This window comes from Tinamus guttatus, unplaced genomic scaffold, assembly GCF_059628265.1.
Source record: "Tinamus guttatus ecotype Peru unplaced genomic scaffold, ASM5962826v1 Tinamus_guttatus_pri_ptg000155l, whole genome shotgun sequence".
Lineage (NCBI taxonomy): Eukaryota > Metazoa > Chordata > Aves > Tinamiformes > Tinamidae > Tinamus > Tinamus guttatus.
This window is the reverse complement of record NW_028288689.1, coordinates 9,082,115-9,150,743: the sequence shown is the minus strand read 5'-3', so window position 1 is coordinate 9,150,743 and position 68,629 is coordinate 9,082,115. Positions and strand designations below refer to the sequence as shown.

The 68,629-nt window shown below is 59.0% G+C and overlaps 1 protein-coding gene across 1 annotated transcript; it reads left to right on the top strand.

Moving 5' to 3' along the window:
- The first annotated feature begins 13,853 nt into the window (after positions 1–13,853).
- CXXC5 (CXXC finger protein 5) lies at positions 13,854–66,551 on the top strand. The gene is made up of 3 exons (XM_088522688.1): positions 13,854–13,969; positions 57,554–58,566; positions 65,524–66,551. The coding sequence occupies exons 2-3, from the start codon at positions 57,778–57,780 to the stop codon at positions 65,566–65,568; spliced, it is 834 nt and encodes a 277-aa protein (XP_088378814.1). The 5' UTR covers positions 13,854–13,969; positions 57,554–57,777; the 3' UTR covers positions 65,569–66,551.
- The last annotated feature ends 2,078 nt before the right edge of the window (positions 66,552–68,629 follow it).

Genomic DNA, 68,629 nt, shown 5'->3' with positions numbered 1-68,629 from the left:
TCAGGCCCCGCAATGAGGGGCTGTCTCTGCCCCAGAGAGCTTACAGAAGGGAGGACAAAGTGAGAGGTGAATAAAGGAACAGCCTCCCCACTTTGCAAAGGGGGAAACTGAGGCACAGAGCAGTTTAGGGACTCAGCCAGGTCATGCGCAGCAATGGTAATGCTGGAGCTGAATGTGAGTGGCTTGAATCCCTGTTCCCTGAATGGTGGATCAACTTCCTGGGGGCAGTCATGGCTATATTTGCCTCTGAAGCCTCCAACCAAGGCTGCTGAGGCCTCAGGAGAAAGGGAAGCACCACAATAACTTGCAAAAAGTCTTCCGAGGATAAAGTCAAGGGTGGAGAGAAGGATGCAGCCCACAGGGGATGTTGCTCAGACCTGTGCCCTGCTCCTCAGGACAGCACTCCCAGGGATGAGTATTGTGATTGTCTGTGGCATGAAGCAGGCGTCAGCACCTAGATCTCCATCAAACATCCATGAAGGCACCTGCTTGCCTCCCTCCAGCAGGTCATTAGTTTCTGGAGAGCATCCTGCACCCATGAGAGTGAGTCTGAAGGTGCTGCAACTTGGTGGGGCCCTTGTGGGGACAGTCTCCATGCCCATCCCTGAGGTGAATATCTTGTTTTCTGGCTGATATCAAGGTGGACCCATATCATTGTTGCCCTAGAGCAAGACAGGACAACAGAGGCACAGGGAAGTGAAAGACCTGGCCCAAGAGCAGTCATTAGCCAAAGCAGGACTTGGAGCAGTCCCCAGCTGTGCTGTGGCCTACAGCTGTATATCTGCTCCTCATTTGGGCATTGCTTGAAAAAAAACCCTGATCTCTGCCTGTGGGCAGTGCTAGGTGACTCCAGGGGACCTTGCAGGTGTGGCTGGCCTGTGAGCTCAAACAGGGCTCGGGGTACCGGGTGCCGCATAACCCGAGCGCTTGCACGGCGCGTGCAGGCCCAGTCCGGCCTGGCCCCTGCACCTGCCTACGTGCCAGATGGTGGAAGAGCTTGGCCTTTGCTGTGGGCTGAGCCGAGCGCCTGTCGAAAACTGCCCATGTGTGAAGATAAAATAAAGGGAATGTCACATTCCGAAGCTGTGGTCTCCGGGTGCTGCCGCGCACGCTGGGATCGTGCCGGCAGGGCAGCGGCCAGGAGGCCGAGGCAGATCGGCAACTCCCCTGAGCCCAGCCTGAAATCAGAGACGTCTGTACCTAAGCAACACATGAATCTGCCACGAACTGAGTTTTACTGATTTCACTCCTAGGTGTAGCCAAGGCGCTTTGCCAGAGTAGAAAGTGCCCAATGGCAAGTCCTTCCCAGGGCTCCTGAGCCACAAGAGCTCCCCTTGGCTCTGCTCGGGGTTTAGGCAGTCATGTCCATCCCATCTCGCTATGCCTGGACTCCGGTGGAGGTCCCCAATTAGCCCATGAGCAGCTGGGAAGGCACGCAGGCCCCAGCGGGCTCGCTGCAGCTGGGCAGCCTGCTGGGCATCTGCCCTCCTGGCTTATTCCTATCCTCGGCCTCGCTCCGGTCACGTCCTGACCCCCTACTGCACTTCCCAAGCAGGCCTGAAGGGAGGAAAAAGGTGTCCAATGGCTCTTGAAAACCAAAAGGACCCCAGCTTGCCCACAAATGCCGCTGCTCAGGCCTGCAGGAAGGTGGCACGTGGGGTTCACGTCCTCCCTCCTGTGACGCGTGACAGTGCCGTGGCTGCGTCGTGCCCTGCTTCCTGCCGGACCGCAGGAGGAGAACTCAGAGGTTTGGGGCCTGGGTAAGGTCTGGACAAACTGTGCTCACCAGCCTGATTTGGACCGGAATCTGCTATTTTAGTAGCTGTGACCTAATGCTCTGTAGGTGCCTTTGAAAATAGCCAGAGTGTGTTAGCAGAGGCCGCATTTCAGCAGCGCGCTCTATCCCAAGGCCTTACAGAGCAGCATCAGCCTTACTCTTGAGTTCAGAAAAAAAAAAAAAAAAGGGCAGTTTGACAGCAAATTCATGAGTTCTGGTGGAATCTAAATTCCAATTTATTGTATGTGGAAGGAGTGAAAATGTATTGTCCAGATAACGCCAGAGTACTGGCTTGTGGCACCACTGGGAACAGGCAAAGATGGTAAAGTCCTGAAAGAGTCTGCATTAAAAATGGCGTGAAAATCAGCTTTTTCCTGTGAAATGCTTTGGCTGGGATGAAATTGCTTTTCCTGATGGCAGCCAGTTCCTTCAGGGGTTAACTGCAGCCCTTTCCAGAGAGCTGTAAAAAGCGTTTCCGAAATAGTTCCACTGCCCGTTGTTTTTACGGCTGGAAAGGGCAGGGCAGGCCTGCCCAGGCAGGAGGGGAGCCACAGGCTCGTTGCACACATGGAAACCAAGTTCAGGAGATCAAGCTGGAATTGAGGTTGGGCATCAGAAAAGTTATCCCAGCAGTGAGGGTGGGCAGCCTTTGGCTGCAGATGTTTGAGCCTTATCTGCAATCCAGCGGCATGGAGGAGCGCAGAGGCACAGCAGTGGGGACAGGAAGGGGCTTGGGAGCCCCCACCATGATGTCACCAATGCTACCGAGATGGTAGATGGCTCTCCCCTCTCACAGGGTGCAGCAAGGACATTTAGGCTGAATGTGTTGGGATCCCATGGAGATGTCCATGGCTCCCTGGATATTTGTGCTGGGAGGATGGTGCGCAGGGGGCTGAGGCTGCAGTCCACTGGAGGTCCTGTTGCCCTTCCCCGATGCCAGCAGTGCTTGGGGCTGCTGGCCCAGGTCCCCTCTGCTGCCGGCAGGCTTGGTCCTCTCATGCCAATGCAGGCATAATGAGCCAGCTCCAGGAATGAAGGGAGAGGGAGGAATTTGGGCCACATCGAGCATCAGTCCAGAACTTAATGTCTGCTGCACCCATGGATAGGGCTGTGTGTCAGTGTTCAGGCCTAATCCATGCTCTCTTACCTAGCATTGATGGCTGAGATGTTCATGAATCTCAAACAAGGAAGAGGAGGGGGAAATGCAACCCCCTCATGATGGTCACTTTCAAAGCCCAAGTGGATAGAGATAGAGATGTGTGTAGATCTGAAGACCAGGGGAGAGTCTCTGATTCCCTAGTCTTTCTCCTCTCTATAACCTGGGTCACTGAACTTCTCTAGGGTGCTCTTGGGTTGGGCTTGGATACCTGAGGCTGAACGACTTGAGAGCACCTTGGGAGCCAAAGTGCTGGACACTGTATTATCAGGCACTCCAAAACTCAGCCAGGGCCCAAAATAGCAGGTATGAGAGAGCGTGCTTGGCTTTGCTGCTTGCCAAACAGCCAGGAGGTTCCCCCCTTTCTGCTCCCTCCTTTAACCTGTCTCCAGTGCTCAGGGGTTGCACTGCACTTCCTCCCCCCTGCTTTGCTGCACAAACCTTGGCTGTGTGTCTTCCTCCACTACTTTCAGGCCAGAGAGTTTTCCAAGTGCTTTAGACTTAACTCAGGCACAGAAATTTGTGTCCAGGATGCAGCAGAGAAGCAGCAGCCAAGTTTGATTTGGGCAAAAAAGTATATTGAATTCCCTGACCTGCTGAGTGCATGTCTAAAAACAGTATGCGAGATGGGAAGGCAGACGAGGAGTCTCCTCCACAAAGCGTGTCTGCGCTCGAGTCGGGGGTGTCAGAGGCGCAGAACGGGCAAGGTAGCTGGGCAGGGACTGTGTGGGCACCTGGGAAGGGGCATCCCAGGTTTAAGGATGAACAGGAGAAATGTGCGTAGTTTTGTGAGCAGCAGATCTGGCAGAGATGGGCTTTCTGCAGATGTACGTCTCGGGGGTGGAGGCCAGCTCATAATTGTGCAAGCGACGTGGCTGATAGAAACAGGCTTGCATTCGGTGGCCAGGCTTGGCCCAGCCCAGCGGGGGTGAAGAGCTGGGGAATTTTTATTTTCGCTCTGTGCCTTTTCTCACTCTCAGAAGTAATGAAATGCAGGAGCCAGCATTAATGCACCATTAAGACTGCAAATTTCAGCACGCAGCCATCAGGAAATGCAAATACTCGGGTCTACTGTCAGCTCTACCTTCACTACAGCAGTGGAGGAAGGGACCGGCATGCTGCTGACCTTTGCTACCTTCATTAAATCCGTGGTGACTCGCAGTTTCTGGTGCTTGCCTCCCTTTCTGAACCCTTCATCTTCCCCCACCCACACCTGAGCTGCTCTTCTGTTAGCACGGATGGACACCGGGAGGAGCATGGTGGCATGAGCTCAGAGCGAGGCCTGGGACCGGTGGGTCCTCCCAGGAAGGCTGCATTCCTGGGAGAGAAGGGTTGTGGGAACCAGGCTGTGCCATGGGGCACAGCATCTGCTGACAGCCCGAACGGATAGTGCAGCCTGGCCCTGGGTCCTTTGGCTGTGCAGAGAAGTCTCCGTCACCCAGGCCACCAAGGACAACAGCCTCGAGAAAGAGAAAGAAAAGAGTTGCAAATGGGGAAGGGGAGGCTGAAAGGAGCCCTTTCTGCAGCTGGCGAGCACCGTCTGTTCTACCTTTGGGTTGTACTGTGTTTCCCTGGCAGAGACCTGCTTTTCCATAAATTTGGGTGGAAGGGAGAGTTTGGCAGGGCCCCTGGCTGCAAGGAAGGATTTACTGTTGCTCTGACTGCTCTGCGCTCTCCCTGCGGAGCCTGGGCTCCCGCAAACATGCCCTGCACAGGGAGAAGGAGGAGGAGAAGCAGGAGGTGGGAGTGAGTGCTGGTATCCAGCTGGGAGCTGCTGGCAGGGCCTTTCCTGGAGGTCCCAAGGGGGAAGGTGGTGCTTGGGCTCTCTCCATGGAGGACAACAGGCTCTTGTGGCCACAGGGGAACATCTCTGGGGCAGGGAGTGGGCACCCGGTCCCTCTTGCCTTGCTTTGCTTGCCTGTCCTTGACCATCATCCGGCAGCCTCGTGCCCCTCAGTGGGACTTCTTGTTTCCCTCTGTACAACCATGGGGGTGGCTGGGGGTCCGGAGCTGCCCGGGTGCCCCAGCGCAATCCTGCTGCCTTGCCGAGCCGTCCCGCCAGGCTTGAGGCGAGCCCGGCCGGCTGCCAAGGCTCCGGCGAGTCTCCTAGCAATGAGGAAGCACCGGGGAGACCGTCTGCACCATGTCCGCTGGGGCCCTGCAGCTTCCTGGCATCAGCGTTGCCACGTCCCCACAGCGGCCCATGTGCCCCAGCCAGGGCTGCGACTCCTAGGGCGCGCGTTGTGGCTGAGCCTCACAACGCTGGGCCACAGCTCCTCAGGCAGGTGCAGTGTGCTGGGCCTGGGTGTGGATTTGCTAGCAATGGCTCTCTGCCTCGCGGACCTGGCAGATCCCAGCGTGGCGGCTGGTCCCCGGGTGCTCCCTTCGCACCCCCTGGGGGCCAGCCAGCCGAGGAGGCCGCTGGGGTGGTATCACATGAAGCAAAATGAGCTGGGAGCAGCGGCTGGAAAGGCCGGTCTCTGGCTTGCTTCGGGTTATTAGAGATGGAAAGTCGCACTGCCGCACCCTGCTGGGAAAGGACATTTTCCTGCCATCTCCGCAGAGGACGTGAATTTGCCAGGCAACCTCGAGGCCGTGAGCGACGTCCCCGCGAGCAGCTGCAGAGCTTTCCACTTCCCAGCTGCTGCCTCCGGGCCTTGCGCTGCCTCACTGCTGAGTGCCCTTGCCGCACTCCTCCCAGCGCACGCGCGGGGCTCTCGGGGCTCCTAGCAAAGCGGCCGCTGCCTCACAGCACGCGCACGAGCGAGAGCCATATTGCAGTGGGTGTCTGTTATGAAAGGCGAAGCAGAGCCGGGTGGGTTTTGCTTTCTCCCCCTTCCATCGCGAGCCATCGGGGAAGTTGATGAGACAGCTGCCATTTTGTTTGCGGTTGGACGCGGAGTGCTGCAGAAGGAGCCATTCTGCTTTCTTTCCCTCGTGGCGACTTTCTATTTATTCTTCCTTTCTTTCCCACTTGCTCTCTTTAACTCGAAACGAAAGTCACCCGAGGAAGGAAACGCATCTCAAATGCCTGTCCTTTCTCCTGCATAGTGAGCACAAAATAGTTATTGGCCACGTTCTCAGATGGAGAAGAGAGGCCTGAGGATGGATAAATGCTTTTCCAAGGCTTCGGAGCAAGGTGTGGACAGCGCTGAGAATAGCATCTCGAAATCTCAACTGCCAAGCCCTTAGCCTAACCAGAAGGTTATTCTTCTTCCCTTATGCTCATACATATCCATTAGGATGAGACCATATGTGTGAGATGTAGATGAATTTCTTTCCTCTTGACAAGTCCAGTTGGTCTTCCTAGGTAAGGAAATGGGGATCTGTTCCCATCCAACTTTGGGCTGGCTCTTTGCCGTGATTTCCTGGGTTGCGTTTGCCCTGATAGAAACAGAGCTACAAGGCTGATGGTGCCCAGCTTCACGCCTAGCTGTTCTCTGCCTTTGGGGCCTTGGGGTGCCAGACATTTCTGGAGAAGTGCAGAGGTTCTTCCTGAGTGTGGAAAGTGGATGGATGTGTGGAAGCATTCAGTGGAGGAGAGCAGCGTAGTGAGATGTTCTGATGAGGAAAAACAGCTGGCTGGGATGTGCCGGAGACTTCTCTGGTTGATCTTAATGAGGATCCAAGTTCCTCACCAGATCACAGAGAAGTTCTTGGTGAAGAGGTGACTTCTCTGACTGCAGGGAGCAAGGGGGTGAGCACATCCCAATGCTCCTGCTTTTCCGATAGTTACCCAAGGTATCTCCTCAGACTCCAGGCAGATGAGCCTTTGATGGGATCCCTGCACATCTCAGTCTACCCAAGAATTTGGTGCTGCCCTTCTAGATGAACACTGTTACTCAAGGTCTTTTGAAGATTAATTTAGGAGAGATATATTGGAGGTATCTTACATGGTTAAGGAACTAGCTTGTGTTGTGAGAGATGTGCAATTATTGCTCAGTCCCTAAGCTTCTTTTCTGGAGGAAGAGATATCTGGACATAACAGGTCCTTTTGACATCTTCTAATCCATTACAGGCTGCAGATCAGTGCAGAAGTGGCATCAGCCTGGATGATGGATGTTGTTTAAGTGATCAAGGGGAGACAGCTTCCTAATACCCATATGGTCAGATCTATCAGCTTCTTTCAATAGCATTGATCACATGTTGCTGCTGACATCTTTACAGACGGTGAACGGGAGCACAGAGGGATGCCCCAGGTTTGGGGCGCTTTTTCACTGATTGGGTATAGGCCTTATCGTGCCTAATATGGTGGAGTTGGGCAGAGGAGTCCAACCTAACTTGGAGGGGATAGTGCTTGAAAATCCTTCTTGCAAGGCACGCAGAAAGGAATGGGATGAAGTACTGTGAGTAACTGGTGCTGTGCATGGCTCTTGCACCCCCAGTCCCCTTCAAAGGTGGCTCAGTCAAGACTGCAGCTGTGGGGACACTGCCAAACTAAAAGATGTAGAATAAGGGGAAAATGGATTTGGGAGGAATCTCACAGGCGGGGGGACCCGCTGTGCTCCCCTTCTCGGAGATCTCATGACCTTCAGAGGTGACAGAGAGTGCTTCGTCTGACAGACTTTCTCAGCCTCACTCAGACTTTCTCGCTGCCAGACTGGGTTCTGAGGGCACCTGAGCGGTTGGCAGACCTGATGATAGACTTGCCTCTGTACAGCTGTGGAGGATGACAGGGAGCTTCATAACCTTCCAAGCTAAAGCTGCCAGGCTCCTGGGGCTCCCTAGGGATTTGCTTCTTGGGAGCATCCGCCGAGACCAGCGCCCTCGCTCGTCAGGAGCTCTGCTGTCAGGACTTGCCTGGCCAGGCTCTTGGTGAGGCAGCTCTCCTGATTCAGGGACTGCCACAGCGTAAAGGGTTCCCTGTAAAACAAGGATTGTCCCCTGCTTGGTCAACCTAGAAACCATCCTCTCCCACCATGTCCTTCGCCGGCTGCTGTCCTTCGGTACACGGCTGGAGGAGAGCTGCTGTGAGGCGGTTCTTGCGAAACAAGCTCAGCTTCGTTTGCTTGCTTCTCCGTGGCTTGCAGTGAAGCAGCAGTGTGCACAGATGAGACTCACCACTGCCTTCAGACACCCAGATCCTCCAGGCTTCCTACAGCCTTGGTGCCTTAACGTTCCCTCATCTGCAGCTGCCCCTTCCCAGGGCCACCCCATGGGCGTGGGTCAGGTGCATCCCTGTCAGGAAGTTGTAGGGGCAAGGCCTTGGGTACGGGCGGCGCGGAGGTTGATGTGCTGGCTGGAAGGAGATGTCCTGACCGTCATACTGGTGAGGGGGAGGCCATTGCAGCTTTCACGGTTGTTTCTCCGCAGCTCCTGACTCAAGCGCGCCCGAATTAGCTCTTGCCATAAGTAACTTTTGATATTTCCTGGGGGGGGGATTGTCTAACTGACGTATCGCTTTCTAAAATTGCAGTTGCCTTCCACCACAACACTTGCTGACTTTGGAGCACTACTGCGAGGAGAAGTGGTTCAGCTGGCCCCATCTGACCCACCCTGTGCATTGCCTGTGGGAAGGGACCCTCTCAAACTTCTGTTGTGTCTCTCCTGAGGTACCATGGTGGAAGGGTCCTGCCTTGGGAATGATGCTTAACTGTGTAGGTCGAACAGGGGCTGCAGTTTCAAAACAGGGCTGGCCAGGAGAAGAAACACGTGAGTATGCAAGCGAGGCAGAAGGAACTTCTCCTGTGGGTCTATTTTGGTTTCCATTACAACTTCCACCTGAATGACTTCCTGAATGATGGCCACCCTGGTCTGAGAACAGCCTTTCTCATGTCACTAGTGTGTTCCCAGGCCTGGCTGCAGAGCAGCAGCTTGGGGAGAGCCAAAAAGCTGCAGGCTTGAGGACAGCTCTTGCGTTACTGTGACCTAGGCCCACTGCCTAGCTCTGAGTCGCAGCGCTCGCCCGTCCCCCTCTCGTGGGGTTTGGGCTCGCTTCCTTGAGCCACCAGCAGCAGACGTATGCAGCAGGAGTGGCCGGGAAGGGATGTGAGTGGAGCCGACGTGCCCCAGCCCCACGGCCGCCTCACGACTGCCTGCCCAGCCTGCACAAGCAGATGGCTTTTGCAGGGTGCTCCGGAGGTTGGAGCGAGGCTATTTTGGACCACGTGGGCGTCTGAATTCCAGGCGAATCCCTGCTCAAAAGACGCCTGCCAGGGTCCCCGGAGGTGGAAACATTGCAGCTTGAACGTCCTCGTGGCTCTGCTGCCGTCTCTCACGTAGGCGTTGCTGCAGCCATGCCTGCTCGCCAAGCAGCCAGGCCAGCACCCAGTCCCCCTCGCCCTCCCGTACTGCAAAGAGGCAACGCGACCACGCACCCTGCTGCTGGTGGGAGCAGCTCGCCTGCGGCACCCAATGGGCCCGCGAGTGCCCCGCATGTTATCCCAGTCCCCTTGGCGTGACGCAAGCAGCTCCTCAGCCCCCAGGTGGGATGGCTTCAGAGGGTCTCGTCCCATGGCCCCACGGGAGGCGTAGGCACCCTGCATCCCAGCTGCTTCGTGCTGCGCTGCTCCAGGACTGCCACCTCCATCCATGGCCCCATGGGCCGGGCACCAGCTGATGCTCCCCCACGCCCAGCATGCCCTGGACTGCTGGGGGCTGCTGTGTCCAGATGAGCTCCTCCACCTCTAGCAAACGCTTCCCTGGGCCATGTGAGAGCCAGGGCCGAGGGGGATGCTCCCCCCGTCTGCCCAGCTGGGGGTTCCTGCCCAGCCCCGCTGCCGCGGTGGCTCCAAGCCCGCTCACTGGCCGTATCTCCCTGCAGCACGCAGTGCGGCGCATGCAGGCGGCCCGGCTCCCCGCTGCCGCGCCGGGGTGGGAGAGGGCAGAGAGAAACCGACTTCCTGCCCTTCTTGCAACTGCCTGCTCCACTTGTGTTTGCTTTGAGGCCCGTGTCCCTTGCCAGGACATTCCCGGGCAGCGGCTGCTGCAGTTGCAGAGGAGCCGTGGGACAGCCCTGACCACAGCCGCCCGCGTGCTGGCTGCAGAGGCGAGCGCCACAGCCTGCCCCACAGCTGCATCCCCCCCGAAAACCTCCTGGGGCACCGTGGCCCCGTGCTGGGATCCCACAATGGGGGGAAAGCAGCTAAAGAGGCTGCTTCCAGGAAGGGGTGGCCAAGCCCAGGGCAGCAGCGAGCGCCCGCTGCACGGCCCCAGGGACAGGGAGCCGCCGCGGCATGGGAGACGGACGGGCTTAAAAATTAACCTGGCCGGAGCCTCGATGAATGCGCAGCGGGGCTGTGAGCCAGCTGCAGGCCATGTGTCCCTCTTGACACTTGGTCCTTGAGACCCAAGGGGCTAGCATCCGTGGAGGCTGCCTCTCCCCGCCACCCACCTCGCCTGCGGTTGTGCCAAGGCAGGGGCTTACATGGCCTTGGGGGGCTGAGACAGGGGCGGCCCGGAGCGGTGGGCCAAGCGGTGCCACAGGTTGTGGTGCTGGCTGTGCTTGCACCCCCACCAGCGGCCCCAGCTTCGCTCTCTTGCGCCATTGCAGTGAGGGCCCGTGGAGGAAACAGCTCATGAAGGACAAAAGGGCCGCGCCAGTCTCTGCTCCCTGCTGGGCCGGGGGCCGCCGCAGCGCAGTATCTGGAGGAGCGATTCCAGCTTCGCAGCCCTGTGTCCGTGTCCTGGTGCCATGAGCTTGCGGGAGGAAACTCGTCTGGACTCCGAAACTGGGGGTGTTTCTAAGACCTGGGGCTGCCCAGCGCTCCTGTGTGCAGCTGTGCAGATTTGGCTTCCCTCTGGGAGTGGGAGTCCTGCATCCCTGCTGGGTCCCCAAGCGGAGGAGGTGGCGAGTGGGTGCCTGCACTGTATCCCACTTGGATCATGGCGTCCAGGTTTGGGCTTGGGTTTTTTTTTTTGGAAGGCACTTGCATGCCGGAGGTTTTGGGGCTGCCTCGTTTTCTCATGCAGCCTTGGCAGCCCTCCAGCTGCCACCCTGCAGTGCCCTGCATCCCGCAGGCATCCAAGGGGCTGCGTTCCCGTGCGACCGTTCCCAGCGCTTGCCGCAGCGCTGGAGCACTCCCAGCCGACTCCGTCCATGGTGCAAGGGTCCGTGTCCCGCTTCCCCCGTTGTTATTCCAACAACGCCATGGCAGCCCGGCCCGTTGCCTCTGTCTGGAGCTGAGTAGAGCTCCTGGATTTGCTCACCAGCCACGGGGAGGAGAAGGCCCAGGCCCCTGCCACGGGAGCCACATGCCCTGCATGCCAGGGAAGATTTTGGCGTCGGTTCTGGCATGCGGAGTCGGAAGGTGGCACAGCTGCGTGCAGGTCGGCCTTCCACCGCATCGCCCTCACTCTCCATCCCTGTGCACCGCATCCTCCGACCTGTCCCCTTATCTTCCATCCCAGCGCCCTCAGGACTCCCACCTGCCCCTCCCTATTCCTTGTCTCCTTCCTCCTCCACTCTCATCCCCTTGCCCTCCATCCCATTTCCCTCACCCTCCATCCCCGTCTTTCTCCCTCTGTCCTGTCTCCTTCATCCCTGTCCTCCTCAGCCTTCATCTCCACCCCCCTCGCCCTCCATCACATCCCCCTTGCACTGCCACAAGTGCCTGGGCTGCAGATCAGGGGACATTCCCAGTAAGACCGGGACTTTCTCCAGTGCATGGGCAGGTGAGCGCAGATTTACTGGGCAGTGGGAGTAGGGGAGATGTGGAGAGCATCAGCTGGTGCTCTGGAACTGCCCAACGTCCCCTCCGGCACTGCAAGCACCTGGGCAGCAGCGGGGAGGCTGTTGAAGAGGGTACCCACTGCGGGACTGCTCGGGAGCTGGAGCTCTGCACTGGGGCTCTGCCTTTGCTATCAGCTTCCTGCCTGGCTGTGAGCAAGTCGCCGCTTGGCTCTGTGCCTCGGTTTCCCCTCGTAGCTGAGTGCAGCGCCTGCTCGGTCGTCCTGCAAGGTCACACTGGGCTGGGTGTTCTTGCTGTGCCGCTGGGCATGCAGTTGTCCCTATCCAGAGTGACACAGCCCAACGCTTTTTAGGCATCTTCTGCCCTTGGTAAAGATAATTTCCTTTTTGTGGAGTTTTCCAAGCCTGCTGGCATCTGGAATCACCCGATGTTTGTGTGAGAAGATTTTTGGGCTGTGTTGTCCCCATGCTTGGAGGACTTAAGCTCCATGGTTAGGGGTCTGTAAAATCCAGACGCAGCTGCAACTGCCCCTGGCTTTGCAGGGCCAGGGCCAGGCAGGAATCAGACCCTTCCAGCTCCGAGCGCTGCCAGGTCAGGTCCATAAAAAATGGGGAAAAAAAAATGTGCGGGACGTCTCTGAAGCCTGGCCGGGCAGGAGATCTGCAGTGCTGGGCAGCACCAAGCGGGAGCCGGCATCATGGGTCTGGCTGCTGCTGCCCGGCGTCTGCCCTAGGGGATGGAGCCTCCTCTGCCTCTCTGGTGCCACTGGTCTCCTGGGCAGCCGAGGGCAAGGCGCCCTTTCGGGGAGGAAAAACATTTTGGAGGGAGGCAGGCAAGCCCCCAGCGTGGGGAGCACCCCAGCAACATCCTCATCGCGCCCTCCATCCCCATCCCACGCTGGCGTGGCCCCGGCTCCCTTCTCTAGCCCAGCCCCTGCAACGCCGTGCCCGGGACCCCGGCGGCCCCGCGCCCGCGGGCGGGCAGCACCGCGCGTGGGGCTCGCGGCGCAGGGCAGGGCTCGCGGCGTCACGCCAGCAGCAACCGCCTCTGAAAATCCCGGTCGCTAAATATGCGAAACTTGCATAATTAACAGGACGTGTGTCAAATACAAACAGCGCATTCACAGCGCTCGCACCGTACGGTTTCTGCGCACCCCCCCCCCTTCTATCGCCTTTCTACAGTTTTGTTCCGTTTAAAGCGATTTTGCATTTGAGGAAAAAAATAAAATAAAAAAAGTCCGCGGCAACGAAACGGAGTTTCTTTTTCTTTTTTTTCCTCGTCGGTGTTTTCTTTTGGAAGGTTTTGGGATATTCGCTGGCAGCAGAGGCGCCTGCAGTACCCGGGACTTTTTGGGGTCTGTCCCCGGGAAGCGGCGCCGGGCTCTCCGCCGGGGAGCGGGTTCCAGCCAATTTGTGACTCCCAGGTTTCCTTTCCCGCCGCTCACAACGGAAAACGAGTCCTCCCCTCTTCCCCCGCCCGCATCCGAAGCCAGCGCTGGGCTCGTTTCAGCGGAGCGGCAGCTCGGTGCTCTAAGCTTTGCCGGATTCCTAGCGCAGAGCGGACTTACCCTGAATAAATAGCATTATTTTTTGCCAATAGCTCCATTTTGCCAAGGGGAAGAAAAGGAAAAAAGGAAAAAGCATGCAAAAAAAGAAAAAAGAAAAAAGAAAAAAAAAAGTTGCTTGGAAAAACTTCTGGGCCAAGCTCAGCTCAGCGGGGGCCAAATCTCAGATGCCCCCCCCTCCTACTCCTTGACCGGCGGGTTGATTATTTTTGCGACTTGGGGTTATTTGTAATTTTATTTTTGCATCTTCGATTATTTGCTACTGCTATTTGTATCCGGGCGGGGGGGGCGAGCGATGGGGACTACGTCGTGGTGACACCTCCTTAGGGGGTGGGGGGAGAGGAATGGGGGTGCATAGCAGGGTACGTACTCTCCTTTCTCTGTGGGGCAGGATAAGGGGGGTACCGTGGGGTGATACCACAGGGGGCAGATGAGATGGTGGGGACAGGCGCGGGGGGGGTTGCACTGGCGTGCCACCGCGCGCGGGGGCGGCAGGCACAGCGCGGTGACACCCCACGGACAGAGGTGTGGGGCACACTGGGGTGAAGGAACGGGGGGTGCCCCGGGACAGAGAGGCAGCCGGGGGGACTCTCGGCGCGGAGCGGGCGGGTGTCGCGGGCAGCCCCGTGGGCGGAGGGGCCGCGCGGGGCGCAGCGCGGGGGGGCGCGGCGCGGTGCCACCCGGCGGGGGCGCGCGCGGAGCGGCGCAGCGCGGAGCGGCGCGGCGCGCGGGGCGGTCCGGTCCGCTCCGGGTTTTGGCGGCAGCCGCGGGCAGCGGCCGCGGCAGCGCCGTGCAGCGCGTTTCGGTGGCTGTGCACTCCCAGAGCGAGCAGCGATGTGGAGGTGGGTGTGCGGCGGCGGCGGGGCACCGCGCCCGACTCGGCTCCCCTCGCTGGCACCGGGCAGGTGCTGAGACACCCCCCCTCCGCCCCCCGCGCCACCGCCGCGCCCCGGGGCCGCCCGCCCGGCGCCGGCCCCCGCCGCGCACGGCCGCGCTGCCCGGAGCGGCGGCGGCGGCGGCTCCGGTGCCCCCGTGGCGGCGGCCGCTGCGCAGCGCCGGTAGGTGCCGGTCCCGCGGGGCCGCCCCGGCGGGCGGCGGAGTTGGGGGAAAAGTCTCGGGAAAAAAAGTTTGGCGGGGGGAGCGCGGCGGCGGCGGCGCCGGAGGCGGCGGGGCCGGGGGCGTAGGGGCCGCGCGGGGCCGTGGCGAGCCGTAGCGAGCCGAGCCGGTGGCGGCGGGCGCCGGGCTGGCCGCCTGCCCGCGCCGGGGCCGCGGCGGCCGGTGCTGCGTGCGCGGCGCCCGCGGTGGCGGCGGCGGCGGCGGTCGCGCTGTAACGAGCAAAGTTTTGTTGGCGCCGGGGAAGCCGCCGGCCCCTCTCCCCCCGGCGCGGCCCTTTCTGCCCCGGCGGCGGGCGCCGCTGCCCGGTGCCGGCTGGCGGCGGGGGCGGCGGGGGGAGCGGCGCGGGGGGGGGCCGCGCCGTCCCCGCCGCAGCATCGCCGCGGCCGCCGCTCGTTTCCCGGGTGACAATGGTGGCGGCGGCGGGGCCGGCCGGGGGCGGCGGGGGCAGCGGGGCGCCCGAGAGCGCCGCCCGCCCGCGCCCGGGGCGGAGGCGCCGCGCCCGGCACCGGCCACCGCGCGGGTCCCCCCGCGCTGCCGCCCCGGCGGCCGCGGGGGCGGCAACGCGGCGCCCCCTTCGCGCCCGCTTCCCAGCGCCGCGTCCTTTTCGTTATTATTATCATTATTATTATTTTTTCCGCCAGCAGCTTTTGCCTCCCCGCAGCCCGTAGCATCCACCGCGGGTTCTCCCAGTCGCCCGGCGAGCGCAGTTGGGTTTTCCGCCGGCGACAGCTGAGGGGTGGACGTGGGAACGGTGCCGCCGCGCGCAGGGCTGAGCCATGTGTAACAAGTAACCGAAGTTTTTTTTTTTTTTTTTTTTTTTTTTTTTCCTCCGTGCAAAGTATTATTATTATTATTTCCTTCTCACTTTGCTGCTGGATCCGTAATATGCAATTCATAAAGCTCCGCTCCCCCCTGTGTTTGATGTGAGGGCACTGAACACACTCTAAGAATAAAAGATTAAATGGAAGCAGACGAATCGCAATGTACAATGTGTAATATATCTAATACGCATCCAGAGCGGGTGCTGCCAGCTGTAAAGCGATAGTGGATTTTGTGAATGATGACTGAATGTTGTGATTATTGTACAAAACTCTGCTGAATCGGAGCCAGACGGGCCTCGTGGGTGAAGCGCTCCTTTTTATTATTATTATTATTTACTATTGCTATTATTATTTTTCGTGGCGAGGTTGTATCCTGTAATCAGGGTAGTCCTTCTTATGGTGGGCCCTTGTTTGGTTTGGGTTGTTTCATTCTTTGCTCCAATGATTGATTGGGTAAAGAGAGAAGCGGGGATCAGGGGAGGGATGGCGGGGGGGTGCGGGGGGACGTCCTCCCCGCTCTGCGTCCGACACATAAACAAAGCTGTACACACATCCTGTGATAACAGATCACATGTGTGCCGAGCCAGGCCTGACCCTGGCCTGGCAACCTTTACTCCCGGGAGCTGTTCCCTTGAAGTGGCGGGGACGCTTCCCGGGCCCCGGGCGCTTGGGAAGCGGCCGCATGGAGAGACGCCGCGGCTGCTCCCCCGCCTCCCTGCGATGAGGTCTGGGGGGGCTCGCCGGCTCCCGCCGAAGTCAGGGGAAGTTTTGTTCCTTTGGAAACGGGCCCTGCTGCGTCAGCAGCCCCTTGGCGGTGGCTTTGTTGGCTCTTGGCCTCCCCTCCACCCGGCGTTTCAGTACCTGCGGCCCCATTCGTACTCAGAGCTGAGGTGGCACTGGCACTTCTTTGCTTGCTTGAAGGCCAGTGTCACAGATGTAACAAGTCCCTGCCACAAAGGTGCATGTGGAGCCCCAGTGCTTACTGCGGGACAGGCAGCTCGCCATGTGCCGCCTCCACGCAGCGCTGCTGGGCAGCCCTGGCACCTAAGCTGCCCGCAGGGTCGAAGACAGCAAACGCCTTGTGCAAGTGGGTGCAAAAGATCCCGCCAGACCCCAGGGGAGCGGGGAAGGCAGAGCTGAGCCTGCAGCTTCCTTCTGGGCTCCATGCCGCTTATCCCCTCGGCTCCCAGAGGGCTCCTGGCCTCCGGGCAGGCTCCCAGGCCCTACCCAGCAGGCCAGAGCGACCATCGACCGCCGTTACACTTGCCTGAACGTGCCGCCGTGCTTTCTGTCTCACTGCACTCATTTCCCCTCTCCCTTTGATTTAGTTTCGCGGCTGAATATCTGGGCCGTTTTACTGCGGGCCCGGAGACAAGCAGGGGGAGGCCAGGAAAGCTGGAGCGAGGTGTTCGCCGCCAAGAGGCATCGGGTAACGGGAAAGCGGAGCTGGTTTTTCTCGGAGGGCTGCGTTGGTACACGCGGGAGCCGTCCGCTCTGCAGATCTGCCTCTCCTTTTAAAATCTCTCTCCCCAAGGATTTGCGGGAAGCATCTCCTTTAGCAACCGAGAAACTCCCCGTGTTCCCAGAGAAAGGTAAAATGCCCAGGGGAGAAACAAATCTGGGCTTCTCCGAGGTGGCCAAGAGCTCTCGTCCCGATGTCTGCTGCAAATTGGTGCCCGGATCCCTAAAAGCGTCGCTGCGTGAAGCCTCCGCTGGTGCTGCGGGGAGACGACGTGCGGGGGCCCTTCATTAAGAGTCCCCCGAGGCGTCGAGTGGCTTTACGAGTGGCGACCCTTGGAGCTGGGAGCACCGGGAGCAGCCGGTATTCCCTCACGGTGGGAAGGGGCCGTTAGTGGGCGGCAAGGAGAGTCTGCTAATGGAGCGCCCTCAGGGGCTCTCCCAAGTTGAGGCCTGCTTTCTGGGACGTTTGCCCGAGGCGGGCGCCGGGGGAATCTGCGGCCTCGTGTGTCCCGTGCTGTGGAGGGGCAGCAGGAGGGGCAGCGGGGTGCGGGGCAAGCACAGGAGCAGCGCCGCAGAGGCGAGTGAGCAGCAGGCGCAGGAGGTGCCCTGGAACGGCTGCTCTTTAGGTGGCCGCTCCCCCCGGCTGCCTGCGCATCGCACCGCTGCAGTGAGAAAAACGCGGGAGTCTTCCGAGGCTCTGAGCGGAGGCATCCTTGATGTGTATATCACGGCGGAGGTGGGGCTAGCACTGCTGTCGGGCGCCGCCAGCCTCCAGTGGGCCCTCCTGGCCCACGGCCCGGCTGGGGCAGCGTGGGGCCTCAGCAGGATTCAGGGCCTGAGCCCCTGCGGGCATGAGCTGGCGAGGCTGAATTTGGAGATGCCGTGCTCCAAAATTCAGCCTGTTTCTTCGCGATAAAAGGCCGCACCTGGCATAGGCAACACGGGCAGAAGCGGAGGGGGAGAGGATGCGTGTGTGCGATGCATCTCCCTTGGGACTTGGGTTGTCGCATCACTCTGTCCCCATCCAAGGGGGCTTTATGCTGGCCTGCGCCCCCAGCTTGGCTTGGCTGCTGGCCTCTGCAGCTGGGGCGTCCTGCTCCTGGGTTGCTGCCCCGCTGGTGCCGAGGGCGGGCAGGTGGAGGCAGAGCAGGTGCTGCTTGCCGCGACCTCTAGATTTGGGGACGTTGTGTGGCTTTTGTCTCCTTTCCACGTTGGTGCCTCTCTGGCTTTTGTGTCTTGGGGTCTTTGCGGGCAGGTGGCAATGGTGGTGGAGAGGGGCGGGATCCTGGCTGGCTCGGGCACTCACCACCAGCGTCTTCCCCTGGCACCCGCCACGGTCGCTTTGCAAGGACGTTGTGCGCTTGGAAGGGCGCCTGCCTCTCCGTCCCACGTTGAATGGCTGCGTCTGGGCAAGTGCTGCCGAGGCTGAATCCAACCCCAGCTTGTCCCAGGCTCTCAGCCTCCTCAAGGCCTCCTTCGTCCCAAGGAGAAGGAGGCTGGGCAGTCCATGGCCTGGCTGAAGCGCGTCACTAGGGCTGTGTTGGCCAAGTCCAACCCTGTCAAGTCCTGTCTCTCTTTGCTCGGGTGCCACATTTGTTTTCCTAAACCTTGGGTGTAAGAACAACCTCTTGATTAAGTGTATTAATAGTTAAACTTTCAGCTCATAGCTTAAACTCACCAGACCACGAAAAGCCTCCGTCCTTTACTCATGCTCTGTTGCTCAACTAAAATATTGCACTCCAAGGCTTTTCTTTTTCCCCCCTTTTTCCCTGACTCAACTTTGACTCTTAGGAGCTTGGGGGTCTTCCAGGGGCTCCATCACCTCCCCAGCCATGGCTGATCCCAGCTTTCCACTCTGCTAGTGGCTTTCCCTGCTATGTTTAACAGCCAGGAGCAAAATTATCCCAATGCTGAGCAGAGAGGAGGGAGGTCTGCAGCCCTTGGTCTCCGTCTCACAGTGAGCGCCCTCCGAGTGTGGCTGGGGTGAAGTGGCCACCTCTTCCCCCATGTAATGGGGACGTGAAAGTCTGGATGGGCTGGGGAGCGTGGGAGCTGCTGTCAAGGGGAAGATGGGAGTCCTGGCTGTGTCCAAAGGTGGAGCAGTGGAGGAGAGTTGTGCCTGCTCTGCTTCCAGTGGGAAGTGGGTTGGAGATGGGCTGGAACTATGGGGAGGGACAAGAGCCACTGGCAGTAACTGTCTTCCGAGACCACTGTTTTCCTTCCTGTCTGGCAAGCCACAAGGCGGATGGAGCAGGAGGAAGGATGGAAAGGAGGAGCTGTAGCAGAGGAGGGGGATAGGAGAAGAGGTGCTGGGGACAAAGGAGTGGCCAGGCGACCCTGATGGTGAAGCTGGAAGTTGGGCCCAGGCGGACAGGGAGGAAACACGGGGGTTGCTCCAGCTCAGGGTGGCTCTCCTGCGGGTGGTGGGTCAAGACCAGCCTTGCAGCAGGTTTAACCTCCTTCACGGTGAGGTAGGGTGGCTCCTAGAGGTGAGTGGAGCTGAATCTCCCATCCTGGGGAGACCGTGGGAAGCTGCTATCCTTGGCAGAGCAGGGGCATAATGGCAGGGGAGGGGGCAAGAACAGCCACCTCCTGGCTCTGTACTCCCACACAGCCCCCACAGGGGAGACCTCCGTGATGCCCGTGGTGTTGCAGCCCGGATCAGGCACAGGCTTTGTGAGCTGAGCCCTGCCCTAGGCAAGCTCCCAAGAGCTGGGGAGCGGCACGGAGCCACCTGGAGTGAATGGCTGTGCATCCCATCAGGATTGCAGAGTCCAGATAAAGGGCATAGCAGATGTATGTTGGGCAGTGCTATAATGTGTGCTGTAATAATGTGTTGGATGATGGCCCTCAGGTGTCTGAAGACAGTTGAAGGAAGCTTCTGAGCCTGTCAGCATCTCTGTGCTCATGTGCTGTGCCACGGGGCGGGTCTTCCCCCCACTCTGTATCCTCACCATCGAGGTGCTGCAGGGCTCGGGATGCGTTGCATTAATGTGCCTGGAGTGGTTTCGTCCTGGCGCCACTTCCCCCATGACTTGGAACCAGGTGGAGGGCACTGCATGGGCTGGCATGACAGTCATTGCTGTGCATGGGTGGCAGCTTGTTATTATAGAAATAAAAGGATTTTTAAGGTCACAAGTTTTTCAAGAGGCAGTATAAAGCTGGGGGAACCCCTCTGTTTTGCAGAAGTGCTTGAGTCTGCTTGTAGCCTGGTGCTGCCTTGCCCATGTTTGGATGCAGTTGTCTGTCCAGCATGAGCAGTGCTTCTGGCTCTCCCTGCTGCCTCCACTGATGCTGGGCTGCTCCGAATGAAGCTCTCGTAGAATCTATGGGCTGGTGCTTTCTGGTGTGTGCGTGTTGTCTGCTGTCTCTGCCTTCCACCCATCTCTCTGGCGTGGCCTCATGTGCCTTCCTGGGAGATGCTCTGTGAGCCCTCACTGCGAGATTGGTGCCTGCGTGGTGGTCCCTGCTGCCCTGCTTCGCTGCCCTATTCTATCCTCTGTGCAGAACCAGCCTTCTGTGCTGCTTCTTGGGAGGGAAGTGTCCTTTGTGGGTCACTAACGCAGCAGCTCAGAGATGAGGTTATGGCATGGCATGGTGATGTCCTAAATGTCCCCTGCCTCCCTTATTGAATTCATGTTATGAAGACTTGGCTCACAATCCATAATCTGGTTTTGGGATTTGAGGTCCAGCTCAGTACCAGTTGTAGCAGAGGTCTTCCCTGGACCAAATGTAGACATCTTTGTGCTGGGAGGATGCAGACCCATCACCTTATGGAGCAGTGCCAGCAGAGGGCTGGTCCCACCCTGGGAAGGTATATGTTGGCCTTGGCCAAGAACTGATGGTGGAGGAAGGAAATGCTGTCTCCTGACTTGCCAAGTGGGATGTGCTTCCCTCCCTTGCCTCTCCCAGCTCAGGGAGAGGAGAGCTGGGGCTTAGATCATTGGCTTTATCTCTTGTTGAAGGCTTGATATAATTCTTCAGTGAGAGTACATTGTAGGTAATAAGAGGGCCCTGTACTGTGTTGTAAGATAAGAGCTAACCCCAGATGTCAGTGCTGAAAGACCATTTCCCTCCAATTCCTGGTTGATGGTCTCTGAAATACCAAGCAGCTCGGGTTGAACTAACTTCAGGGCACCTAGAAGTGAGAGAAATTGCTGTTGTACCAGCAAGGCGCCCTCCGTGTTCCTGAAATGCAGTAGTGGCAAGTATAGGAAAGGGTGTTGTGCATCCAGCTCTGCTGCTGGGATAAATATGAGGGATTCCTCTCGGTGCTGGGTTATGATTGTGATTGGGTAGCATGTGATTCTATGACTTTGAGGTGTAACTGAGACTTGCATAAGTTTACTCAGCATTTATGGTTTCTAGGGATGGTCCAGGCCTGAGCAAGGTTTGGATTTGTGCTCTGGTGTGATAGGATTGGGCATATTCACTTCCAGCTTCCTTGGCCTGTGCTGTTCCTGGCCATCTCGTGGTTTCTGGGTGGTCACCTGCTATTTGAAGGCAGTCCAGGTATAACTTGTGACCACGACTTGTTGGATGTTTCATTCTGCCTTCACAAGCCCACCTTGAGTTCTTGTCTCTACTCCAACTCTTGATAGCACTGTCTGGGCCACATCTGCCTTCCACAGCTGTCTTCATGAGGGTCGTCTTCTATGCCCAAAGAGGCAACACTGCTCCATCTATTCTGATCTCAGATGGTTCCCAGAAGTCCGCAGGGTCCTGGGATTTCTGCTTTTCCTGTATTGTTGTTTTGGCCTGCCCTTTCGACTTGTGTGCTTCTTTCTCTCTCTCAGACCCTGGGTGAGAAAAGGTGTTTGTGGTCTGGATCCAGTTGCAGGATCTGTTATTTTAATGTATTGAAGGCTGTCCCTCTAAATGATCCTAAAAGTCTGCGCTTACAGGTGTTCCCAGCTCTAATTCTCCAGTGCGCCTAGCGGGGCTGAGTTTCCCCTTTCCACAGTTTCCTCTGTGCTCTGTTGACTCTTTTCTGTTGCACCCACATGTTGTTGATTAGAGGAATTGCTGACTGGTCTTTACTGTCCAGCATTTGCAGCTGACTTAGAGCTAAAATGTGGCTGTCTGTGCCCAAGGAGCTCTGTTTTCTCAAGAAGGGCTGAAGACTCTCAGGCCCAGGAGCTAAGAATGTAGCAAACCTTTGGGAAAAGGTGAAACACCGGGGGAGGATTTGAGTTCATGTCGAGAGAGAAAGAATAGTACCCTCAGATGGTGCTTGGAGGCTGTGCGAGGTCTTGCCTCCTTTCAGCAGGTCTGCACCTCAGGTGGGCTGCACACAGGCAAGGGATCCGTGGTGGCCTCATGGCTTAGGGGTGGCAGCAGGGTCTGCGTGCAGTGGGAGTGGATGAGCGCCAGGCTGCGTGCCCCTGCTTGGGGACTCTGAAAGCCCAGCTGGGCCCTTCTGCCCCACCACTTTCCCCTGCCTTGCAGTATGTCAGCATGCTTGCTTGAATAACAGCAGTGTGGTCTGGCCTGTAGGTGCTGGAGGTCCTCCGCTCCTGTTGACCCTCATCCTGGCTATGCTCCGATGCAGCCCTCTGCCATGCGGAGCCCTGTGCCCTCTTTCTTGGGCCCACATTCCCCATCCTTCCTCAGCTGTGCTGAGCTGTATCTCCTGCCAGCCAGGACGTGGCACCCGCAGAGAGCTGCTGCTGGCTTCCCGCGCCCCCGCCGCCCGTCTGGAGCTGCTGCCTGACCTTGGGCCGTCCGTCCGTCCGTCTGTGCGGCCCCTCTCTGAGCCTGGCTCTCCATGCAGCGCTGCCGGAGACTTTTCCCCTAGTTCCTGTAACCTTTGCGAGTGAGTGGCTGAGGATCGCTGACTCTGGGGAGCGCTTGCCTTGCCCTCTGCTTTACCTTCTTCATCTCGCTAATCTGATGACCGGAGGTATGCGAAGCATTTCAAATATGGCCTCGTTAGCTGGCTCCGGACAGAGCACGCAAGAAGCATTTCTTCACACTCTTATTTGAGCTTGCTGTTTCTGCACCCTCCTCCCACGGGGATCCCGCTGTGGTTTGCCCAGCTGCTGCAGTGCGTGGGCGTGTGGGCTGGGAGCAGTGCAGCCCCTCGCCTGTAGGGCCCACCCTGTGTGCCGAGTCGTGGTGAGTGCCCGCAGGACGGACATCTCCTTTAGGGAGGTCGGAGACGCGCTGGAGGCCGTAGGCAGATGCAGCCACACGCGCACGTCAGGTGTTAGGGTTGTTAGAGAGCTTTCTTGGTTGCGTGGGTGTGTGGTGAGCATGTGCTAATGATGAGGTCCGGGACGTCCCTTCTGCCTAAAGCCTTGGCATGTGCCCAGGTCTCTTGCAGCCCTTGTTTGTAGTGCTGTGGTGGAAAGGGCTGGAAGGGCAGTGTGGGGCAGGGTGCCTGCCCGCACACCCTCGCTGGTGGGGTGGCCTGGGGAGCTGTCTTAAGGCTGCTGTGCCATGGGGAGAAGGCACCGTATCAGCCTCAGGTGGGACAGAGTGGGCATGTCTCCAGCGGAGCCCTGTGTCCCAAGTGAAGCCTTGGCGTGTGCTCGATGCAGCCACAGAGCCGAGACTTAAAATGGGAAGTTTAGGCACACTGGGGAATGGGGGTGCCCGTGGCAGCCCAGCATCTGCCCGCACGTGGCGTGGGCTTGGTGGGATGGGGACAGTGACAACTGCAGGTGTCTGGGCTGCTGGCTGGCCCCGAGGGAAGAGTCTGTCCTGGGCAGTTTATCTGCAGGTGGGAATAGGCTGGTGCAGCGCTGGGAGCAGGAGAAGGGCGGCCCGGAGATAAACAGCTGGCTCGGCGCTATCCAAGGAGACTGCGGAGCCAGGCACCCGACTCCGGGCTGCTCGCCGGTGCTTTTATCGCTGGCTGTCCTTCCAAGGGCAGCACGGGGGCCAGAGCCGCCGCGGTGCCTGACGCGCCAGGGGTTCCACACGGCCTCCCCACTGCGGCCCTGCTGGCCCGCCGCCACCGGCGCGGCTCGTGTTCCTGCCTCCTCTGCTGCCTTCCTAAGGCATTGGAGCGCACAAGGAGCTGCCGCTGCCCGCTCACTGGCCTCGTGGAGGAGCCCTTTGTGCGGAGCACAGCGCTCTCACTCCGCACCCGTAGGAAAGCCACGGCCTGGGGCAGGAGGGGAAGTGCCCGATGCTTGGCCAGGCAGTGAGGCGCCCCATGGGGGCAGCCGGGCGGAGGGGGCCGAGAGGCCCCGTGGAGAGCGTCACTCAGCTGTAAAACCCAGGGGGTCTCACTCGCTGCAGAGGCCGGAGGCACCAGCAGGGTGCCCTGGGGCAGCGCACCGCGGGAGGACGTGCTGGTCGGATGAGGCCTGCGGGAGGTTGAAGGGCAGGAGGGATCCGCAGGGCCGCAGCAGGGGGAAGGCTGTGTCCTGCCGGGCGCGGGGGAGGCCAGAGGGCTGGCGCAGGGGACTGCGGGCGGCAGGACATCCGGGTGACCCGGCAGCCGGAGGGCCATCCCGATGCCGCTTGTCCGGCAGCTGCCGCTTTCCATTAAAGGCTGGAGGAGGCGGAGGGCTCGGTGCCTCTTCTGACGCCAGTTGCCCGTTTCGGAGCCCACCGTGAAGTCTGCTGGGACAGCACTGGCTCCCTGGGCTGGGGTGGCGGGCACTGCCAGCACCTCACAGTGGTGCCGCCTGCTGCGGGAGGGAGGCGGGTGGTGGGAGTCTGTCAGCACTTCCTGGCTCCTCTGAAGGAGCTATTTAAAGCTGGGGGAGGAAAAATAAAAACACGAGGTGCAGGGAGCCACAAGGCGGGGGAAGCGGTGGCACGGTGCTTGCCCCCACGCGCCCAGCCGGCGACTCAACGGCCACGGCTGGCAGGCCCGGCCTGCTGGAGTGGCGTCGCCACGGGAGGGGCCTGGCGCAGCCCCCCGCCGCCGCGGCGGGTCTGGGAGCGAAGCGCGAGGCGTTTGCGCTTTAATGCATCAGGACAGCTTGCAAATTCCAGCCCGGCGCGGCGAGGTGCCGGCGGTGGCTGAGCCTGCGCTGTCTCGCATCCGAGCGGGCCCCGCTGACAGAACAAGTTAGATCGCGGGCCGCCGGCGGGGCGCTGCGGGGAGCCGGAGGGGCCAGGGCCGTGGCCGGGGCGCGCGGCAGCTCTTGTGCTTCAGCCGCAACCCGCAGGGAGGGTCCCGCCAGGCTGCTTGGCACTGTGAAGGGGCTCAGGGGGCCGGTGCAGTGGCCGTGGTGGCTCCCTGGCCCTGTGCATGCTGCTCTGGCAGCAAGGGCTTGGCGCAAGCAGGTCGCCCGTTACTCCCCTCGCGCTGAGCCCTGAGGTGGTTCCCAGGCCTTGATCCCTTCCTGTCAGGTTATTTCAGAGCCTCAAGGCTGACCAAGTCTCCCCCAGGGCAGGAGGGGAACGCTGCCATCCTGTACGTGTGGAGACACAGAGGCCCAGCCTGGCTGCATCGCTTGGAGGTGGCCCCACTGCCACTTGGGTGCAATCGACCCTCCTTGGCCTGTGGCTGCTGCAAGCAAATGGCTCCCTCGCCATGTGCTCAAGTATCGCTGGTCCCTCCACGTCCAGGGCTGGGACATGGAGGACTGTGTCCAGCCTGAGACCCTCCCCAAAACGCCAGCCCAGACGGCGGGGGGAGCTGCACATGCTGCCTGCCAGGCAGCGGGCCACGAATTGACGCTCCCCACGACTGCTGAGTGGGGTCGCATCTGCCTCCCGTTCCCTGTGTCACTGCCGCTTTCCCCTCCTTGCACGGAGCATGTGGCTTGCTGTGCCACTCGGGAAGTGTTTGCAGAGCACCTAATCTTGGGGCGTGTTGGTCCCCAGCAGGACTTTTCTAGTGCAGCGTGTGATGCCAGACTGACACAATTTGGCTCGGGAAAGCTGTGTGTTCACACATGGGCGCTTCCAAAGCGAGCAGCTGGGTATGTGTGCGGAGGAGGAAGGAAGGAAGGGGAAAGCCAGCCGTCAGGGCGTTTCTATTGATGAGTTTGTTTTATCACGTAGGTGTCGAAATACTTTGCAAAGAGAGCAACTCAGCAATGTTTGGGCCTGGCCTTTAGCAGAGGCATTGTGGGAGGGACAGCGCTTCATCTGGGCTGAGCGGTGGCTCCAGGGGAAAGCACCACCCAGAGCCTGGGCTGTGCGAGGCATCAAGGCGGGGATAGCGGCACCCCAGAGCGGGAAGAGGAGGGAAGGGAGAGGACACCGTGGCTGGAGTGTGGTGGGGAGGTGGGCGTCAGCGAGCGGCGCCTGGTGCTGTGGGGCCAGCGCAAGCGCAGCTGGGGGCAGGTTGCCCCAGGGGCTCTGGGCGGCTCTGCCACAGGATACACAGGCTGGGAGAGGACAACCTCTCCCGAGTCCTTTCTAAGAGGCCCTTTAGCATCCTTTTTCTAAGCAGTTCAGTAGATGAGCTCGGAACAGCCACCACGAAAGCTGCAGCGGTTCCCTCCATCGGACGCTGTGCCCGGATCTTCCTAAGGCTGCTTTGATTCCCTTCTTCCCACCTTTAGATTTTGTTCCCCTAACTAAAGAGCCTTTAAAAATGCCTACTAACTGCCTTAATGGGAAAACTGGAGTCGTCTTGAATACTAAAGCAGCGATGCCGAGAGGCCTCTTGGCACGGTGGTGCTGGGCCAGGGCTGGAGCGCCCGGCGCAGCAAGTGCTCCCTGCCTGGCACTGCCGCTGCGTGAAGCCGGGCTGCCAGCCCCTCCGCAAGGCGCTCAGCCCTGCAGAGGATGGGGCCTTTTTATTTGTGAAGGCGTCGGAGGATTAGTTTGGTTTTAGATTGGAAGGCGAGAGGATTAGTAAATATGACCCCAGGTAAAGATTAAGACAAGAAAAAAAAAACTGTTTTTTTTTTTTTTTTTTTTTTTTCCCTATGCTGATGCACCATGAAGATTAAAACGGGATGAATTCACGCAGGCGGCAGTTAGTTTATTGTTGGAGGGGGTGTTTTTGCCAGGGAGGGATGCAGGGAGCCAGAGGGTGTGGGAGGCTGAGGAGCGGGTGCCGGGCCAGCAGTGCCACGTCGGGCTGAGGTGTCGGGCGCTCCCCTGCGCCGGGCTGGGAGCTCTGCTCCGTCCTGGCGGGGCGGCGCGCAGCGGTCGGCACGCCTGGCACGGTACATGGCTTCGGGATTCGGTTGCTGCTGCTCCAGCGAGTTGTCGCAGCATCGCGGCTGACTCCTCCGCTAGCGGCACAGCCTCCCTGCAGCTGATGGGTTAACCCCCGGTGGTACCTCTGCTCCTGCTGAGCTCCGCGAGGGAGAACCGAGCTCCCTGCCATTTCGGGAGGGTGCTCGGCTGTGCAGAGAAAGGCAGCTGATGGGCTCCGGCCTGTTTGGGCTGCTGCAAAGTCGCCCTTGGCCTCACCAGGCTGCTACATCCAGTGCTTCGCAGCGTCCCGCATGGGCTCAGCTGCGCTGTGCCTGCTGCAACCTGCTCACGAGGGCATGTTTTATTTCAAGTAATACTCGGATTTTCCCTCTCCTCCTGCTGCAAGATTAGAGCCGCCGGGGCTGCAGGGAGCGGGCAGAGCCAGCAGTGTTGGGAGTGTGGCCGGAGGGTAGGAAAGCCGGGGGGTTTTGGGGTGGGGGGAGAGGTAGGGAAGCGGTTCAGCTGTCGTTCCTTCACCTGCACCCGCGCCGAGTGTCTCAGTAATTGCAACCAGCCTAATCCTGGAAATAACTGACACTCAGCTGCAAGGCCACGGCTCCAGCAGCTAATCTGAAAGGATGTTAACTCAACAGCGAAGGCTGGAAAACACTTAGAGAGCCGGGAAGGCAGAGGCAAATAAGTCCCTCTCTTTGCAGCTCTTCCCTGCCCTTGCGAGGAACGGCCTCTGTTATCTGTAATATGTGGTCTTTTCCATTTTGAGCTCCTCTGATCCTCTATCCCGCAAACCGGCCCGAGATTCCCCATGGAGTAGCGATTTTTAAGGATTAGCTAGGGACCTGGAATTTCAGCTGCGCATTGAATATTCATCAGATAAAGCTCTTCTCTTTCGGCTGGGCCCCTCTGCCTCCGTTCGCTCCGGTGTGCGTGCGGCTCCGGGAGGCGCTGCCTGCGGGGCCTGTGTGCTCTGCGGGAAAGGACAGAGCTCCCAAGGGCGACCAAGGCTCCTGCGCCCTCCTGGACCGGGTGCGTGTTGGGGTGAAGCCCTGCACTGGAAGGCGGTAGCACAAGAACGGCTCTTGGGAGATGCAGGGTTCCCCTTTGGGGCACCAGAGCTGGCGGTATCACCCGGGTGCCAGCCATGTGCTGGGGACACTTGGTGGTGGTGACACTTGGGGTGGCCCCGTTGGGGCGCAGCCAGGGGTGCTGGGCTGTGGAACCGCTGCAGGGCTGCCCGGTGCCGCGCTATCCTGTGCGCCCATGCTGCCTTCCTCCGCAGGCTTCATTAGAGTCTCTGCTGATTTACGCCAGCGCACGCGGAGAGGCGCCGGGGACCGGGAGGCGCTCGGTTTTGCTCTGCTTCAGGCTTTAAATTTTGTCACCGCATAAATCTCTTGCAGTGCACTGCTAATGAGAAGAGGGGGCCGGCGTGCCCTGTGCCGCCCCGGGGGGCCTGGGTGCTCAGCGCACTCAGCGCGCTGCGCCCAGGCATGAAATCCCATCCACCCGCACCGCCTTGCCCAGGCCTGTCCTGGCGCGGCCGCTGGTTACGATGCTTGGGAAGGTCGTGGGGGACTTCCATGAAGAGAGAGACCTGCCCCGCTTGGGACACATCCTCTCCCGGCGCGGGGTGGCTGCCGGGCAGGGGCTTGGAGCCTGTGCGGTTCTGTGGCTGTGAAGAGGGAAGGGATGAGGGGAAATGAGGGAGAAATCCCTGGACTTTACTGATCTTCTGGAGGACCTAAAGGCATGTGCTGGGGGAGGGCCAGGGCTGCGCCTGGTGTATTTTGGGAGGAAACTAGAGGAGCCATCTCTGGGGAGAGTGGCAGAGGAGGGGAAGCTGTGACTGCTCCGAGCTGTGCCCGGAGCAATAAAGGGGCCCGGGCTGAGCTCTGGCGTGGCCTTGTCTTCAGTGCTTCCTCTCCCAGCACGCATTTGCTATTCTGGCTTGGGGCTGCCTGCTCACCCAGGGGCAATCTGCTTCCTGGAGTTGCGACCCAGCTCCTGCGGTCCTGGCGTGCTGACCCCCGCGTCGGGGAGGGCTCTGTGTGTCCCGGTGGTGTTAACCCCTCTGCATGACCTGAGCCGGACTGGAGCGAGAACCCCAAGGACTTCTTCTGCAGACAACGGAAGGGTGGGTTTGGCTCTCCGGGTCCACCCCGGAGCTGGGACTGCCTCGTCTAGAAGCACTTGGTGGGCAAATGCTCGTGTACCCAAAGCAACCACTGCAATGGACTAACCCAGTGCTTGGGAGTCTGTGCCATGCAGGAGAGAGCCAGGAGAGGCGAGCAAGGAGGCCTGTGACAAAGCAGCAGCATTGTGAGGAAGGTTGGGAGGCTCTGTCCGCCCTTGTGGTGAGTCCCTCCTTGTGAAGGTTGTGAAGGTTTCATCAACGTGCTCATGTTGCCGGTGCTGTGAGAGCACGCTGTCGCTCTCAGGTGGGGTGCAGCCCCCCAGGAACCACCTTGCGACAAACGCTGCCTTCTGCAGCCTCCCCTCCTGCACGCTGAGAAGCCGGGGTGTGCTGGGGAAATGCACACCCGGCCTGTGGACGCGCCGTGCAGGGCTGGGCGCTGGCTCCCAGCACCGGAGCGGGAGGGCGGCTGTCACGCCAGAGGCGCTGTGAGCCCATCGGCCACGGTTTGCCTGGGGACTTCCCAGCCCGTGGGGTTGGGTCAGTATGAGGTGCGTTGGCTCGTGGGTCAGATGCAACCTGTGAGCGGGGCGCAGGAGGCATCACGCTGGGCTCTGTGCTGGTCTCCGTGCCGGGAGGGTGGAAGCTGGTGGTGCCTGGGTTACTGTGGCTGCAATGTCGCCGCCTGAGGTGCTTCGTAATCCTGGTTGGAGAGGCAGGGCCAATGTGCCTGGGACCGAGGCTCGGCCAGGTGCTGCTCATGGCGTAGTGCTCCCCATTTCCTGAGCCCCAATGCTGCTCTGAGGCGCTTTGCATTCTACTTTGCGCTCTGCTATTTTCTTCTCTGTGTCCCCACCATGTACACACTTATACCTGGGATTTAGGGCTAACTGCTTGCTGAGAGCAGCAGTACCAGCTGAGACCTCCAAGCTCTGCTTCCCTGTCTGATGCTGGGTGCGTGGCCGTGTTCCCATCCTTCCCTGCCTTGGTTTCCCTCTGGCAGCACAGCAGTAATGAGGCTGCTGATCGTCCTCTCCACGCATTCCTCATTCACAGCCTCTTTGCTCTGGGCTTCCTGGGGGAGCAGCAGACTCCTGCAGCAACACGGAGGTGCTCAGAGTGTTGCTGACCCTCTCCCGCGGCTCCCCATGTGGATCCGGGTGCCTCTGACCTCGCGGCTCTCCCTTGGGGCTGCCACAGGGGTGCTCTGCTCAGACAGGGAGGGTTGGGAGACCTCAGCCTGGACTCGTGCAGCGGAGAGGCTGATGCTTGCGGAGATGCTGGCTGTGTCCGTGGGCAGCAGGACACCCCAACTCCCCTTTCAGCAGCCTGCGCTGGGGAGCCCTCGCTGCGCTGGTGCCGCTCTGCTGCTGCCCGGCTCCGTGCTACTCTCCAGGCCATGCCGGCTGCGGCAGCCGGCGTGCCGGGCGCCCGGGGCCGGCGCTGGCGCTGCCTGCCAGCCTGCGGCGATGGGCTCTCTGCAGAGCATGCCGGGTAGGAGCGGCCTGGCGAGGGGCTGACAAGAACTAATGACCCTGCAGCCGTCGCCTGGCTAGGAACAGAATCCGCCAGGAGTTTCTCTTTCACGCCGCGGCCGGCACTCTAATTAGTGCTGGGGAGACCTGAGGACGCTGCGGAAAGGAGGAGAATTGCTCCCAAGCCTGAAGGCTTTGGCTGCCGAGCTCGTCAGGAGAGCGCATGGGGTTTGCGCTGCGTGCGGGGGGAGCGGGGGTGGGATGCAGCCTTGCGGCGCCCTCCCCTCTGCCCTCCGCTCTGCAACGAGGAGCTTTTACCCTGGCGAAGCGCAGAGATGCCCTTCAAACCGCTACCCGTCTCCTTCTGTATGTGTGTGCGTGTGTGTGCCTGTGCTCACGCTTTTGACGGTGTCATTAAACCCCTGCTGCCTTTTCCCCCGCAACGCGCCAGCGCGCTGATGTTGCCTCGGGCGCGTTCGTGGGTGCCGGTCGAGCTTGCCCAATGCTGCAGCCACAAGGAGCATGGGTGCCGTGGCAGGGAGTGCTGTCCCCGCCAAGCTAAGCTGCTCCTGTCGGAGGGGAGGGACATATGGCTTTGGTCTCTGCAGGTGAGGCCCTTCCCTGCCAAGAGCATTTCCCCTGCTTGCCTGCGAGCTAGGAGCGGAGCAGGAGTTGCTGCAGAGAAGGGGAGAGTTAGAGAGGCTAAAAAGCAACTGCTTCCCCTCCAGGAACCACCTCTTGCAGCTGTGGCTGCAGGAGAGGTTGCCTCCTTTGCCCACTGTCTGCAGAGACCTCCAGGTACGAGGTGGCAGGAGGGTCCCTCCTTTTGAACACAGGCAGCTTTAAAGAAGACCCCAACGTGTTCCCCAGCCCCATGGAAATGAAGGGCACAAACCCACTTTTTGCTTTGCAGGTCACCTTTAATCCTGCCGGTCAGGGCTGTCCTAGAGACCCATCTGTCGCCCTGCTTCTCACGACAGCTCGTGGGATCAGAGCAGCTGAACCTTTCCCTGCTGCCCCGGGGGGAAATCAGAGGACGAGGGGAGGATTTTTTGCTGGCGCCATGGCCGTGCGCTGTCCCACGGCTTGGCGTCCGCGGGCCTGGCCTGCTGGGGCCACCTCGCTTCTTTGCCCTGGCGGCAGGGGCTGTGCCGAGCCGCCGGCTTGCAGCACCTTCCCGGCAACACGCTTGGGCTCCTCGTGGCGCTTCCTTTATCCCTGCAGTAATTGCATTGAGCTGAGCGTGTCACGGGCGGTGGGGCCAGAGCCTTTTGTTCAGCCGGTGCGAGGCAAGTCCTGCTCAGCTGTGGCCTCGGGGTCCACGGGGCTCTCCCGCAGCAGGACAGGCTGTGCAGCAGGCAGCACGCTCTGCCCTCTAGTCCACCGGCTGCCCGGGTGTCTTCACAGCACCCGTCTGCCCGGGTCGGGTGCAGCCCCTTCCTTGAGGTGTTCCCTTTGCTTTCGTGGAGTGCTTGTGGGAAGGGGGTGGATCTGGGTGCGCTGGAAGGATCCCACGCTGATCCACGGCCTGGCACCTGCATCATGCCCTGTGCCATGGGGGCCAGGCTCTGGAATGTGTTAGGGGGCTGCGCAGTGTTCCTCAGGAGCGGACTGCACGTGCGGCTGTGTCCTTGTAAGCTGCCGGCTGCCCGCCGCGCGTTCAGGACGCAGGGCTGCTGGGAGTCAGGCTTGTGACTCGGTGCCTACCAGGGGTGTCTGTGCTGGGCGCTGAGCTGCGAGGCACTGGCACAAGCTCTGGGGCTGGCCTCCTCTGCCTGCCTGCAGATCCAGCCTGTGTCCTGTCTGCGGGGGTAGGCAGCAGCGGCCGCTAGCTGTAATTTGTGAGGGGATTTGGCATCTCTTGCCCTAGTGCAGGCAGCTGCCCTCCAGCAACGACAGCAAGCTGCCCCTCATCTGAGAGGGAGGGCTATAGCCCTCAGGGGAGACAGGTTCCACTCTTGCCAAGTCCCGTTTGGAGGCTGAAATCCTGGCGTTTCCCTCCACTGCGTTTCTATCGGCTCTGCTCCTGAGCTGGTTCGGCTGTGTGGCGCCACTGTGCTTGGTGGCTGCCTCTTCGTGCTGACCCCTCGCACTGAGTGCCACAAGGACTGCGGTGTGCGAGGCAGCCGGCGCTGCTCGGCCCTGTTGCGTCACTGCCCGCTGCGCTGACGGGATGCTCCATGGGGGGCCTGGATGCTCCGGTGGGGCTCGGCGAGGACCGAGAGCCCAGGGACGGGCCTGTTCCTCCCCTGCTCTCCCTGGCTTGGCTAGCAAGTTGATGTGCATCCGAACAGCCAGCCACATCCACCCCGCTGCTAGCCCGTCTGCAGCATGCGGGCTCAGCGTGCTCTGAGTGCCTAGGGCTGGGAGAGGGGATGGCACGGCTGCCTGCAGGTATGGCAGGGACCGCGCTGTTACGAGCACGCCGCGGCCGTTGCCTCAGAGCTCTCTTGGTGTCCGGGGTGCACAGAAGGAGCCTCCTCAGCCTCCTCTTGAAACCACTGAAGTCATCCTGTGGCCTTCCCTGGGGTCAAAAGCTGACTAGAAGGGCCCTGGCTTCGCGAGCGCGCCGAGGTGGCAGCCTGCCCTCTTCGTCTGGTGGCTTGCTCAGCTCCTGGCCTGCCCCAGCCATCCGCTCGGCTTCGTCCCTCCCCCGAGGAGGTCACCACTGATTCACCATGGCGCTGACTCCTGCGGCAGCCAGAGCTGCCGCCGTGGATTGAGTCAGTCTGTCTGCATCCACTTGGCCCTTCGGGGGCCATCTTTCCACAGTGCTTGCCCGTCCTGTCCTGCTGCTTCTCTGCATCGATCCTGAGCCTGTCTTGAGAGCCCCCATCCTCAGAGTTCGGATTGGAGGCCTTCAAAGGGGAAAAACAGCCTCATTAGGCAGAGTTTCTCCCACGGGACCAGGGCACTTCCCCGCCCTGACCCCGCTGCGTCAGCCCGGCTGTCTGCTGCAGCCGCCTGCTTTGTCGCCTCGGCAAAGGCTCTGCCAGGCAAGGAAGCGCCTTCCCCAGCCGCAGCCTTGTCCTGAAGCGCCACAGGCGCCATGAATCATTTATGAGGCAGAAATGAAAGCAATTAAGGACAAACTTGGAAGTACCATCTCAAAGAAGGGCCCACTGCTGCCCTTGGAGTTCGAGGTGCTGACAAGTAGTTTGGGGTCTGCATCTTGACCTGCATAAAGGATGATCTGATCAGAAATCTGCCAGGGACTGTGATTACAGTGCATTGAACCGTCTCTCGGTTCCTGGAGATAAGGTCGCCAGACATCTAGATGTGGGAGGAAAGGCAAAGCTGAGATTCTGGCTCACCGGGCCCGTTGCACCCTTTGGGAGCTATATTCTGCCTTCTGCATCTCCCTTGTGCTGGGACCAGCGTTCGGGTGTTGAGCGCTGAGAGGCGGCCAGGTTCCACCCCAAAGCTCGCTATGTGACACCTCATGGGTGACAGCACCGGCAGGCACTACCTGGTGCAGCCGTCATTCATGTGGACACACAAAATCCCTGTGCACCTTCTGCATGTCCTGGTCTGCACCACAGCAGTAATTAAGCATCAGTGATATTTATCAGGTTGCAGAGGTGCTTTGCCTGTATCTGTGCACGAATTTTGCCTGCATCAGGGAGGGCCTGGGTATCCAGCACTGAGGTGAGTGACGCGGATGGAGTGGGAGCCTGGTTCAGATTTGGGAAGAAATTCTCCCCTCAGCTGTTGAGACAGGAAGAGAAAAGAAGAGAAAGGAAAAATGAGAAAGGCTTAAATTTTGTCTGCAGAAGCTTTAGCTGATGAGCAAGTCAGTGCAGAGGTCTCCATGCGGCTGAATGGCTTTAAACACAACTTCCTGGCCACTTCAACTCCTGTCCCCTGCTACTGGGGATGTGGCAAGGCTTGACCTTAGGCATGTGATTGCTGGGACAGCTGTCAGGAGCAGAAGTGCTGTGCAGAGGAAAGCCTACGGATGCAAGAGACACTGAATTCCTGGAGCTTTGAGACTGAGAATGCTCCAAACTCATGTCTCTGGTGAAGACAGCCATCCCTACTGTGTGTTGAGGTCGATGCACGGCCCTCTTACCTCTGTCCTTCAGCTAGAGCAAAAGCTGTGGGATATCTCTAGTGGGATATCTGAGTTGCGTGTTCATGAGTTGGTTCCCTGCTCTGATGCAGTCGCTCCTCTGGCTAGGCTGGCTTGAAGCACGTGGAGACGTTGGGCTGAGGACTGGTGCGTTCACCTGCTGCCCGGCATTGGGTTCTGAGCTGCTCAGTGCCTCAGCCGGGGAGAGGTGGTATTTGGAACGAAAGCTGCGACTCGTAGGAAATCACGTGGCTCGGAGACCTGGGGCTTTACGGGAAGAGAGATTAGAAAACAGAGGGGAGAGGGGGTGAGCTATGGAGAGGCCTTGTGCCTGAGGCCGCAGGCTGCTGCGGGGAGCTCGCCCACAGCTGCCTCCGTGCGCGGCTGTGGGAGCGCAGCCCCGCCAAGCGCAGCAAGACCTCCTGGATTTGGCCTGCTACTTCGCTAAATTTCTCCCCGCGCCCAGGCTGCCGACTGCTGCTTCCCGGCAGGTGCGGGGAGGCGCTTGGAGAGGTCGCGGGGCGAAGGGCAGGTGGGCAATCAGTCCTCCCTCTCGAAAGCAGATGGTCCCTCCGAAGTAAGCTGCCCCTTCCGCATCGATTACCCAGGCTGGATGTTTAACGATTGCTTTCCAGGGTTAATTAAACTCTCCTTGTCAGGGTTGCTGTGCCGTGGGGGAGGAGCGTTCCCTACCTGTGTTTGCGCTGCCTCCGACTGCAGCCCCATCGGCCCCTGGGAGGGAGCGAGTCTGTGGCTGGAGCCGGGATTTGCTTCCAGGCCAACACTCACCCTTAATATAAATCTAGGAGCATGGCAGTTGTGCAGGGAGGATCTCCGTGATGGTCTGTTCTTCTCTCTAGGGCATCCAAAGCACAGTGTTTGTCAAGGTCAGCTACAGAGTCGAGAGTTAACCAGCTCACCATGGGGCCTTGAATATCAGAGAAGAGGCTGCCTGGTGCCTTCTCCCCCGTCTGTCGTTATTTTTTTTTGAAGCCAGCCTGATCCCTCCTCCTGCTACCTTGTCCCTGTATGTTTAGGCTGCAAACACATCTCTATTTCCAATTATTTTTAAAGCCGTCAAATATTTGGCAGCTGGACAGTCATTGTAAAGTAACGTGTTTTGCGGAGCGGGTCACCAGCCATGCAATTGTTTGGAGTTTGTGATTCCTGCATATATAAATATGCCCTTTCATCGGAAGCTCTCAGTCGAAACTGCCATCTTTTGCCTCATTGTCAAAATCGGCGAGGTTACACGTCGTTTGCTGACTCACAGCCTCCTGCTCTAATTACTCGGCTAAATTTTCTCCTCCGAGCTGGGAAGTGCATCCGGGCCCCTTGTTTTCCCTTCCCCTGCTCCTGCGCTGGGTGCACTATCTCTTGGATTGCACCAGCTGAGAGGTTGCCGCCCAGCTGCCAGGCAGCTGTGGGGATGGCCACGTGGGCCCTCGTGCTACAGCTTGTGGGAGGTGGGAGGTAGTGGGAGGCCATAGCTCCCAAAGCGGATGTTTGTGGCCTCCCCATCCTGGGGGGCTCTAACGCACCTGAAGGACTCTTGGCATCCCCTCGAGCATTCCCATTTCAGCGTGTGGCCATGCGCTGCTGGCCCTGCCTGTGGGAGGGTTTTGGTGTGGGGCCAGTGGCGGTGCGAGGGCTGGCTGTTGCCGTTGCGGCCGTGGCCCGTGTGTCATGTTTCTGGGAGCGCTGCCGGTACCACACGGGCAGGACATTGTAGGGACTTTGGACTAAGCCCTGGCTGCCCGGAGCGTCCTGCGTGGGTGTGCGGTTCCTGGCACAGCAGCCAGCTCCCTTTGCCCCGTCTGCAGAGCGGGCTGGCCGGCTTGCCATATGCCCCAGCTTGTGTTGCTGAGGCCCGCGCACAGGCCAGAGCCAGCTCCACGAGGCAGCTGCTTTGCGTGCGCGTTGCCGAGCACCTGGCGCGCCGGGAGTCCTGCGAGCGCTGCGGTAACCCGGCCGAGACCACGGGCTGAGCCTGGAGCCTTGTCTCCTTCCTCTGCGGCAACACCAACTCGCGCAAGCTGTGCACTAAACCTGTTAGCTTATCCTCTTTTATTCCAGCCTGATATGATCATCCGCACTGTAAGCTTTCATCCAGGCCCAGTGTGATTTCCAGCGTTGGAGTGATTTGAACAGACGCTGCAATTACTGCAGGGTCAGTCTCGCCCCACTCCTCCGCACCGTCTCGGCCTCTTCTAGAGGGTACTGACCACGTGTAGGTGCCGAGAAACAAAGCTTCAGAGGAAGACACAGGCTCTGACATTAATTAGTACTGTTATTATTATTATTTTCAAATGCCCTCAATCCCAGGCTTGCCAATGTTAGGTTGTGGCAGCATTGCCAAGACGAGAGGATTCTGCGCTCTGGGTGCTGCTCTGCCCACAGATCTCCTCCTTAGGGGACTGTGCCTTCCCACGTTCCAAGAACCCAATTCCCCCAGCTGAACCTGCCTTCCCCAGCCCCAGGAAGCTTGGCCAGCTTCGTGCAGGGCCCAAGCTGGATTTAATGTGCTCTTTTTCATCTTCCCATGTGTTCGGCGGTAATATTGCGGTGGAAACAATGCCCCTGCAAATCCATCTTGCTAGCAGAGGTGAAACCTAGCCTCATAATCCAGTGGTAACGGCAGCATGCCGAGCCCGGTAATGCAGGAGGGCTTCCTTTGGAGGAACAGATATTTTATTTATTTATATCTGTGGAAAAAAAACCCACATATATGTATTTGCACGGGCTTCTGTCTGTCACAGAATGGTACAACCACGCATCTTATCTTGTAAAGCCATATTTTGGCCCCTTTTTCAAAAGAAAGTGAATTTTAAGCACAGGAGACAGTGATGGTTTCTTTGGAGCTGTTACGATCTGCCATGTACAATAAATCCGTCTTAGTTTGTGGATTATTGGCCCAATAGACCGTAACAGCTCTGTCAGCCCCTCCTGGCATGCTGTGTCCAGCTAGCTCAATGTTGTGTGGGTTTTTCTTTTTTTTTTTTTTTTTTTTCCTTCACAGAAATTTCCTAAGGATTTTTCCATGCCGTGTGCATGTACAGCAGCTGATATGGAAATCACAGGAGCTCAGTTGCATGCCCAGGTTTTTATTTTGGATTATTTTTTATTTCCCCTCTCAAAACACCCAAAGGCACAAATCTACACTGTGGAAATCAAACCCCCTGGAAAATGCTAAGTGTAAAGGCGTAGCCGCTGTGTTTTTGGGGAGCGGGGGGCTGGCGAGCAGCTGTGTTTGAAGCACGTGGTGGTGCCTGGTGGGGTGGTTTGGCCGCTGCTTTCCCTTGAACAAGCGCCCCAGCCACAGCCGCGGATCAGCACCGCTCCTGCTGGGAGAAGTTGTTCTGGGTTCATCATGTGGCTCAGGCACTTCCTGCTGCCACGCTTGAGACCCGAGCCCAGAAAAACAGCATTTGCGCAGGACCGCGACGCCCCTCTGTCCCCGGCTGGGTGCTGCGGGGCAGTGTGCGGCCGCTTCCCTACAGGGAGCTTTTGGAATGGCCTTTGTGGCCCCTCGTAGCCCAAGTGCCAGCCGTTCCCTTCACCCGGCGTGGGGAGCGGATCCTGGGTGCAAGTGACCCAGGCCCGACGTCCCCCTTGTGGCACCCGAAACCTTGACGCTCGCTGCCCTCCCTCGCCCGGGGCCCAGCAGAGCAGATAAGCGCTGACCCAGAGGTCATCAGTGCCGGCCGGCGTGGGGGCAAAGGTGGCCGTGTGGGAGGCAGGGCCCCACGGGCCTCCCGCCGTGGCTGCTCCAGACCATGAGCAGCCTGGGCAGGCCCGGGGGCGTGTGTGGCTGAGGGATGTGTAACGAGGCACTTGAGCGGGCGCCGAGGCGGGAGCAGGTCTGGTGGCACGGCGGGCTGACCCTGCTCGTGCCCTCTGCTGTGGAGGGGGCCGCGTCTCACCTTCCTCCCTGCTCCATCTCGGCTGCTCTTCCCCTGCCTCCCCTGACAGCTCTTGCCCTCCCTCCACCTGTGGCTCTTCTCTCCCCTTCCAGCCGCCTGGCCGCTGCGAGCCAGCCACTCCTTGAGCCCTGGCTTTACCTCCCACCAGCATGGCGAGAGCCTGGGGCCAGGCCTGGGGGTGCCCGTCCCTCACGGCTCGGTGCGAGTGGCCGGGTGCCGCAGCATCTGCCACATGCTCTGGTTGGGCTTACAGCGGCCCAGCTGTGGCTCCCTGCCTTTCTTGAGCACGTGCGTGGCTGTCGCAGCCCCGTCATGGCTGGCTGCAAGGGCTGCCGGGTTGAGGCGGGCAGGGGGTCTGCAGTGCGCTGGTCAGTGTGGCGGCCAGCGCAGGAAGTGCTTTCATCTCCCCCCGCGCTGCACATGAATGCGTTGCCTCAAAGGCGGCCGCACTCCCAAGACCAGCTGTGCGGGGCCAGCCCAGCTATGCGGGCAGGCGGAGGCTCCCCCGCACTGGCCCTGGCCCCGCTGCCGGCCTGCGCCACGGCCCGCTCCCAAGGTCAGTGAGGGAGATGGGCATGGAGGAGGGCGCGAGTAGAACCGCGTGGTTGTGCGAGAAGCAGCTGCCCCGTCGCAGGGCTTTGTGCGACGGGAGCCGTGTGCGTCCTGGGCTCTGCTCCAGCCTCTGCCCTGTGACTGCGGCCACAGGGGGCAGGAGCCACCTCAAGGGACAGGGCCAAGCAGCTGCGGGGGAGGACGGCCCCGTCCTGGCACTCGAGTGTAGTTTAAGGGGGGCCTTTAGGACTCACGGTGGGAGTGTCCTGGTGTGTGTGATTTGGATTGGGTCTGTGAGAGCTCAGCGCCGTCAGTGGCAGTGGCAACTCAGGCCGCGGTGGTGATGGTGGCGGTGTGGTCTGAGCAGCCGCGCGAGGTGTCTGGTGCGGGGCTGCCGGCCGACGGTGCCTTTAAGGCCCCCTGCCCCTCCTGCGCAGGGAGCTGCTCGGAGCAGGCCTGTAAGCCCATTAAGAGCTCAGTGAGCCTTACGCCTCGGGGGTCTGCAGGAGGGACTTGCACTAGTTTAACTTAAACGGCTTGAGTCGGAGCAGGGACGCCTGCTGCGTGGACACGGGCAGGCAGTTGCACGCGACCGCGTTAGCACCTCCACTGGCAGCCCCCTCGCTCGCGCCCGTCGGAAATCCCAGGCGTGCGGCCCTCGTGGTGCGCGTGGCCCTAATCCCCCACAGAGGCACAGGCGGATGGGCCCATGGCACCCCCGGCGCGTCCGAGCTCAAATCCCAGCCCAGGCGGTGGATGGAAGCACCTCCCCAACTCCGGGCACCACAGTGCCCATCTGCCTGGGTGCTTGCCCGATCTTAGCCCCTGCCTTGCGTGCCGGGAGCTGCAGCCAGGCTTCTCCGGCCACTTCGTTAACTGCCAGGCTCTTCATTTTGCCAAGAGCGAAGGTGAAGTCTGCAGCCCTGAGAATGTCATAGCTCAGTTTTTTGGCTTCGATGCATTGTTAAAATGCAGCATCAGGGGAAAAAATAAAAAGTGTGTCCTGTTTTTTCCAGTACCTCTTTCAATGCAAATCCTGAAGGAGCGTTTTCCCCTTCCCGGGCTGCAGTTCACCTTTACGTCATGTAGTACAAAGATGGTGGAAGGGCCTGTAGGTCCATCCAAGGTGCCTTAGGACGGGACAGTGACCTTGATGGAGGAGAACCTGGGTGATGTGCCTGGGTTAATATGTGTAGCAGGAAGAGCTGTTTGGATCTGCAGTGAGAGAGGACCTTCCAGACAAAGGAAGGAGCAGTGGGGTCTTGCTGTGGTCCTGCTGTTGTACTCTAACACATAGGTGACCCATCAGAGAGTCCCCGGGAGTACCAGAATGATATGGGATAGTTAGTTGGAAGTGCTGAGGAGCTTTCTCTACCCTTAATCTGGAGGTGCCATGCATCAAATATGTCAAAAACTATCAGAGGAAAAATATGAGGATGGGTCTTTATGAAACCCTTGGGATGGAAATGCTCCTTCCTCTCTTTTGTGTTCACAGCATTCTTCACAAAGCTTCCCTTACTTGTGTCGTGGATTTACTAAGAACCTACTGGAAGATGGAGAAAGATATCACAGACATTCTCTAAAATGCCAGTGGCTCATCCTAAGTGTGCTGATTTTTATTTTTTTAATAGTTCCCACCACTCTCTTAATTTGCAACTGAATTCCCTCAGTGTTCCTGCTCTCTGGAGCTGCTGGGGCTGCCTCCCCGCCTCGCTGCGTTCTGCCCCATGGCGCATCTTCCCCAGGGCTTTGCTGCTGCTGAGTGAGAGTCATCGGGGAGGTGAGGTGTGACAGCTCCTGCCTTCCCATCTCCTCAGCCCCAGCCCTTTGTCCCCCTTGCTCGCGAGGCGTGAGGAGTCCATGGCGTGGCTCTTCCCTGACACCGTGGCCCAGCTAGGTGAAGACGGAGGAGGACGAAAGGAAGCAGCAGGCCAGGAAGGCACCAGATGGAGCAGGATGTCTGTTGTGCAAGCCAAGAGCAGGCACTGAGGACAGCAGCATCTCGGCAGGAGCCAGAGCTGCCAGCCTAACCTATCCAGCCTTACCTGTGGGAGGATTTAGAAGCCCTCTGAAACAGGTACCTTCTGCCAGCTGATGCCTGACATGAACTGCTGAGCTCCTCAGGCCTTCGCCTGTGTCCTCTAGAACTTCCCTTTCAGCGAAAAGCGGGTTCTGGAAATTTCCCTTTTGTGCAGAGACTCCAATGCTCTTTGCCTGATCCAGTTCCTCCTTGGTAGTTTGCTGTTTTTTGCCTTGCTCCTAGCTTTCTGAAAGGATTTCTTTCTTTCCCGTAGCCTAGCTATTCTGTATCATTCCGGTATCTCTGGGGACTCTCTGATGGGTGATCTGTGTTAGAAAGGATAACAGCAGGACCACGGGAGTCACACTGGGCGGGAGGAGATGGGTGCTGGCTCCCCTGCCTGCTTTAGGAGCCGCTTTCAGGCTCTGTGGGCTGGGCTGTCTTGGCAAACTCCCTTCTCTGGATCTCCCTTCACTGCTCTCCTGTGTGCCTGGAAGAAGCTCTTGAAGCGGCACGGGAGGAGGAATTCGCTTTTGCTCTGAGTTCCCTCCAACTTCTCTGCTTTGCTCTGGTACCAGGTCACCTGGGATGGAGCACTGCATCCCCCATGGGTCATTGTCACTCCTCGGGGGATGCAATGCCAAACCAAACTACCTCTTTCCTGTTTGGCGTGTTTCTTTCCTGTCACATTTCTGTCTTGTGTAGTCTGTTCCAAGGATCTGGGTTCCTGAGTCCTGTGGACTATGGCTTCTCCTAAAAGGTAGCCCAACAGCCCATCGGAGCACCTAGTGCATGTGAGTGTTTTCTTGGAGGAATGTATGAGAGTGAGGAAATCTGTTCCCTCGTAGGGGTCACCAGTTTAGCACACAGGTCACTGGGAGGACCTGGGGGCTCTGAGCCCCTCCTGGGTTGGCTGAGGAGGTGGTGAACAGCAATGCACCGTGTCCTGGCTGTGCTAACCACATCCAGCTGCCTCCTTGTTCCTCAGGTAGCAGGAAACTGAGAAAAGGCTGAGCATTTATGTCTATGTCTAGCTTGAATTGTACAGCTGTGGAGTTTAAGGCAAAAGGACTGTCTGGTTGGCTTGTCTGGTTGCCCTTGAAAGCGGATGAAGCTCCTGAGATACCCTCATGCTGAGCATGGTCAGTGACTGGTTGCTCCTGGAGCTCCTGTCACAGGGAGCCAGTCCCTGAGCACCTGAAGTCTCTGCTTCCTTGGGCGTGTATTCCAGGGGTGGATTGTCCATTCTGCTAAAAACCTTTGCCTTATTTTGGTTTTGTGTTTGTCTGGCCCCAGATTCCAGCCACTGAGCTCTCTCAGGCTTTTCTCCTTCAGATAAAGAGCTGGTTAGAGGCTGGTTCTTTCTCTTCATAGGTACTTAGGCCCTGTAATCAGGTCTCCTCAAAACCCATCTCCTGTTCCATAAACCAACCACAGCAGGTCCTTTCCACCTCTCCCTTTGTGTTGTTTCCTTCTTGCTAAGGGATCAGACCTGCAGCTCTTCCATTTCGCAACCTCCTGTGAAGCTGGGGCTGTTCAGAAGCTGGTCTCCCTGGTACTTATTTTTTTTTTAACAAGGATGGCTCTAGGCCAGACATGCAGTGAAGATCTGTGTGTGCTGCAGTGGTGCAATTGCTTTTTTTCACCCAACTTGTAATCCTAGCAAAGACAGAAGTTGGGGGTTGATGGTACAACCTCTCCCTGCCATGCCACCGTATCAATGAAGGATGAGTTCTTGTCCCTTCCTTCATTGGGATTCACTGTTTTCCCAATGGCTCTTCCCATAATCTTCCCCAGATTTCTCCCTTTTGCTCTACAGAAGAAAGAAAGCCTTTCTCTTGGGTTAATTCTTTAGTAAGCATCATGAACCCAAAGAGCTGTTAGAAATCTGCTGCAAAGGGAGCTTGGCAGGAAGAGCCTTTGTCACCTGTGCTCTTCTGGCCTTGGATGCGCCAGCTCAGCTCTGATTGGGCTTGGCGTTAACGTGTCCAGAGCGTAGCCTAGATTGGCCTTAGGTTTCCTTCAATGTGTGAGCAGCCCGGAGCAATAGTGGCACTGGCACTTGAGAGGGCCCAGCAAGGTGCCCAGGGACAGAGAGGGAAGGTTCTGGAGCGGGGGATCCTGCCCAGAGTTACACCGCGCTGAGGGCGGAATTTCCCATTCGCGACATCACAGTAGTCGCTGTCGGAACCGATGTCACAGCTGCGATGTCTCCGCTCTCCCTCCGCATCGTCTCTCCACAGCTGTCGCCAAACCCTAGATGCAGGCAGCCAGGAACAGGCTGTTCTCGCTTGTGAGCCTTTGCGCTTCCAAGTGCCAGGATTTGTTGATCTCCAGGACACGGTGCAAAACCTCCCTGTGCTCAGATCTCCCAGAGGATAAGGAGCTGGTTGCTCTTTGGTCTCCAACAGGTATGAAGGGATGATGGCCTTACAAATATTTCTATCTCCTTGCTATTTATACTGTGACGCTTCAGCTAGCCTACTGTGTCGGGTGCCATGCAAACGTGTTTGGTGGACTGTCCTCGCCTGCAATGAACGTGTACGGGTGCAGGCAGCTTTGGAGATCTAGGTGTGCTACCAGCAAGGGCCCACACTGTGGCTGTGGGGAAGCCAAAGGGGAGAAGGGAGGCAGAGAAGTCTCAGGAGACCTGAGGACATGTGGGAACAGTTTCTGCAGCTCCCCGGAGCAAGCAGAAGTGACGGATGGTGTGCAGGGCATCCATGGAGCGTGGAAGAGCTGGGAGAAACTGTGCCCATCCTGTCTTTGCAACTGGCCCTTGAAGGCAACATTCCCTCTGCCGCTAGCACCAGGCTGCTCTTGTGGCAAGGCCTCCCACTGCGACTTTGAAAACAGCATCTTGGAGAGGGAGAGCCCAGCTCACGCTGCTGGGGCAGGAGGCAGCCGTGAGCGCTGGGGAGATGAGCAGGAGCAGGGCAGGATGCAGGGAGAGCTTGAGCCGCTCTCGCCTGCGCGTGTCAGTGTGAGGACAGTGCGGGCGCTGCTGTGCTGGGCTCTGGGCTCGCCGCCCCCTTCCCTGCAGCACCAGCTGAGGTGCTGCTTCAGTGGCAGCGCTGCTGCTGCCTGCTGGGGAGCCTCAGGTTTCCTTGCATGAGGTTTTTCGCATCCTAGGACCATCATGGAAAGTGGTGGCATGTTTAGTATAAGCAAAACTCTCAGCTCCTTGTTTACCTGCTCAGCAGAAGCCCGAGCAGGTACCTCGCCACCCTTCCTGCCCCAGTTCTGATGGCACGTAGGGGCCAGCTCCTGCAGGCCTGTGTGATGAAGTTGGTGGCAAGGGCACATCTTGGCTGCCTGAGTCACGCGCACACGTGTGCATCGCTTGGCTTGGGCTTTCCGCTTTTAGTCACTGCTGACTTCAGCAGGATCCTGCTCAGCCCTGTAAACTTGGCCTGATGAGGGCTGGAGTGGGATGTTCTCACTGCGTGCAGCAGTGGGCTTGAAAGATCAATCTGCGTCTGAACTCGAGCGGCAGGGTTTGATCGTATTATTCTGGATCTAAAAACTGTGATTGCTTTTCCCCCTCTTTTTTCTTTTTTTTTATATTTCCTGAGAGCAGTCTCGTTTCTAGCTTATCTTCAGCCGCCTCGGGGCTATTCCCTAGGAGTTTGGGAGTTTAATCAGGCCCTGCTGGGGCATGTGAACACGGCGTGTAGCTGCTGTTCCCATGGAGGGGAGAGCTCGGCGCAGATATTTAGGTTGGCTGCCTGTGCTGGGGGCTGGGCCTGCCTGGGAACGCGCTGCTCCCGCTGCCGGGGACACACTGGGGAGGCTCAGCCGGGGGCCGCGCTCGGACGAGGCGCCGGGCACGGCAGCCTCAGCAGGGCTGCCCCCCGCGGCAGGGCTCGCACCAGGGAACAGCTGGATCTGGGCTGATTTGATGCGTTCGCCGTGGAGGGAGGGAGCTCTCATCCCCTCCAGCCCTGGCTCAGCCACCTGCGTCCTTTTTCCCAGCCGCGAGTTTTTGTTTCGCATCCTGGGTGGGGCCTGGCGGCCCCGCAGCGGTGCCAGTGCCGCGCGGTGCCCAGCGCCCTCCTCCCGCTCTGCTGCCGCCACTCCGCTCCCTGCAGCCCTGACCTAACTTCGCTGCTCTTTTTGTTTCAGGGGCTTTTAATTCCCCTGCTCAGCATGGACAATCGGGACCTCCGTGGAAATGACCGATAGGCGAGATGCTGGGCTCTGCTTTGCTAGTGGAATTGAGGGCTTTTGTTGCTGGCTGTTTAGCAGGCAGTATTTCTTTTTGGGCTGGATATATTCCTGGCAAGAAAAATGATGGATGCTCTGTTTCGTTTCCAGTGGCAGTGTTTCAGATTCCTTGCTCCAGGGCAGAAGCTGAGCTAACTCCGATTCCGGAACAGCTCTGATACCTTGGCAGCTTAAAGGCCACGGAGTTGCTTGAATGACAAGTGGCACCGAGCGCAGGGAGGGCTCGGGAGAACCGTTTGTGTGCGGCATGCCCTCGGCCTCTCACAGGAAGCGGGCAGGAGGGCTGCGAGCCTGCGCGGGGAAGGAGCTGCTCATTGTCTTGGCGCTTTGCAGGCAGAGCGGGTGGCGTTCGGAAGCGAGCCCGGCACAAAGGAGCCGAGTGCCCTGCCTTCCCGGCGAGCGCGGGGCCTCTCTAAGGCTCTGGTGCTGCCTGGGTGCGCGGTGGGGAGTGCCGAGTCTCAAGGCGCAATTGTCATTTTTCATTCCTAGGAGCCCTTAGGCTCCTCTTAGCCCCTTTTGTGCCCTGGCTTCCTGTTATATCTGGCTTGGAGGGGCGCGACATGTGCGCGACATGGTGCTCTGAGAAGAGCATCCTGAGACAGCAGGGAGCCCACGGGTCCCAGGGAGCGCTGGACCTGTCAGCAGGACTCGCCTCTGAGCCTGGTGCCACAGTGCTGGGGACGACACACGAGGGCTGGACGTGGGCGCGAAGGGGGCATGAGCAGCTCTGAGCCGCTGCTCCCTTGGTGCCTGTGCGCCTGCACCTGTGGAGCCTGTGGGCAGGAGGCAGAGCCCCAGGCTCAGTGCTTGCGGCAGGGCCTGTCCCTGCCTGAGCACCCCTGCTCCCTGGCTTGTGACAAGGAGGTGCCTCCAGAGACGCCCCGGCCTCTGCTCCTGCTGGGAAGGGCACTGGCAGCCAGGCCAGTGCTCTGCTCCATGGGGGTTCTTGGGGCCTGGGACATTCCCTCTTGGGACCAAGCGAGACTACGAGGCAGCATGGGAGGGCACTTGGGCAGGCGGATTCCCTTGGCCAAACTGTGGCCTGGTTGCTGGCTGGGCTGGCCCCATCCATGTCGGGCACTTGGGTTGTGCCCAGGGAGGCTGCAGGGCTGGGAGGAGACTGGTATCCTTTGCCCCAGCTCTGTCCATTCAGTCTTTCTCCTCTTCCTTTCTCTGTTCCTATGCAAGTGAGGCCAAGGGAAACGCGGTGCCGACCAAAAATAACAACCACAGGCAGCTCCAGACAATGGATAAGCCCCCAGCGAGGGTAAGGGCGACCCGAATCCTCCCGGAGGAAGACGGGATTATTCTGCGTCCTATTAGACATCTGTCAATAGCTGCCATTTCTGGACCCCGGCGTCTCTCCGGTGGCACAGCCGCCTTCCCAGAGTTACAGCAGCTCCTTCCTCGGCAGCCCTGCGTGTGTGGAAAAGGGGCCGCGTTTGGAGTGAGTGCGCTCGGGGCTGGGGGGTGACTACGTGCACTAATCCTGCGAGTGCAGCCGCAGCGGGGGCTGAGCCCTCAGCAGAGCCTGGGGCGAGCGGCCGCGCCACTGCTGAGCCCTCCTGGAGCTCGTGTTCCCTTGCGCCTGCAAAGGGGCGCGGAGTGGCTGTCTCAGACCAGGCTGCTCTCCTGGCTCCTCCTGGCCTGTCCGCAGACATCGTCTCGGTTGGGGCGCTGCCTCTTTAGCCCCGGGTCGCCTGCCTTTGAGTGCGGGACCTCGAGGTTTGTTGCCGCATGGTAATGACAAAATGCAAATCTGCAGCATCGGCCCAGGTGCTCTCGAGTGTTCGCTCCCGCTGCTGGCTGCTTTCCTTGCTAGACTGTCTGACAGCAATGGTGAGACAGCTACCAGAGGTGCCATGAATAAAACACCCCTGAATTCCTGGCCTTTCCCACTGCCAGCTTTCCCGGGATCCCAAGGATCCCGTTGGTTTCTGATGGGTTGTTGCGTGGCAATTTAGTGTGTTGTGGAATGAGCTGCTGCTGAGAAGTGAGAGGGTCTCCCCTATGCCAGGGTGGCTCCTGGGGGCAGCACAGCTGGGTATAGGGTTCTCAGTCTACAAATATTCCCCTGTCCATGTGCTGAAACTTTGTGGTTTCCGGGATTATCCCATAGGAGCTCTCATGCTGCTGAGCAGTCTCACTGTGACTGGTTATCAGTTACACCCCAAGTCACTGCAGTCAGCCAGTCTGGTAAGTGCAGTGATTCACCTGGCGGAGCCTGGCCTCGTTGCCCCGCTGAAGGCTGGGGTGGCTCCCTCGACGCTCCGTTGCCTCTGCTGGGCGCAGGAGGTGCCTGAGGAGCCGCCATGCAGGGAAGAGCAGCAGGACTCCACTCGTGGGAAAACCGGACACCTTTAGCAACCTCTCTTTCGGTTCCCTCCTGCATTCCCTTCCTGTCGGAGGGGTTCAAGTGGTTTCCTTTCTGCCCAGGATCCAGGTTTCCTCTCCGCTGCTGGGTGAGGGCAATGCTTGGGGACGGGCCGATTGCTGCCAGGCCGTGTGCTGGTGCTGTGTTATTATCAGCCTGCGCCGCAGCGCCGGGACCCACTCGGAGCTGCTGTGTCCCCTCTGCTCCGTGCTGCTGCTGTGGCACAGGCAGGGCCTGCAGCATCCCTCACGCAGGGCGCACGCTCTGTCCAGATCTCGCAGCCCTGAAATATCATCAGCCACTTCGCTTGGTGGCGAGCGGAGATACCAGGGACTGGCTGGGCCAGAGGGGCTCAGCTGCTCCCTCCGTGCTGGAAAAAATCCCTCCAGGAAGGTTTAGGAAGGCTTTGGGGAAGGCTTTGCATAGGGAGGCTGTTCCGCTGGGGCTGGGACCGATGTCTCCTCTCCTGGGCTTTCCCCACAACCACGCACTGGGTCATGGAGTCTCCGTAAAGGACAGCCCCTCCTGCCTTATTGTGGATTTCCTGGGTGTCTGTGTTCATTCTTGGACATAGATTCTGAGCTGTACCTCCTGCACTAACCCCGGGAGGAGGACAGCATTGGGGCAGGCGATGCCAGGCGAGGAGAGGTGGGCGAGAATGGAAATGTTCCCCAGCGGAGAGCCGTGCCACAGCGCGTGAATGTCAGATGCTGCTTGGCTGTGAGATCGGCTCTTGCAAACACAGATCTGTTCAATCCCATTTGGAGGGAGGTGGCGGGAGGGGAGAGAGAAAAAAAAGAAAGGAAAAAAAAGGGCGGGGAGGACTTTCTGAGTCTCAATCTGGTAGGTTTTAGTTACAGTCGTTTTAAGATTTGGGCAGTGAATGGCACCGCTTTGGCAGGAGTGGCTGAGCCGAGTGACGCTGCCAAGGCACCTTTGCCCCTGCACGGGGCAGGGACTCGCGGCCCCTGCGCTCGCCCCAGCTGCTCTGGCCTGGGCGGCCCTTTGCCCACGTCTCTGGGCAGCAGCTGCGTGAGGCAAGGAGGGGGAGGTTGTGCCTGGAGTTGTCCACAGGGCAAAGGGAGGCCTGAAATACTCGGATGGACGTTTCAAATCGCGTTATCTCCATAACCGCCCTGGTCTGGCTGTTCCAAGTGGCAGCGGAGATAAGTGGATTTCATGGGAGCGCCTGGTCGTCTGACATTTAAGACTCTCTAATCCATAACTACCACCCCTCAAAGGCAGGATGGAGCCGTGTTTCCAGGCCGGGCGACATGGGGTAGCCCACAGGCACACATAGGCGGCCGCGGCAGCCGCGGCTACCTGCAGGCTGCCTCGCGGCTGCAGCTCACACGGGCCACGCCAGGGTCCCCATGTGCTGGGGAACAGCAGCTCCTGGCAGTCCCCCCATTGCCGGCGCAGCTGGTGGAGGTGCCCTGGAGAGGAGCCCAGAGCAGAGTGGCGTGGGCGCCGGGATGCTGCAGCAGCCCCACACAGGGATGGCTCTCCCTGCCTCCTCTCTGACCATGGAGGGGTCCTGGCCCGAGCTGCTGGCCAGGAGACCTTCCTGGCTGATGGGGCTGTGTTGCCACCTTCCACCTGTGAGAAGTCAGTGTGGGCTTCCCACGCTGTCCCCCGTGGGTGCCGCAAGAGGTGGCTGGCGGGAAGGCTGGTGCCTCCGCCGAGGTCAGCGCTGCTTCTGGCCTGGCCGTGTGTGGGGAGCGGGTACTGCGGGGCCTCGCCGGGGAAGAGGGGCCGTCTGCGAGGGAGGCTGGTGAGAGCCACTCGGTGCTCCATGATGATTCGCCATCTGCTTTCAGGGCTAATTCCAGATGCTGGATTTAATCTTCCATAGCCTTTTTAATTCAGGAGTTGGCTTCTTAATGTCCCTCAGTGCCACCTCAGTAGGAGAGATGAGCGGAGCGGCTGCCACAACCAGCCCTTTGAAGGACATCCTGGAGGCTTGGAGATGAAACGGCTCCATGAAAGATGCCCATCTGCCGACCTGTGAACCCTCGGCCTGGTTAACCGGCAAATGCCTGGTGTGAGTCTGAGCCCTTGCAACGCAGCCCAACCAGACTCCAGCCTCTGTGTCTTCTCTTGATGTCTTGGGAAAATGGAACATGTGAGGGTAACGTTCTTGGTGTCTCTGGAATATGATTGCCCTCCTGGACCAGCTGTTGGGAGGATGAATGGGAAAAGCAGAGTTTGAGGGGGAATCCAAGCTGTTTGGTTGACAACACTGATGACTTGCAATCAAAGTGGGTCCTTGTCTTCAGCTAACGGCACCTCTACACCTTTAGAAGGGACCACGTTCTGGCTGATCCTTGGGAGATATTGGCTTCACTTCTCCCTCCCTCTCTCTGTTCACCGTGTCCTGTTGTGTGACTGTGGCACACAAAGCAGCCCCGTGAGGACTGTGGCAGCGTCCTTGGCCCTTCCGGCAGGCTCCGTGTCTGGCTGTTGCCTGGTTGAACCCCCTGCAGCTCAAGACTTGGTGGTGGTTCCCTGTGATGTCAGACTGTCAGTGTCACTTAATTTCATCTTAAGAGGACTAGGAGCCTTTTGGTCTGGCACCTTCTGCTGACCCTTCCCTGTCACCTGGCGAGGGGAGCGGCAGAGCCCATGTCGTCATTCTGGCTCTGGTTCTGCTGGGGGGAATTTGGGGATTTAGGAGCTAAACTGGGTGTTGCTGCGCTGAGATTGGAGCTGCCTGAAGCTCAGTTCTGGTTCCGCTTGGCCTTGTGAGCCTTGCCTTGGTTTGTCTCTGTCTACCAACGGTGCAACAAAGTGGTGGTGCCATCAAACCTACCAGCTTTTCTCTGTGGCGGGGACAAGAGGCTGGTATGAAACAGTGCGACCGGCAAATGTTGAGGATGTCACCCACACCAGCCGTGACCTTCCTCTCCTGGCTGCGGATCTGTCCTCTACTTGGCCGCCAGCCAGGGGGATGCAGCAGCTTGGGTGGCCTGTGAGAGCCCACGGCTGCCCATTGCAGAGGGTACGTGGGCTGTCCAGGCAACTGGAACCGCAGAGTCGTTGAGGTTGGAAGGGACCTCTAGAGATGACCTAGTCCAACCCCCTGCTCCAGAGCATGGGGCACAGGGTGGCAGCCAGACAAATTTGGAAGATCTCCAGGGAAAGAGACTCCAGGGAGAAAGCTGTGGCCCAGCAGCACTGGGGGTGAAATCCAGGCTCACAAGACAAGAGGCATCTCTGTAGCTCTCTTGCTCAACCCATGCTGCCTGGCAGGCCCATTTAACATCCCTTTGCTGCTGTGGAGTGTCTGTGGCCAAGGCTGTGGCCAAGGCAGGGACCGTTTTTCTGTAGACCAAGAAAAACAAGCTGCTTATCTACCTAGCCTCATACAACCACTCCGGCGGCGATGGTCTACAGAGGCCACACTCCCATTCTCCAGAGCTGCAAAGACTTTTAGCCACCTCCAGCAAGCCCAGCACAGTGCCTGCCTCCATCTAACTGCTTCCAAGGATGCCTCGGAACGAGACCCGTGGGGCCGGGTGCTGAGGACAGCAGTGACACTGCTCCCAGGGCCATCTGCGTTTCTGCTCCTCGGGTCCCATCTGCAGTGCCGCTCCCGGGCCGATCCGCGTTGCTGCTCCCCAGATCCCATCCACGGTGCTGCTCCCCAGGGTCAATCCATGGTGCTGCTCCTAGGCCGATCCGCAATGCTGCTCCCCGGATCCCGTCTGTGGTGCTGCTCCCCGTTCCATCCGTGGTGCTATCCCAGGCCCATCCACGGTGCTGCTCCTCAGAGTCCATCCGCGGTGCTGCTCCCAGGTCCATCTGCGGTGCTGCTCCCGGGTCCCATCCGCGGTGCTGTTCCCGGCCAAGCCACAGTGCTGCTCCTGGGTCCCATCCGTGGTGCTGCTCCCGGCCAATCCACGGTGCTCTGTGGAGGGAGGGAGGAAGCGGGGCTCAACTCCCACAGCGGATACAATTACCGCCACTTAGTGCCTCCTTTTTGGAGGCTGAGAAGCCGCCGCGTTCCCTTCCGCCGGACAATGCGGTGGCCGTGGCGCCCATCACGCAGCCGCACACAAAGGGCCGAGCGCCGCGCCGGCAGCATGTGAAAGACCCAACTTTTGTTTTCTCGCTTTGTCTCTCGAGCCTGGGAGCACCTCGGCTTGGGCTTTTTCTTCTTTTTCCCTCTTTACGGTCGTGTCTGTGCACGGCTGAACGAACAGTGGCTGTTACGGGAGGAGATTGATTTATTTAAAATTAAAGGAAAGCAGAAGTTATTTTTAAAGACAAGAGATTTTACATCTGAAGGAGCTGATTACTTTCCAGTAATGTTGGGCAGCGGACAGTGAAATAATACAGGGGGGCTGGAAATCGCAATCTGTCATTTTTACAAGAAGCAAAGCTCCTCGCTCCTGCTCCCCTCTTACGATAAATGGTTCCTGCAATCAGGGAGACTCTTAGTCCGTCAGTTGATGACTGTTTCTCCAGGTGCTGGGGCATTTGTGATCTTTTTGCAACCTTTTTTTTTGGAGTTGTTAGTGTGATCATGGCATCGTGCTCTAAAGGAGCCCCGGCGGGCCATGGTGACGAGGAGCAGAGCTCTCCCGTGGGAGCCCAGGCAGGCAGTGCATCCGGCTTCTGCTCCTGCGACTCAGCAACCCCGTGGGGAAGCCTGGATCAGGGGCTTGCTTGGAGGAGGGGAGAACTTAGCCTTGAGCTACTCCAGGTTGAACTCCTAGGTGAACACCTAAGACAAGGAGAGGCCTGCGCCAGGCTCCCTCGCTTGGGACCTGGGAGCAGAGGACCCTGGTGAAGCAGCCCAGCCTGGCTGTTACGGGCACCAGGGTGGGGAGTGCATGGGCAGAGCTGCCTTCTCCGGGCACAGCTCCAGGCAAGTCCCTGAGGCTCCCAAGCGGCCTCTGTGGACATAGCCTCCGTCTGGGAACAGGGAAGGAGAAGTGGGGACATGTGGGTGGCCCAGGCGGGTCGGCAGCAGTGGTGGCCTCCTCCTGGCGATGAGCAGAGCGTGCTCGACGCGGCAGCGTGTTGGGCACGCACAGCCCTGGGGCTGGTAGAGCGGCTCTCAGCAAAGCAGGCTCGCTGTGTGCCTGGACCTCGTGGCAGAGCGGGGCTCTGCAGGCGCCTGCAGGAATGGCGCTTTGCGTGCAGGCGTCAGTGCACCGGCTGCGGGCAGGGCACAGCGAGGAGCAGGGCCCCACCTCAGAGCCTCCCGCTGCCCTTGCAGGACCCTGGCCCTGCTGGCATCTCCTTGCTGCCGTGCCGTGCAAGAGGCCTCCGGGGCACTCTATCTCAGTGGCAGGGCTCTTTTGCACCATAGTGTCCCTGCCTGTCGCCTGGTGGCACTGCCTGGGCTCGTGGCATCCATGCCTGGCCACGGGCTGGGTCTGGCCACTGCTTGGCTTGTGGCCACCACTTCAGGGGGACAGTTGTGGTACTGGGAGCATGGGGTTGTTGGCGGTGACGTCCCAGGCCTGGTACAGCACCCGCTTTGTCCCCTCTTGCCACAGCCCTGCAGCCACAGGGGTGGCTCGCAGTCCCATCAGACCAGGCTCTGCAGCATCTCTCTGATGGGGACACCGTGGGGACAAGCACCTCCCCACGCTGCCTGCCCCAGAGCTGCCTGAGCATTTGCAAAGGGCTGGTGGCCTGTTGGGTCTGGTTTGAGGCCTCCTGACCTTGACAGCGTCCCCTTGAACCCTGGCGTCGCTCCAGCCTGCTAAGCTGCTCGGTGTAAAGAGCTGAATGAATGGGCACATCACATGGGCCTTAATGCTGCGTCTCAAACTAAGCACCTTCTGATGGACCCAGATGACACTGCCCGGTGCGTTCCCCGGTGGGTACGGGGGCCGGAAAAGGGGCAGGAGCGGAAGGGGGGTGTCTGTCTGCCTTTACGCAGGTCAATCACAAAGAGGGGATTAAGATAATTAATCCCCCTGCACCCCCCAGCAATTAGCAGCCCGGCTGGGTGGAGGGTGGTGCTGGGTTGTCCCCGCTGCCGGGGCTGTGTGGTCCCAGCAGGTGGGCAGGGGGTCCCTGGGCACGTGGCCTGGCTGGGCACCCTATAGGCGGTGTGCGGATAGGCCACGGCGGCTCTGCGGGATGCCCGGGCATGGGCACATCCTGCCCCCATGGTACAGTGGGACGGGCGCATCGCAGGTGACTTGACAAGCTCCTTCCCTCGGAAGCGGCTGCAGGGGTGTGCACAAGGGTTTTGCTCCCCCTCTTCTGACTCCGCAGGGTCCAGGGACCTGCCTGGGAGTGGGGCCGCGACTGCCAGCCTTGCGGGGCCGCCGCGGAGGAGGAGCAGGAGGAGCAGCCCGAGCCCCGCGGGATGGCGCAGCAAGCGCAGCTGGGCCGTGCAGGAGCTGGAGACACAGCGAGGGGCAGCGCCAGGCGGTTCCAGATGGTGGGAGCTGGAGGGGCCGGAGCGGCGGCCCGGACAATGGCGAGATTGTGCGACGCATGGCCGCTCGGCGTGGCCGCCCCTTCTGAGCCACCAGCTGGGCGCTTGCGAGAGCGGGGCCCTGCCGGGCTGGGGCGCGAACCTGGCAGCGCCCAGGCGGTACTTGGGAGCTGTGGCCCGGGAGCCCTCACCCTAAAGGGTGCTGGGGGAAGGAGCTGGGCTGGACGGGCTGCCGTGGCCGTGTCCTACCTGTGCATTGTAACCTGCACCCGATGGAGACCCCGGAGAGGCCTCTTGTGCCAGCCAGGGAGTGGCTGCTGGCTGGAGATGCCCAGTCCTGTGCTGGTGTCACGACCTGGCGGCAAGAAGGTGGGGGAGAAACAAGATGTGGCACCTTGTGCCTTCGTGTGGACTCACAGTGGTGTGGGAGCGAGAAGAGTCCTCCTCGGTGGCCGCCAGCCTTGGGGAGAGGCATTTCCGATCCACCAGAAAACCCTTCCCTGCTTTCTGTGCTCTGTAGTGCGCAGTCCCTTTAGAGGAGGGTGCGGGATGGTCTCGAACCTGCTGTTTGCACTCGCCCGGCTGGTGGGGGCTCGGAGCTGCTGGGTCTGATTTATGCAGCGGGCGGGAGCACCGAGCAGCTCCCCGGCAGAGCCAGCTGGAGAGGGCTGGCCGTTGCGGCCGGCTGCGGGGGAAGATGTGCCCTTGGAAATAACTGATGGAGATGGGGACTGCAGCGCGTGGCTGCGCAGGGAAGCACGGAGGGGCAAGGCTTCCAGAAGCAGCGCCAGCGAGGGAGCCAAACGTGAGGGACTTTGCTGCTGACGTTACGTGGCAATGGGTTGCGATAGCGACAGGCTCTTGCTGGGTCCAGCTGGTGACCGCCGTGCTGGAGCCGATGTCCTTGCTGCCTTGGTGCTCTGAGCGCGTGGGCTGCTGAGCGGGGCTGGGAGCAGCGCCCTCCGGGGTGATGAGCCACTCGTGGGCACCCGTTGTTCTCCTAGGAGCAGCACATGGTGGGCTTTTGCTGTGTCTCTTGCTGCTGCTCTCATTTTTGGCTGGAGACCTCTTCTCTGGGATTAATGCTGGCACTGCCGAGCTGCTGGAGCGTCAAGGCCGGAGACACGTGGTGGAGGTTTTAAGAAGGGAGCACAGCAAAGAGCCCCAAAAGGTGTCTGAGCAGTATCAGCTGCAGCTTAGACTACACCAGATTACAGGTAGGCCAGAAATGTGAGCTTGGCCGGCTGCTAAATCCAGGATGGATCCAGCGCGGGGCTCAGGCCTTGCCGATCCGTACTCAGCGGCGGCCCTTGGCCAGGTGCCTGTGGCCTGGGCATGGTGGGGCCGTGGCCACTGCCCCTGACCCGGCTCGGCGTGGGCCAGCCGCCCCGCTGCGGCTCCCTCCCGCTGAGGTCCTCGACGGAGTTTGCAGCCCCGGCCCCCACGAGCATTGCAGGCAGCCAGGCCGCGGCCGCGTTGTGCGAAGTGCAGGGCAGGCTGCGGTGCGGCGGGCCGAGACAGGACTGTCTCACCTGCCGCAGGCACTCCTGCCTCCGCGTGCAGCCTCGTGGAGCGGGCCGCCCCAGCAGCTTGTGTCCTGGAATAACGGAGCTGCTCTGGAGCCGGGCGCCTCGGCCATGCTGCCGCCTCCCGGGTGGACGTGAGGTGCTGCGTGAAGCGCCTGCGGCCTGCTGGAGCGGCGGCGTGGCCAGCCCCACATGGCGCCTCCTGTGCTGGGCCCGAGGAGCTGGGGGGGTGTGCAGCGCTGCCCCAGGCAGCGGCCGGGCCTGCCGCGCAGGCCGGAAGAGGAGAAGGGCCGCAGGAAAGGCGGTCGCGGGAGGGCGTGAGATAAAGCCGCCGGGCTGCTTTATCTCACATCCTCCCGTTCGATGCTTTTCCTGCCGCGTTCCCCTTCTGGCCCCGGCAGCTTTTGTCATGAAGGTGTGACCTGGCCTCGTGCTGCTGCCGCGAGTGGGCCCGGGCCCCGCGGCTCCCCGTCCCGTCCAGTCCCATCCCGTCGGGGGAGTTGCCTCCTGTCCCCAGCCTGCCGCAGCCTGGCCGGAGCCCTTCCCCGCACACGGGGCTCCCATGGGCCAGCGTTGGGGAAGGGCAGCATGTCCTGCCATGGCGCCCTCCCTCCCTCCTTCCCTCCCCGGGGGAATTTGAGAGCTGCGGGCTGGAACCCGAGTGCTGCATCGATTCATGCTGCCTCTTAAATCCCACAGCAGCTGAAGCAAGCGGTTTTAGCGCAAGGGTGGGGGTGTTTCTCTCTGCCAGCGAGCTCGTCTCCTGCGTCTGGGCGAGGTGGGCTGCCTTCCTGTTGCAGTAATGTGGTGTTTGGCTTGGGCTTCTTGCCCTTCGTAAGCGTCTAACGGCAGTGGGGCGGGCGCCGTGCCTCGGCCAGCGCTCCCTGCCACCTCGCCAGGACGAGGGACGAGGTCACTGCGGCCGGAGAGCGCGTGGGCGGCCGCGAGCTCTGCAGGCTGCTGTGTGGCCGCTGCTCCCCAGCTGCGTCCCCGTGGTGCCCCGGGGCAGAGCTGGGAGGACCCACGGGAGCCCCGGGAGCTGGCAGGATGATGTTGGGGTGGCAGGGGCAGCCCTCCATTGGGTCAGGAGGTCTCCGGCCACAGTGCCCTCCCCCAGCGCCTGCTGGGGTGGGGACGTGGGTTCCTGCTCTGCTAAGCCCTGGAGCTTTTCTCCTCTAAAGCCTGATTACTCCGGCGGTGCCTGTGCGTGCGTGCGTGCTCGGCAGGGGAGGAGGAGGAATTTCACAACAACAAGTGTTTGTGGCCACACTGGGCCCAGCTGCCCCAGAGCTGCCCCTGGGTCCCACAGCGTCGCCTGCTGCGCAGGAGGAAAACGTGCCCAGAGCGCAGGGGCACCTTCAGCACCGTCCTCCTGCGCCCTGGCCAATGTACCCCCCGGCCATTGGGGCCGGTGCGGGCGGGAAGGCGCTGGGCCCCGGCTTTGGCCGGAGCACTCAGAGCTGGGCCTAGTGGGTGGGTGCTGGAGCACGTGTGAGTGGCAGGTTGGGGGCTCCATTGCAGGAAGCACTGAGGCCTGCCTCAATTTTCTGCTTGTTTATGTTGGAGCGGAGAGGAGGAGTCTCTGTCATGCTTGCTCCTTAATATTTCCGTGTTCACGAGACCAGAAAATAAAAATCAGTAGGTGTCTGTAGCCCCTGCTTGGCCTTGGGGCGCTGGGTGCCTTGCGCCACCTGGCCAGGCACACGGCTCCATCCCTCCCTCTCCCGCGTGGGCGGCTGCAGACCCGGCTCCAGCAGCAACGCGAGCAGGGGGTGAGGACCCTGTGGTGAGGAGGAAGACAGGCAGAGCTGGCCTGAGGCGGGGGAGAGCTGCTCCGGGCACCCTGTGGGGCCCGGTGCCTGCCTCGGCGGCAGGAGGGGAGCCCCATGCCCGCAGCCCCTTCCGGTGCCGGGGCTGCCGCCACTGGAGCGGAGCGGAGCCAAGGAGCCCTGTGACTTCCCTGCGAGCTTCGTCCTCAGGGGGAGGAGAGCTGGGCACAGAGAGCTTTGAAACTGCAGAGTGACATTGCTCCCAGGCCCGGACTTCCTTTGTAACCCCCCGATTTCTGTCTGGATGGCGACCCTTTTAAAGAGCAGCGGAACGGATCTCCACCGAGGTCCGTTCCCTGGAGTTTCTTTGTTCGTGGCGCTGAGACTTTCATTGCAGGGGGAGGAAGAGCTGCTTTGAAAAGCCTGTTTGCTCTTGCCAGTACTAACTCTCTTTTATTTTCTACTTCCAGAGCCGTATGTTTTGTATCAGAGCCGCAGACTATGTCTTTGCACTGAAATTGCACTGAAGACCTTTGCAGCCGACCTTGGAGGATACGCCCCGTTCATGAGCGTTCCTATTTAAGCTTTCTCCGGTGGCTGGTGTGTTGGTGCTGCGAGAGGGGCTTTGGGTGTCTTTTGCTTTGGTTTTGGGGTTTTTTTTTTGGTTGGGAATTGCTGTTTCGCTCTGTGCACCATGTCGAATTCGGGCTCCCACCAAGACACTGGGAACAAGCCAGACACGTTGGAAAAAAATAACCAAGATGACCCTCAACCCCCTGTGAACTCCGAGAGGAGGAACAAAAGTGGAATAATAAGTGAACCTTTGAACAAAAGTCTTAAGAAGTCCCGTCCACTCTCCCACTATTCCACCTTTGGTAGCAGCAGCTTGATAAGCGAACATTCAGAGAAAGGCACCTCCTTAACTAATGGCAATGAAGCAACTGTGGATAAAAGTAATTCTACCTCAAAGCACAAAAACATCTCTAGTATGCTGAGCAAATTAGACAGGGTGTCAGAAATCTCCTCAGAAGGACAGAACGCCCTACAACAGTTTGCTCAGTCGACAGAAATGCTCAAAAGAGTGGTACAGGAGCATATTCCTCTAGCAAGCGACCATGGGACTGGTATCTCTGATATGGAGGCGGTCTCAGCTGCAGAGACAATGAACAGCCCCTCTGATTTTCCTTACCTGGGGGCTTTTCCCATCAACCCAGGCCTTTTCATTATGACCCCCGCTGGCGTGTTTCTGGCAGAGAGCGCGCTCCATATGGCTGGCTTGGCAGAGTATCCAATGCAGAATGAATTGGCATCTGCCATCAATTCGGGGAAAAAGAAACGGAAAAGATGTGGCATGTGCCCGCCCTGCCGAAGACGGATAAACTGCGAGCAGTGCAGCAGTTGTAGGAATCGCAAAACTGGCCACCAGATTTGCAAATTTCGAAAATGTGAAGAACTCAAAAAGAAGCCTTCTGCAGCACTGGAGGTAACCGGCCCCTGTCAGGCACCCTAACCCTTCTCTTGGGCTGCTCTCCTGGGTATGGATCTTGCCCTAGATAATAAAACACCTGGTACTTCTTACTTTTTTTTTTTTCCTTTTCCCTTACCAGTTCTCACCATAATAAGTCGTCTGCTTTGTCCTGTGCCCCCAGGCCCCAACCCTCCCTCACATACTGGCGTGGTTCCGAGTACGCATGGGTTGCTGGTGGCCCCGTGTGTGCTCGAGTCTGGGATCCCTTTTGTACTTGTCTGCAATAGAGAGTTTCTGTTGCTGAACTCCTGCTTGAGTTTCACCGTTCGTGGCCTTCCACGAAGGGCCTGTGGCTCTCCACTGTCCCTAACCAAAGAGCAGTTTCTAACCTGCTGAGGGATTCAAAGTCCTTCTAGGGTAGAGCTTGTGAGTAGCTGGTGGTGGCTGTGAAGTCAGTGTTCCTGGTGCCCCTGGATCTCAGGTCCCTTAGCTCACGTGCTGTTGCAAATGGGAGAGAAGAAGCCCATGGTTTTAGGGTGGGAAGTGGTTGTGGAATGCGCTCTTGGCCGTTGTTGAAGATGCAGAAATGGCTGGAGCCCTCGGCAGTGTCTGTTGTGCAAGGGCAGCTTGAGGGCTCCCAGGACTAAGGTCTGATCGTGGCTCTATCACTGTGAATCCATGAGGAGATTCATTGGATTGCCTTTGGGAGACCCAAGTGCACTGTGTGTATCCTTGGAGATGCCAGGAGGCCCCCTGCTCCAGCTGAATTCACTGAGAACAGAGGCTGCTCTGCACTCTGCAGAGTGAGGCCTTTGGTCATCTTTGGACTCTAACTGAGGTCTGTGGGGACTGCGTCACCACAGGGTTGTTGGGCTTGGCCTCAGAAGCTGCTGCAAATTGTCCTGCCAGGTTAGGGTGCTGACTTGCTAAAATTGCCGAGGAAGGTGCATTATTAATGTGGGGAAGTCATCAGATATGAGTGAAACTCAACCGGAGCCTTGCAGGTGGTTTCCGTCAGCGTGAGGCAAGTGAGAGCCTGGCACCAGGGCGTGCTGGGCCGTGCGGCGTGGTGTTAGGGGTGGGGTGTGGGCACTGCTCCCCGCGCTGCTCGGGGCCAGCTCCTTCCTGTGTGTCCGCTCTGCATTGCTTTTAGTCTGGGTTTGATTTTCCCGGGAGCTACTCCTGCATGTGAGCACCTCTCGCTCCTCTTCCTGCTGGCGAACGCATCCGCAAAACTGGGGAAAATTAAGAAAATCACCCTGACATCAGCTGGAATGCACATGCTGCTGCGAGGGCATCGTCGATCCTCTGACATCTTCCCTAAGAGATAACCCACTGTTTTCTTAAGCACGTTCTACATTTTCAATTAGCATTGGCTCTGAATGAATAGTGAAGGGGAAAAAAAAATCTATTTGGGCGGTGGGGATGAGGAAAGTGGGACTGTGTCTTTCAAAAACCGCTGTATTGCTAAATTATATTCTTGTTCTAATTTGCTGAGTCAGTGATCTGGAAAAAGGGAGAAAGGAAAAAAAAGTTCATCTCTTCCGAAGAGTCCTAAAACAGGTCAATAGAATCACAGCTCGCATCAGCCTGTGGAGCCGCTCCTTTCTCCCCGGCATTACGCGAGTTATGGGGACATTAAATAGCACGGGGAACCCATGAAACGATCACCCCGTTGATTTGTTTCTCCATTCTGTGGCTGGCTGAGCAATTGGAGCCACTGAAATTGGGCTTTTAATTTGATAGCGTTTGGGGGCCCCGGAGAGGACAGGTCACTTTGCTTTCTGAGGGGATCTGCAAGAATGTTTAAGCCAAGCTGGTGCTCCATGAGGAATCGGCCGCCTGGGCAGACACAGGTCGCCTTGAGATGTTGCAGGCTTTTCCATCAGAACAGATACTCAAAGGCTGTGTATTTTGGGCTGCTATTTTAGGATATCTCTTCATGCTGCGTGTTGACCTAGGTAAAGTTAAGCTACTTTGTGATTGTACAACGAGATGCGGGGAGAGAGCCACACTGGGACCCCCTCTGATGTCCCAAGGACATCAGTGTTTCTGAGCAGGCCGTTAGGTCTCACCTCACATCATCTTCCAGCCTTGGCCTTGCATTGCTTTTGGCCCCCGTTAGTGCTGCCATTCGAGCTGCTGCTCCCTGCTCCGCTGTGGAAACGCCGTCTCGAGGCACTTCCTGGGGAGCAGAGGTGCTGGCCACAGAGGTGGTCAGTCGGGAAGCTTCGTGGTCATGGTGTCACATGAGCCAAGCTTTAGTGTTAGGGGCAGAGCAAGATACCCTTGGATGGCCATTTATATGTGACTGCAGAACTCGTGCTTTCCTTGAAGTGTTGTCTACCCTACAGGTGGGGTACTGTGCCAGAGTGGGGCAGGAGAGGAGCACCCAGCGCCCCACAGCCAGGCTGTGCCAGTGTGCCAGCCGCATGTGCTGAGAGGAGCTGGGGGAGGGGCTGCAGCTGTGATTAAACATTGATCTGAAATCAAGCAGTAAAAAAAAATAGAATTAAACCTTTATGGCAGCATAAAAAACAGGCTAAATCCCAGTACCGCTGTTAGGCTTTATCTGTCCATCTAAAGAGCCTGAAGAACCAATCGCCACTGGTGTCCTGGAGCAGTGGCTGCTGAGGCTGGAGAGGCACCTCAAGCAGGCAGCAGCCCGCCCCTGTGCCAGCCAGGCTCCTCCGGGCTCTGCCAGCCCCGGCAGCTCTAGGTAGTGCTGCACAGTCTGCCGTCCAAGCCTGGACTGGTAGCCCTGGACTTACATCCAGAGCAGAAGTCCACATGAAGGCTGCGAGTAGTGGGGATTTTACTCAGCAGAGCTGTCCTCCACCTGGAGTGGCACCTCGGAAGTGCCTGGTGCTGCCCTGCCCCAGCTGAGAGGGTTGTTGCTGCGTTGCATGGCCAAGGCAGAATCCACATGAGCTAGTTGTCCATCCCTCCTTAATAATGAAGAGAGAGAGATGACTCTTTCAGGCATCTGCTTTCAGACGCGTTAGACATGAGAAGCTCCCTCATGTCTCATTCCTCTCTCTTACTCGGATGTGGACATCTCTGTTTGGGTAGATGGCTCTTGCCTGTGAGTCTGTTGCTCTCTGTCTCCATGGGTTCCATGTTCGGGCTTTTTAAGAGATCTGAGCTGGAAGAGCATGAGAGGACGCACCGTGTTGTAGCTCCTTGTCTCAGCACAACTGTTGGCCAGGAGCACTTGTCTCTTCTCAGGTATTAAGTTACAAACGTGAGACCATTGGGAAACTGTGACACCTGCAGCTCCCTGCACACTGGCCTCCCTACCTCAATTCGTTCTGTAAGTCAGAGAGGCACTGGGAGCAGGAGAAAGTTCGACCCAGCCTACCGGCACCCCATGCTGTTATCTCCCATCCACTCCTTACCTATGCCCAAGCCTCAAATCTGGGTGTCCATGGACGTGAGCACTTTGGGGTACCTTCTGTGTCAGTGTACAGGAGAGTCACTGTCCTGATTACTCAGATGTCCTGCATCTATCTTGACCCAACAGAAGGACCAAAGAAGAGCCCAGCTGGCTCCTGAGGGGGTTAATGACCTTCATGTGGCCATGTTATGGTCTTTAGGGCAGGACAAACATCTCCATGGGCCCGGTATGGCACACACATGTAGTAAGCTGTCTCAGGGAGCTAGTGTGCTCCTTAGGACCATAGCCCTTAGTGCCTGAAACCTCTCCCAAAGTTGGCTGCTCCTGGGGTGTATCTCTCCTCCTGCAGGTTCCCAACTCATTGCTTGGGGCAGTATAAGAAGAATAACCCTGAAAGCTGCTGGGCTATCTAATCTCACATCCAATCTCACATCCTTTTGGGACATAGTGCCGTACTCCTCCAGTTTAAGCCTGTCCCAGAGTGTTTGGAGCTTGGAGGGTTTCTCTTGGAGAAGCAGCGCTAAGGACACTTGTCATCCTTCGGTGGCCAAAGCACTGAAGCTGGGGTGCACCCTGGTATTTTGTAGGTTGTGTTAAGTCTTGAGCATTTCAGAGAAACTGTTAGCTCCCCATGGCTTTCTTTTGGCCAGGAGTTCAGGATGGGGTGGAAATGGGGATATCTTCACCAAGGTTTCATTCCCTTGGTCATGTAAATGTTGCTCTGGCATCTCCATCCAGCTGGGAAAACATCCCACCTCCTCCTTCTGGGTTGTCTTATCTTCCCACCAGAGTAGGACAGAGCATCTCTCTTTCAAGGCCTTTGGCTCCCATGAGTTCCCTCGTACTCCCTATACTGAAGGTGCCTTCAAAGAGGTTCTTTGGTATCAGGCACTTAGTCAAATGCAAGATTGAGCTGATAGAGTCTGGAGCAAGTTGCTGTCCATCTTCATCCCTCTTCCCTCCATGCAGCGAGTTGCTGAAAGGTCCATTGGGGTGCCCAGATTTGGCCTGCAGGGGAGAGAGGTGTTTGTCAGGGCTCCTGATCAGGTGTCCCGCTGGTGTGGGAGGGCATTAGAGCCTGTGTGTCCTCCCAGATTTCAGTATGGGGCTGTGTGGTCCCACCAGGACATGGCTTGCCGGTAGGTTAGCAGCTCCCTGGGATCTGGTTGTGAGCAGCGGAGCCCTGGACCGTTCCTGGATGAGGGATGCTGTTGACTTTCTTTGCAAGAGTACATGGAAGCGGTGAGGTTAGGAGAGAGGAGAGTTTCCAAGAGTCCTGAGGTGGGAGGCTAACCGTTAAATCCTGCTGCAGCTGCTAGCCCAAGCTACGTGATCTCTCTCCATGCCTCAGTTTCTCTACCTGATATCCTTGTAAGCAGATCTGCTGGCTGGGCCGGGAAGAGGTGTTTGAGCAAGGCAGCTGTGTCCCAGGATGAGTTGTGGTGCCTTGGGGCCCTCTTGGTTGTGCGTGCGGGGTGGGATCCAGACTGAACTGTGAAGTGCAGAGCTCCTCACGTGCTGCGTGTGATCTGTCCATTTTGCCCCCACGGCTGAGTCACCAGGGTCTGAGCCTGACCCACGGGTGCACTCCTTGGCAATTTCTCTGTCATTTTTTTGATGTTCTCAAGTGCAGGGGAGGTCCAGGCTGGGCTGTCAACACCGGGAGCGAGGGAGGTCACCTTGCCGTGCCAGGCTCTGCTGGAAAGGCCGTGCCCTGCCGCTGCGGTGGCGGCTTGCTGCAGCCCGGCCATTGTGCTCGCTATCGGCTGGAGGGGAAGTCGGAGGCTGTGCCATTGTGTCTGGCGCGGCGAGGGGACAGCAGGAACAATTGCAGAGCTGTTTTTCCAGATGCCCTTTGAGGAGCGAGTGTTCCCACTGCCTCCTTGTTGTCGCTACATTGTGACGTAGCAAGACCCTTCAGTGGTAGACCCGCAGCTTGGCGAGGCCCCTGTCGGCATGAGTTTGTTTGGTCTCGTCTCAGCCCTCAGCAGGCTCCTGCTCAGCTCACCTAGCCAGAGACCGTGGCCCCGGAGAAAAGCTGGGTCAGGTGCTAGGAGCTCTCTAGAGTTGGGGCTGTCCTTGTGGGTGGCTGGAGAGGGGGCTGCTGCCTAATGGCCCTAGTGGCCCTTGGCCAGGAAGACGAAGGCAGGGTACTCGCCTCCAGCTTGCTTTCCTCCGTTTTGGCTGGGGGCACGAAGCGCCGTGCTTCACCCATTCCTTGTGCCCGTGGCGCAGAAGCAACTCTGAGGGCACCCTCTTGCCTGCCCCCTCGGTGGGTGACGGATGGGAGCCCCTGGAGGCGCCGTATTGCCACTGCGCGCTGCCGCATGCACGCGCTCTCCAAGGCAAGGCCGTTGCTGCTGCGGGAGGGCATCATTCCCTTTGCACAGTGCTCAGGGGCAGGTGTCTAGGCAGGCCGTGGGGAGGTGCAGCGTGAAAGCGGGTGCTCGACACCCATAGGTGCACCAGGTGGCCATGCCGGGGTGTCCTGTGAGCAGGGGGTGGGAGAAGACCTGTGTTGGTGGCGGACCTCCATCCTGCTCGCCCCGCCAGCCCCTGCAGGGAGAGGCGCCGTGTCTGAGGCATGAGGTGCAGAGCTCCTCGTGCCCCGCTCAGTGCTGGGGCTCACCCTGGGTGAGCCCAGGCTCCCTCCCAAAGGTGCTCAGCACCTGCAGTCCCCAGTCCTGCCCAGCAGCACCCTTGGTCTGGGAGCTCCTCATTGCCGCCAGTTGGAAACACGGTGCACAGCCCCGTGCGGGGCAGGGGAGGCTGAGCCGGGCCGGGCTGGGGCGCCAGGCCGGGCTGGGGCGCCGGCAGCAGCTTACGTGCCAGGCGAGGCCCTGCACCGGGGCTTTGTGTGACGGCGCCGGCAGTGCCGAGGCCGGCCTAATGCCTCGTGCCAAGCGGTTCAGTGGCGGGGCAGGGCGGGCGGGCGCCGGGTCGTGGTACGGCGAGGCACCGTGAGCTCCTTAGCGGGGTGGATCCCTTTGTGCGGCCGCCAGTGGGTGGACAAAGTGGCGGCTTAGGCTGCGGGCCGAGCTGCCGGCCGTGCACGGGGGGCCACAGCCGCCGCCAAGAATACAGCATTGTGCTCCTGCCGGAGCCGCCACGTCCCGCAGATCACGGCGACCCCCACAGCCCGAGGCGGGTTTCGCCTTGGCCGAAGCATGGGCGCTTCCCACCCTTGGCCCCGCCGAGTGCGAAAGCCGCCGCGGAGCCTGCGACGTGGGGGCTGGGCTGAGCCGACGGGGCTCTCGGAGCGGTCGCCTGCTGCTTTTACTTAGCCGCCTTTAATCAACTTAGCACCAATAATATTAGCGGCACTGCCCGCTAATACCTGTTTGACGAGGCTCCTGCACGTAAACAAGGCTGTCCTGGGGGCTCCTGAGCTGGGACCAGTAAATCCCGAGGCCCAACCATCCCCCTCCAAACCCGAGGCGGCCCCGGGGAGCAGCCAGGAAGGATCCCTCCTTCCCCCAAGCAGCTGCGGCGTGGACTCTGCTCGCGCCCACCTAACGCCTCGTCCCTTCTCTGTCTTGTTCCCTCCTCCTTCCCCTGTCTCTCTTCCTTTCCAGAAGGTGATGCTTCCTACAGGAGCTGCGTTCAGATGGTTTCAGTAGGAACGGGAATCCCAAAGCTCTGTCATCCAAGTGCAATGTCACTGCTTGCTTGTGTTGTCTCAGGCAAGGGATTTTTTGGCTGAAATGAATGGATGCACCTGTGTCTCTTTAGAACCAAAAATATTTTCTCGCAAAATTTCATTCCTGTTTTTATAATTTTTTTTTTGCGTTTGTTTAACATCCTCGAGTCCTAGTCAGACATTTAACTGCTTTTCAAATAAAATAATTAAAAGAAAAAAACAATGGATCTGTAAAGTACCAAGACTTAATAGACAGAGTATGGACAATCAGTTTCTTTCTGTGTTTTGGTGTTGATGTTGTTTATGTGTGAAAGATGCAGTACTTGTGTAGGGAATGTAAATTTACAGTAACCTTTTAAAATCTAGTTACTAATAAGCACTACTGTAATTTAGCACAGTTGTTTAATTGCACCCTCATTTATACTTTTTATTTGATTATTTCCCATCATACAATAGAGTGGATAGTTTCTAGAATGCCTCAACTTCATGTTTATAAATGAGAATATGTTTAAAGCGATGTAGTATCCCTTTTCCTAGCCATTCACGTATGTAAGTTTAACCAGCAAGAGGTTTGGTATAAAAGACGAAAGAAAACAATTGCTACGAAAACAGCGGTCCTTGAAAAAGGAAAACAAGAAGAAGAAGAAGAAGAAAAAAGGAAAACCATGTCATTGTTAGTTTATTAATGTAGAACAAGAAATACTGCATACAGATGAAAAAAAATCCTAATTGTAATGGTTTACTTCTAGAAGTCATTTTTGTAAACTTACTGAAGTTAAAATCAAAATAAAAATAATATTGCAGGACCTGTGCTGAAGCAGTTATGAAAAGTGATATTTCTCTTCTGTTCAAATCCCCGTCTCTCCAGCTCTCTCTACATCATTAAATTGAAATGCTGTTTGTAATGTTTTAGCGATCCAGGCTGTTTTTGTGAATAAAATGAATGCATGTTTTGTGTCATGATTTACAGCTTTGTTATTTCTCTCCATCCTCGTCTCAAGCAGTTCAGCGCCCCCCGCCACAATGGTGCCAGCGGCCGTGCCAGCCCCCTGTACGGGCAGCCCCTTGGCCCACCGGCGCCCCGCGGGGCTGTAGTCGCGCTCGCTGCCTCTCCTCTCCCCCATTGCATGCCAAGGGGCTGTGCGATGCCCCCAGAGCTGCCCCGGCGCTGGGCGAGCGCAGTGGGTGGCTGCAGTGTACCCTGCAGAGTGTGGGGCGACAGAAGCGGGGCAGAGCTCGGCCACAGCCCCGGGTCTCCCAACCCAGCGAGGTTGCACGTGGGAGATGGACACAAGGCCCCTCGGTGCCAGCCCGGGGCTGCCCAGCTGCCCCCGCAGGCTTGTGCCCCACTGCAAGCATGCGGGGAGCAGAACCTGCAGCTGCAGTGCTGCAGAACCTGCAGCTCTGGAGCTGCCTGCTGCTTCCCACCCCCGTCTCTCTGGGCTGCGTGAGCGGCCCCATCTCCGCCGTGGGAGCAGCTCTGCCTGGCCAGACTGACGCTGTGGGCACCCTCGGCCAGTCCTGGCATCCCAGCGAGGGGAACTTGGCAACGTAACCAAATCAAGACCAAGGATCGGCGTCGCCGGCTGACTCTGCATGTGTTTAATCCCGACGGTAGTGGGGATTAGCCAGGCCGGCATCTCCTGACAGGGATGTTCCACAGCTCGACCTGCCTGCAGTTTTACCATGCATGTGCTGTTTGCTTGGCTGTAAAGGAGAACAAGTAACGTGGTACAGCGGAACACGCTGAGAGCGGCTTTGTCGGGACAAGTACGAAATGAAAATGTAGAGAAAGAAACTCTTCCAGGTGAGTACGCTGCGGTGGCTGGGTGTGCGCTGAGACCACATGGCTGCTTTTCTGTGCTGTTTTTTTCCCACAGGTTTTTCTCCGCCCCGGGGCATCATGAACTTTCTGGGGCAGAGGGCTGCTGGACAGCGGACGGTGGTGTGGGGATCGCTGTGGAGGCCGTGGGGTGTCATGACATGCTGTCCACTGTCATGATGGTTTGGAAGGTGGACGATGTCGCGCTTCACAGCGGACGGTGTCACGTGTGAAGCCCATGGTGAGCAGAGACGAGTTGGCAGTGGCTGTGTCCATCTTGCCTGCACCTCCATGACATCCTGCACTGGCCCACCTCATCCTGGGAAGGTCCCAGGGTCTCCTGGGCCATGTGGCAGTGACATGGGGCCCCATCGTCACCAGGGCAAGAGGCCGATGTGACACGACGTGGCAGAGCTGGCCCCTGCCTCGTCAGGAGGAGGTAGCCAGAGGTCTTTGTCCCCAGCTCCAGCCAACATTGTGCCGGGCGAGTGCCCAGAGCGAGCATCTGCTCAGCAGATGTGCAGCCCCACAGGAGGGGACGGCAGGGAGGCCATGGAGGTACGTGGACTTCACGTGGCTCCCCTCGGTCCCTGCCAGGCAGGGACCTGCCAAGCCCCAGAGAAGGCAGCAATCACCGAGAAGTCCTCTGAAAGTCCTCAAGAAAAACATCCAGCAGCTCCGTCCCTGCCAGCTTTTCACTCGTGCCATCCAGCCACGTCCATTGGCAGCAGGCTGGTGCCAGGGGACAGGAGTTTCACGTGGGAACCTTCTCCCCAGGCGTGTCGCAAGCTGGGCAGCCTGGAGCCTGTGATGGATGGAGCTGAGCCAGGGTGGCAAGGGGCAGAGTGGTGACGGCAGAGGGGACGACGGAGCCTGAATACGGCTGCTCACCCGAGGCCCATTCTGCAGCGCAGCACACCGGGGTGCACGCACGTCCCGCACCAACCGCTCTGACACTGGTAAGTGTCCGCAGGGAGCAGACTCCCTGTTTGCACTGCTCGGGCAACAGCTGATATCACTTAGCGGTGGGGGGCAGGGTGTTGCTTAAGGTGAAAAACAGGCGTCTGCTGCTTTATGACAGCGGTTAGCACTGGGGACGGTGGCACTGAGGGTGGAATGGCCCCTTCCCAGGCCAGAAGTCCGGCCTGGGGAGGGCAGTGGGAAAGAGGACTGGCATGTGGCCCCATGCAGGCCTTTCCACTTGCGGCCTCTGTGCTTG

Coding starts and splice junctions, on each gene's coding strand:
- CXXC5 (XM_088522688.1), top strand. CDS start 57,778: ATGTCGAATTCGGGCTCCCACCAAGACACTGGGAACAAGCCAGACACG. Junction 58,567..65,523: donor AGCCTTCTGCAGCACTGGAG/GTAACCGGCCCC, acceptor CTTCCTTTCCAG/AAGGTGATGCTTCCTACAGG.